Source organism: Euleptes europaea, chromosome 8 (genome assembly GCF_029931775.1).
Source record: "Euleptes europaea isolate rEulEur1 chromosome 8, rEulEur1.hap1, whole genome shotgun sequence".
Classification (NCBI taxonomy): Eukaryota; Metazoa; Chordata; class Lepidosauria; order Squamata; family Sphaerodactylidae; genus Euleptes; species Euleptes europaea.
In genome coordinates, this window is record NC_079319.1 from 64928597 (window position 1) to 65000685 (window position 72089).

Sequence of the window (72089 nt, forward strand, 5' to 3'; positions counted from 1 at the left end):
GACTCATGCTGACCCCATGAATTAATGCCCTCCAAACTGTCCTATCGTTAACAGCCTTGCTCAGGTCTTTCAGCTGAGGGGCGTGGCTTCCTTGATTGAGTCAATTCCTCTCATGTTGTGTTTTCCTCTTTTCCTGCTGCCTTCCACTTTTCCTAGCATGATTGTATTTTCCAGTGACTCTTGTCTTCTCAAAATATGACCAAAGTTCAATAGCCTCAGTTTAGTAATTTTACCTTCTAGGGAGAGTTCAGGCTATAAGCCACTAATTTGTCCTCCAACACCACATTTCAATGGAATCTACTTTCTTCCTGTCAGCTTCCTTCATTGTCCAACATTTACATAGTAATAGGGAATAATATGGTATGAATTAACTTGATCTTGATCGCCAATGACACATCCTTACACTTGAGATTTTTTTCTAGCTCCTTCATGGCTGCCCTTCCCAGTCTCAATCTCCTGATTCATTGGCGGCAGTCTCCCTTTTGGTTGATGATGGAGCCAAGGAATAAAAAATCGTGATCAATTTCAAACCCAGACTGGAAGGAGTGTAAACAAATTGCCTCATCCAGGAAAACCTGGAGTTGTCCAGACACCACCTGTTCCATCATCTTAATCAGGAGTGGAACATTTGAGACTGGCCAATATTAATTGAGATGTTCTGGGTCGAAAGTAGGCTTCTTTAGATGTTTTAAGGCTGAGGTATCCACCCTTTCTCTTAAGGAAGCATTAACTACCTCTCGAATCTGGTCAGCCAGCCCCCCCACCCCGAAGATTTAAGTAAGGTTCTCCTAGTGAACAAGATGACATCAGAATGCTTTGTAGCCAATCAGAGTTGGCTATCTGACAAGCAGTGCTGAGGTAAGCAAAGCCAATGGAGACAGTTGCCAATGCCTTCTGGATCAGTAAGATGGCAGATGATGAGGGGGAGATGATGAGAGGGATGGCATCTTGGCCATCTTCTGGTCACTAGGGGTGTGGAGGGGGGAGGTAGTTGTGAATTTCCTGCATTGTGCAGGGGGTTGGACTTGATGGCCCTGGTGGTCCCTTCCAACTCATTAGGCAGATGATGAGAGGGAGGGCATCTTGGCCATCTTCTGGTCACTAGGGGTGTGGAGGGGGAAGGTAGTTGTGAATTTCCTGCATTGTGCAGGGGGTTGGACTTGATGGCCCTGGTGGTCCCTTCCAACTGGTGGTCCCTTCCAACTCATTAGGCAGATGATGAGAGGGAGGGCATCTTGGCCATCTGGTCACTAGGGGTGTGGAGGGGGAAGGTAGTTGTGAATTTCCTGCATTGTGCAGGGGGTTGGACTTGATGGCCCTGGTGGTCCCTTCCAACTCTATGATTCTATGATATGGCAATCCCAGCCAATCAGGGATTACAAAGGTCAGATCAGTCTGCCTGCTAATATTCAGTAATATATCAAAGAAGGAGAAAGTGCTTTTTACCTATTTGGAGTGAGGATAAATACTGCTCAAACCTGTTTTGTCTGACCTCAGTGATTTATTACTGAAAGGTAAGATGCTTTTTGATGTTGCAGAAATGGCTTCTTGTAAAATGCTCCCGACATCCACTTTTTCAGCTCATACCCAGCAAGGTCTGGCCTGTTCATCTGCAAACTGAGGGAAGGTGCAATATTCAACAAATGGTTTGTCTGTTGCTTGGTTTATAGCCAAAGAGTTTTGCCATCTAGTGGGACTTATGGCAAATTGCATCACTTAACAGTTCAATTCTACACAGAAGTTACTGCCTGACTTCAGTGGACTTGGAAGGTTGTTACTAGGGCTGACAATTCGGTTCGGCCCGAACTGAAAATCAGCCGAATTTCCCTTGATTCGGCGGTTTTTAGTTCGGACGGATCCGAACTCAAAACTGGCGGGCAACCGGGGGGGCCGAATTCAGCGAGTTCGGGAGTTCGGCGAATAAATTCGGCCAATTCGGCCTTCAGTAAGCAGCATAACCGTCAGTAAGCAGCATTCTCCTCCCCCGGCCAATCGGTGGCCAAGCTGGGTCTTCTTCTGGCCAATCAGTCAGGATTGAGTGCTGGAGGAATCAGCTGATGTGCGGCCGGCCGGGGAAAGAGAGAGAGAGAGGGAAATCCTCATGTGTGTGTGAGGGGGTGCTTGTGCACATTCGCTCCTTTCCGTGGCTGCAGGGGGCGTATTTTTTGGGGTACCGACCCCAAACTTTCAGGGGATATTCAGACAGGTTTTTTTAAGAGACCACCCAAGTTTTGTAAACATTGGGTCAGTGGGTCCCGAGATATGGGCTCCCCCCCTTTTTTCTTTCCATGGCTGCAGAGGGCGCATTTTTGGGTGTGCCGACCCCAAACCTTCAGCGGAGCATCAGACTAGGCTTCTTAAGATACCCCCCAAGTTTTGTAAACATTGGGTCAGGAGCCCCCGAGATATGGGCTCCACCCCTTTTTCCTCTCCCCCCTTTTCCATTTTCGTGGCTGCAGGGGGCGCTTTTTTGGGGGTTCAGCCCCCAAACTTTTGTCATAGCTTCAGAGAATCCCTCTTAAGAGACCACCCAAGTTTTGTAAAGATGGGTTCAGTGGGGGCTGAAATATTGGCTCCCCCCCCTTTTCTCTTTCCATGGCTGCAGGGGGCGCATTTTTGGGTGTGCCGATCCCAGACTTTCGGCGGAGCTTCAGTCAAGGCTTTTTAAGAGACCACCCAAGTTTTGTAAACATTGGGTCAGGGCCCCCCGAGATATGGGCTTTCCCCTTTCCCCTATTGGGATGAATGGATCACCCTCGAGAGATGCATACATATGGATCTTATATTGGATACAAATGGAATCATATTGGATTACCCAGCCTCCCAGCCCCTCCTGCTGGAACAGAAGACAGCCACAGTAAGACCCCTTTGGGGGCTTTAATCTATATTTTTTCTTTTCTGTGTGTGTGGGGGGGGGAAAGCAGAGTCTGTGTGTATGTGTGGGGAGGGAGCAGTTTCTGTGGGTGGGGGGGGAAGCCAAAGGGGGCTTTTGCCGGTTCTGCCTGGGGTGTGTGTTCCCCCTCCAGTCTCTCTCTCCCTGGTTTGAGGGGGGGCTTCATTTTTATTCTTCAGGTTTTTCCTCATTCATAAGATCAGTTAGGTTATTGATGCTTGCTCAAAACTGGTTTTCAAATGGTGACTTAAAGAATGCATCTGCCTGGTCCCAAGTCCAATGCAAAAGGAGACATTCCACCCCTCCTGCTCATTATGCATAGCTAGCTGCCTCTGTCCCTTTCCATGGTATGCAAACTCCCAGGTGTCAGGTGTTGCTATGCACTGTTGCAAAGGTTTTGCATTGCGTGCTTGTGTTGCTTTGCAGTTGTATTGTTTTGCAAAATTCTTCACACCTGCCCCGCCCTTTGCATATTTGCAAAGGGGTTGCTCTGCAGTTGTGTTGCTTTGCAAAGTTCTTAGCACCTGCCCCGCCCTTGCTCTCATCAGCTGTTTGTCGGGCCGGGAGCTTTGTGCATGGGCGGCAAGCTCTGCGGAGAGATCCACATTAAGGGTGGGGGGGACCCCTTTCAGGGCCCATATCTCAGCCCCCCCTGACCCAATCTTTACAAAACTTGGGGAGTCTTTCAATATACGTCCTTTGAAACTCTGCTGAAAGTTTGGGACCTCTAAGCCCAAAAATGCCCCCCCCCCAGAGCCGCGGAAAGGCGCGGTTGTGTTTTTAATGGCTTTATTCGGCCGAATTTTTTTCCCGAACTTTGAATTCCCGCCGAATTGAACGGATCCGAAGTGGGGGAGTTCGGACTTCGGCACGTACCGAACCCACAAGGGCCAAATTCGGCCGAATCCGAACTGTACCGAATTTTTTTTTTTGACAGCCCTAGTTGTTACTCCGTTTAGGATTGCACTGTTAATTCCTTTTCAGCTTATCATGGTCTGCTGTTTATGTGACAAAATGTAGTTTTGTAATGCAGTTTTGCTTAATCATGCATTTCACAGTTATTTAATTCAGACAAAATGAGAGAAGTTTTACTTACCAATTAGCCTTTTAAGAACAGTAGGAGCAAGCTTTCACAACATACACCATCAGTTGTTTTTGTGTCTTTGCGGGGGGGGGGGTTGCTGTCAAGTCACAGCTGACTTATGGCAACGCCATAGGATTTTCAAGGCAAGAGATGTCCCTGATATTCCTTGGAGGTTTCCCATCCAAATACTTGCCAGGGTCGACCCAGCTTAGCTTCTGAGATCTGACGAGATCAGGCTAGCCTGGGCTATTGAGGTCAGGGCCCAACAGTTTTACCAGATGCAAGGAAGAGTTTGGTGATACTGTAAAGACTAATGAGTTTGTTATGGTATAAAAGCCTCCTTTCAAAAACTGTATTATATCATGGCTGGAGCTTCCTTTTAAAATATCTCCTACAGAAGTATCATGAATTGCACTGGAAACTTTCCATTATATTTCTAAATATAGTAGGGTACATTACGTTAAACTTCAGTCTACATCAGGGGTGGGGAACGTCAGGCCCAGGGGCCGTATAAGGCCCGTGAAATCATTTGGTCTGGCCCTTCATGGGTCCTGGTATATTCCTAGCTCAGAAGGATGCTGCCCTGCCTGAATCTCTTGGGCCCAGCTGGGGACAGCAGAGCTCAAAAGCCAGTCGCTCTATGTGGCAGACACTCAGAGCCATCTCCGGTCATGCCTCTTGGCTAAATGTTTGACCAAATATAGCAGGCTAATTTTTAAGTTGATAATTTTGTATGGCCCCCGAATAATGTTATAAATATCCAAATGGCCCTTGGCAGAAAAAAGGTTCCCCATCCCTGGTCTACATTGTTAGAGCTTGGCTTTTTTTTTCTAGCGCCAACCTCATCAGATTCATAGATTTAATTATACATGGATACAGTAAAAAAATAGTTTTTTTCACCATGCTGAAAATTTGACTTTGGCCAGAGCACAGGTCACATGTTCCCTACATACCAAAACATTAACATGCCAAATTCTTCTTCTAGGGAACAGCACTGAATTTTGCTTGTACTGGTTTCCCTAGTGTGCATTCTAAACTGAGCTCCAGTTTATCTAATGTAATTTATATTTGTTGTGCCTTGCCTTATCTGCTTTCTAAGGCTCTTTGCTACCCAAAAGGTAATAGAGATAAATGTAATGGTTGTAGCGGAGGCTGTCTGGGAGCCCCCTACAAACTGTTCTTTCTGGCAAAGCTTCATGGCTGACTCCCATCCAGGCATTTAACTGATACCTGCTTAGTTTTAACAACTTTGATTTATTCGCTGCTTTGCATAGAACAACCCATTTACCATAAAAGGAAATGGATATACATACCCTGAGACGTTATGCAACATGCCAAGCTGATGGAGTACCTAAAAGAAGAAGAGTTGGTTTTTATATGCCGTCTTTCTCTACCACTTAAAGACGAATCAGCCTGGCTTCCCCTCTCCACAACACACCCTGTGAGGTAGGTGGGGCTGAGAGAGCTCTAAGAGAGCTGTGACTGGCCCAAGGTCACCCAGCTGGCTTCATGTGTAGGAGCGAGGAAACCATCCCAGTTCACCAGATTAGCATCTGCCTCGCCAAACCACCACTCTTAACCACTACACCATGACAAGGCGCATTGGCGCCTACAATGGAAACATAAAGAGGCAGAATTCTTTGGATTGTAAAATAATTGGACATGGGCTGCTTCTGCATGAAAAAGCTGTTCTGGTTTTTCTTGATTGCTGCCCCACTTCCACTGAAGCTCACCGACAACTCTGCTTCCTCACAGAGGCCTTCCTTCTCTTTTTCTCTGCTTTTTTCTTAGTTTGTGTCTCGGGCTTTCCCTTTCATACTTGGCACTCTTGTCATGCTGAGGGTGGCAGCATGCCACCCTTTCCCCCCCCTCTTTTGCGCAGGCTTTATATCAATATGGTGGAATACCGTGGGGGCTAGTTGCTTTTCTGTGATATATCACTAGCAGACGCTTTATTAAAAGGAGGAAACTGTGGGTGCCCACCGGGGAAAAGAAAGATCAAACACAAAGCTGTCAAAATGTGCTGCATTTGTTAATATCCCTGCCAGAGGAAAGAAAGCTGTGAGAAGGGGTAACTGGAATCAATAACCCATGTATACCAGGACAGTCTAGATGAAAACTCTCAAATGAGGAGGCAGTTGTATAATTAAAATATGGTTTTATTAAAGAATAAAAATAGTAAAACAAGAAATATATTTTAAGCAATAAACATACGCACACAAAGCATACAAGAGCTGACCAAGAGAAAAGGGAAGAAGTTGGATAGGGTTTTAGGAATGGATGATAGTTACCAGTCTTGAAGGGACGTCCAGGGAAAGCAGCACTGAAGAAGAAAACAGCCAATATGCAAGATGCTTATTTCTCGAATGCACTTATATTTTTTCCTGGATAATAGCCATAAACAAAAGTTACAATGTAGTCTGCTTGATTAATCTTTTAAGATGATGTTTTTATGTTATCTCTCTTCTTTTTATCATCAGACAGATTCCCTTTATTCTTGCCTACCCCTTTTCCCCTTCTGTACCCTTATTATAAAAATAAAAAAGAAGAAAACAGCCAGCATTTCCAGAGGAAAAGGAAACAGCCCACACACAAGTGGAGGTGCGCGTACGAGTCCAGAATATACATACTCTGAATGGCCAAAGGACCAATATTTATACTCCAAAATGAGTCCTGAGGCAGTATGAGGTAAGCTGGCAGGAAAGCCAGAGACAAAAAAAATGATTGCTTTTCTGGGATTCCAGCAAAAAGATTGGAGAGGTTTCACAATTCATCAGGACCCAAGAGAATGCCTGGGCTATTCTCTTGAATACTGATTGATTGCTGGGATGGCTGAAGGTAGGGTAAGGAATGATCTGCTCGAAGCACTGATTAAATCACCTTAGGGTGCCACAATGGGGATTAGCTAGCCCCATTGTCCAGCCAGGCACACCTTAGGGCCAGGGGGAAAGTACAGCGGTCAACCACCTTTCCTGCCCAGGCTTGACGCACAAGATGGATCCCAAAACTCTCTGAGAGACATCCATTTTGTGGGAGCAGTGTCTTGCTCTTATGCCAGTATTTGGCTTCTGTGCCTTCATGGCACCCCTTAGCAGGAGGAGAGGTCTGACTGCTTGCAGTGGGGCGGGGCAGAGAAGTAGACAGATGTAGGCAGCACCTTTAAAAGCACAACAAACATAAAAGACTACAAAAACCACTTCAGGCGCATTCCTTCTGGAAACATGGGTGCAAAGGTGATCTGGAAAAAAGGGGGAAACAAACTAGAGTGTTTGTGTGTGCTTTTGTTCAATGTAAAAGCCTTTGTTCAATGTGGAAAGAGATGCAGTTTCCCCTCACGTCTGGTGTTGAACACCAGGCATTTGGGGGATATTTTGGTCCTCATACTCCTAGTGTTTTAAAGTCAGGAGATTGCTGGAAGTCAGGAGATTGCCTCATGACTCTGGTTTGTTTAAACCAAAGGGTTATATTCAGTGTATACCCATAACTGATTTTGGTGGGGGCTAGAGGGGTAGGTAACAGACTGACCATTGAGAGCCAGATTCAAGTCTGTACTTGGCGATGAAGTTTACTGGGTTCCTATGGACCAGTTACTTGCAGCCTAATGTACCTTGTGGCATTGTTGGGATGACACCTCAATTTGGGCCACCCTGTGCTCCATGGATGAAAGGTAGAATCAGAGTATATGTATAGACAGTAAATGTGCAGACCAGTTAGGCCAATAAAATGCATCATCTGTGGTTCTTATTCTGTGAGGATCAAAGTAGCAGCTTAGACTCTGATGTACTTTTATTCTAGTTCTGAATGACCACAGTTCAGCAGCTGGGACAAATCAGCTGTTTAAAATTTGCTGAGAGTCTGTTTTAAAGTAAGTATAATTATGTACCTCAGGTAGCCAGCTCAAGGTTGACTCAGCCTTCCATCCTTCCGAGGTCGGTAAAATGAGTACCCAGCTTGCTGGGGCCAAAATGTGGATGACTGGGGAAGGCAATGGTAAACCACCCCATAAACATAGTCTGCCTAGGAAACTTTGGGATGAGACATCACCCCATGGGTCAGTAATGACCCAGTGCTTGCACAGGGGACTACCTTTACCTTTATAATTATGTACCTACCAGATGAATTTGAGATACAGGTTCAGCATCCTTTGTCCAAAATGACTGGGACTAGAAGTACTTCGGATTTGGGGTTTGTTTGTTTTTTTCAGATAAGGGATACTGAAGAGCTGGAGAGCTGTAGGTAATGCCTGTATCAGCCCTCTGAGGCTTGTGCTGCACAGCCGTGGGTCAGACTGCCTGCCTGCCTGCATCCTGCCTCATCCTTCTCCAGCCCTGTGGTTTAGCTGTGTCCTCTCCTGTTGCTGCCTCCCTGAGCCACCTGCACACCTGCTATTCCAGGACCGGAACCAGCGACCTGTTTGCCTGTACTGGTCCTGGCTTCCTGGGGCTGTGGGCATCAAATTCACTGCAGCCAGGAGAGGGTGGGCAGTGTTTCCTCCTTCCCTCTGTTGGCCTCTCCTCTGCTCTCCTCCTGTTGCCAATCTCAGTAGGTTTGGGAGGCTGCGTTTTGCCAGGTCCAGGGGTTTAGGTGGTGGGTCAGGCTCCTTCCTGTCGGCTGATGGGGTCTGCACCCTGTCTGGGCTTCGGGGGCCCTGACCCAGTCTTTTCTGTCTGGGACTTACAAAAAGTCCAGATTTTGGAACATTCCGGTTTTTGGAATTCCGGATAAGGGATACTCAACCTGTGCCACCAAAAGTTGGCTGGCTTGGTATATAATGTTGTGTGTTATATATTTATACTGTGTGATAACTGCCTTGTCTCTTCAAGTTAGCAATCACATATATTCTTTCTGCAATGTACCTGTGCCAGCACCATCAGAAACCTGTGCTTTTTTCCCCCTCTGATGAGGCAGTTCCTAGCGGCGAAGTCAATTTATCAGAATAAAGCACAGGCAAGCTGGCTTCAAGAAGACTCCTCAGTTGATTTCTAGATTGGATTAAGCTTTCCCCTTCGTTGCCTATTGACTTGTTGTGCCGCAATAAATTATACAAGGGATTCCAACCATGTGGAATCATATTCAAGGCACAGTAGTTAGGTAATTTGCCAGCTGTTTATGGCAGCAGAAAGAAATTGGTTTGGTAATCACAAACCCACAAGTACCCAATGCAGAATATGATTTTGCCAACTTTTGGGCTGTATGGTCACAGAAAAGGGCAGGTTGGGACTGTCTACTATGATTCAAGATACTATATTTATTTAGAAAATATCTAAGCTTTCACTCAACATAACCTGTGTGAGGGGAACCCCCATATGGGTCCAATACAAAGTTCTCTGGTAAGAAGGGATGGTTGTTTGGGGAGGGAAGTGACGTTCTAAACCGGAAGTGATGTGCGCGCATCAACGCTTGCATGCTTTTACACAACAGCCTCCCGCCGGAGGAGGACCTGGCAACCCTAACAACCACATGGGAACATGCCATGGGGAAGTAAAGCTGTGTGTGGAGGGCTGATTTGGACTGGATCGTTTGATATGCCCTTTATCTCGAATAAGAATTTAGTTGTAACCCCCTGCTTTGTTCTGCACTAGAATCTATACAACTGTGTGCATCTGCAGCGCCAGATGGATGCCATCTCAGAATGGAGCCATGCTGGAAGGCCATGCTGCAACAATTGAACTCAGTTCCTAAGCACAAGTTCCAACATAGCTTTATCCATTCATAAACGGAGGCTGTCTGCCATCTCTCTTATCCCGTCATGTATTGCTAACTCTAGTAATGTGTAATCTGATATGAGAATGATGTGCAGTTTTATTGCCTAACTGGCTGCCAGCAAAACCATCTCGAACATAAGAGGTAACTACTTCCAGTTTGTGGCGTCTGTTTTATGTATTTTATGTGCCTGGGTTGGAAAACAAAGCTAGTACTTAGTTGTAATAGAGTAGATGGGCTCTGCAGAATTGTGCTTGGGGCAGTAACAGATGGCACAGATTCAGATGTTCAGTTTAGCAAGACCTGCAGTACTTAACAGCAACGCAGCTGCATTAAAAGACAAAAGCTCAAATGAGGACAGCCATACAATTTACCTAGCTTGAGCATATGCACTTCTTCACATTCCCATGTGTCGATGAGATCTGAAAATTCCTGGTAATGTTGTGCCACAGTTTACACTGCCCGGTCCAGTGAACAACAGGCATCAGATAATGTATCACTATGATATAACATACAAATAAATTCACTTTGCAGAACATATTTCCACTAACAACGGCTATAATCTTCCCTTTTACTGAAATGGCATTCCTAGACCACGGGAATGATGAAAATCTTTATGACTACTATGCCACAGCTAAATTTTCCCTTAAAGCAACAAGCATGAATCATCCACTTCCTGTGCCATTCCTTTACCCTATCTCTCCAGATATTTCCTTTTGGGGGAGAGACATGTTTTCTTCCTCCCCTCTCATCCTTTTTTTGTAAGAGGTGTTGTTTCTTTCCCCCCTTTGGCCCAGTGAAGTACCACCTGTCAATCTCCCCCTCCCAGGCATGGTTTTACCAAATAGTACAACATCTGAGGAGTGAACAAGCAAGCAATGGGGTAACCTAAGGGAGACATTCCTGTCATGCCAGATCTTAGGGCCATACTTGGCATAACTGCATATAACCACACCCCACTACCATCACTCAGCTCACAGTGACAGATGAAACTATCTAGCTGTGGCGGACTTTGCCTTTAGGAGAAGGAACTCCAACCACAGTGCCCATCTAGGGCAATCCATATCCTTGCTTCAATTGTGACCTCCCCCGTCTCCATTCGAACTGCAGTGTTGGAGACGCTGGGAGGGACTTGTAAAACAGCTCTCAGGAATTTGGATTGGATTTTCTCCATCATGGAGTTGTTTGCTGTAGTAATGAGTGGCGCCCCATATAACATTTGGGAAAGGGTTTTAGCTTTAAATAACTTGACAGCAGCTGTGACTGAACGTCCTCCCTTAGTCCAGAAAAAAAATTGTATAGCTGTGGCACTTTTTGGGGCATTCACGGAGGCATGGGCTATGTAAGAATTTCTTGAGCCTGTTGCCTGAAAGACCACACCCAGGTATTTATAGCAGTGTACTTGCTCTATCTTAATCCCATTCAGACACCAAGAATAAAGTTTTGGCTTATTAGCAAAAACCATTACTTTAGTTTTTGAGTAGTTAACTTTGAGTTGATTATCAGCACAATAGGTCACAAGCAATAGGTGTTCTAGAAAGAAGAATGGCATCATCCGCATATAATAACAGTGGGATGTGTCTATCCACCAGTTTTGGGGGGTGCAACTCTTGCTTGTTTAAACATGATACCAAATCGTTGATGTAAAAATTGAACAAGCCATCTAAGTCAAACAGCACACTGTGGCTGGGGGAAAAACCTGTGGCTGTAGAGTTCCATCGGTTTGTCTTGTAATCATTTTTGCATCTGTGCGGTAGATGCAATCGGTTCTCCCTTGGGATCACGCAGAGTCATTGATTTCAGCGGAGTTAGAAGGGGTGCAATTCTGTTTAGGACTGCACTGTAGATGAGCCCAGGGAAGGAATTAGGGTTCATAAGTCGGTGCAAAAATCTGCATGCAAGAATTAACGTTGATAACATCGATGTAACAACAGTAACGTATTTAAAGTGTTTATTTACAAATCCTAGTGAACTGCTCACACTTTATTTAAACAATTGGCTGTGGAGCTGTGTGCAGCAACAACAGCTCAGAGCGAGGGGAGAAAACTCCTATTAGGCTGTATAGGAAAGTGCATAGGTGAAATGCACTGCTTGAATAAGCAAAAAGCAACCCAATGAACAGGATTGAGATGTTTGCCAACAGCAGAATTGACCCAGTGGTAGATCTACTATGAAACTAATGAAGCTTAAGCTTCAGGGCCCCTAAACCAGGAGAAGCCCTGAAGGAACTTTTTTTTTTTAATGAGTGAATTTTTCAACAAAATCAAAGGAGTTTTTTTAAGTGTTCGTTATTAAAATAAGGCTATTTTAGTGATAGAATCATATGCCAATGGGTTGAAATACTTAATATTGACCTTCAAATATGCTCTAATGCCCATTTCATATGGCCTCAAAATGTCCCTGTAATTGGTCAAATTTCAAAATTTTCTCGAGTGCTTGCAGCGCCCGAACCCCTAGCTGTATGGGCTAGCCAAGCTCGCCATATTCATAGCCTACATTTTGGCAGCTGGATCCTCAAATCCTTCAATGGTGCATGGCTTAGTAGTTCTGCAGCTCAGCTCTTGGGCTAGAGCCAATCGGAACTATAAAAAGACATCTGAATTCTCAATTCAGGCTGCACTCGTCTCGCTTGTGCATTTTAACACCCAAAATCAGATTTTCACCTCTGTATCCTAACGAGCCCCCTCTGATGACCTTGTACCTCTCTATTAGAGAATGAACCAATACATCTGCCATAGAACAACTCCACTGAAAAAGATAACAGCGGTTACCCAGGCCTACTTGCTGGTTGAGAAGGGACCCCTATAACAGTTCAAGCTTCAGGGTCCCAAAAATGTAGGTCGCCCCTGAATTGACCCACAAAAAACTGACTCCCTGCTTGTGGCTGGCAAGCAGAACATGAGCCAAACCACCCGGTTCTCAGCATAGGCTTAGACCTACCGCATACAAAAGGAATCTGCATGATTGCCATGACATTTCTAGACCTGAGCTGCATCAGTTTTCATATGTTATTTATTTTGCTGCAGTCAAGTTTCTAACTGTAGGCTTCATAAAGAATAAGAGTAGCATTTTGTTCCTAGCCTCTGCACATTTATTGGTCATCAGTTGAAAGTGTGGATTACTTTTGCACTTGAACTACATCCAGAGTCATACATCCCCCCTTCCTCCCATTTTCTTCATCATCAGCATACTTTCATTTTATTCTTCCTGTCATCTTGGTCCAGTCCTCTATCAAAATTCAGGATGGCTTCCAGCAAGCTGAGAAGAAAGAAGAAAATAAATCTTAACCAGCAACAAAAACCCATACACTAGCTGGCATTTTTCCCCCATTTGATTGATAGGAGTCATCTAGGCAGAGAAACATATTTTACTGTTTCTACTACAGGGTTTATAGCACCCTTCTTTTACTGGAAGGGCATTGCTGATGGTCTGTCAGATTGCCTGCGAAAGGAAGTCCATCATGTTTCTCAGGTGTGCCATCTAGGGTGAATTTCGACAGTTCCTTCTGGAGTCCCTTCCACGAGAGGATTAATCATAAAAAATCCTTTCAGGACACCTTGTGTCCTAGTTAATTTTATTTCCCATCCAAACCAACAAGTTGTGAGGAAACCTGGCTGATAGAGCCATTCATCTCTGAAGCGGCTCCGTTTAAACTTAAATTCTTCAAGCCCCTGTGATTCTTTGCTTGACCAAATACCTTTCAGTCGATTCTTTTAACAAAGCCTTTTCTTCTTTATTGCCTCCAGCTTCAGAGTTTTTTTTTAAAAACCCTATCTCTCTAGCATTGCCCAGGGCAAGGGAAGTAAAAGTTTGCTCTGCAAATATAATAAAAAATAAAAGTTGATCTCATAAAGGACTCCATGACCATGACTCCATTTTATAACAACGTCATAAAACCTTATGGCAGACACCTGACATCACTGATCTACAGGCATTTCTCTATAAAATCGCAGAAGTGTGACAATGTGGAAATCTGCCTTGGGGAAGAGGAATCTAAATTTAGCGGAGCTCAGAATCTGAAGTGGCGCCCACGGATAACTCTTCTCCACCGAAATCAAAAGGACTGAAAGGTGTTTAACTCTGTCTGCCCTTCATCTTTATGAACATGTACTTGAGAGCAAGTCCCACAGAGAGTAATGGGACTTGTGTGCAAAGGATCAGGCTTTGGGATTGCTACAGCAAATCAGCGTTCTTGTCGCAATTCATCTCAGTTTTCTTTCCCGGTGTCCTGGAAGAGAGAGGTGTCAAAGTAAACAGGAGTCTTCTGGTACCTCAAAGGCAAACAAGTTTTTATTCAAAGGGTGATTCCATGCAGGGGCTATTCTCTGAAGCCACATGATTGCTGTTCCAACTCTGGAAGCCCAGCCAGATGACTGCAGGCCATGCACAATGTACGTTGCGTCCAGTGCCGGATTTAGATGAAGAGAGGCCCTAGGCTATTCCACTTGTGAGGCCCCTCCCAATCCCCCTCCCTCATGGCTAGAGGCAGATGGAAGAAAGTTTTAAACAACATTCAGTGAAGCCGAGGATGATGACAGGAGTTTAAAATATCGCAATTCACAATTCCTCCTCTAAAGGACATATAGGGTTGCCAACCTCCAGGTACTGAAGAAAACAAAAACAGCACAAATTTCCAATGCAATTAAATATATTAAGTGCAAAGAGGTGTACAGTGAAAACACATACAACAAACAATACACAAAATACAAAGGATCAAAAAGATAAGTACTAAATGTTGTTGCTTATCAATGACTTGACAATTTCTTTTACAGAGTTCAAACTTCCAGGTAAGTGCAATTGTCCAAGCGTTTTGAGGACATATGAACAACTAGAACAGCTGGGAAAGATGAAGATGGACGTGTTGTCTAGATCGTTATTCACGTTTCGCCAAGGCTTCATCAGCTGATCAATTTCTCAATAAGAATTCTATACAAATATATGACCATAATAGGTACAATTCCAACTGCCCGCAGGCTAAATGATGAATCAATGTAAGTAAGAATCATCCTTACATTGATTCATCATTTAGCCTGAGGGCAGTTGGAATTGTACCTGGCCGGCGGGCAAAAGAGGGCCAGGCAGAGGAGGGGGCGCGCACGACCCACACGCTGCACCAACGTCACTTCTGGGTTTACTCAGAAGTGACGTTGGCGTGTCACACACCCCAGCCACGCCCCTCGCAAACCTTTGGGGAGGGGAAAGACCTCAGCAGGGATGGAGTTCTCTCAGAATTACAACTCGTCTCCAGACTACAAAAATCAGTTCCCTGGAGAGGAATTATACCCTGCTGAGGTCTTTCCCCTCCCCAAACCTTGCCCTCCACAGGTTCCACTCCCAAAATCTCCAGGAATTTCCCAACCTGGAGTTGGCAACCTGACAGCAGCAGCAGCCAAAGATTGTACCCTTTTAATGAGATGTGACTGCCTAGTCCCTTTGAAATCCCATTATCCGATTTTGTAATCCTACTGGAATATCATTGCAGTATTTCTAATACCCATAGGCTGGAACTCAGTTTCCAATTCTCCCTCATTCTATTGTCTTTTACAGGCCTCCGCCCAACAAAACTGGATGCACAGTGTTTTGCAAGTGGGTTTCACAACATCAAACATATTAGGTATAAGAAAGTCCCACTTTTTATAATACATCTGGCGACTGGCAACCCTGCAGGTGTTCACTGCAGCGTCATCTAAAGCTACACCCACATGTCATTAGAAATGACTATGTCATTGTGCTATAGCAATAATTCACAACTGGATTTTCCTGTGGGGATTGTTAGTAGGAGCTGGTTGTGTGCGAGGGGGAGAAGGAGGCTGCTTCACAATAAAATCCACATGAGGCTTGTTGCTTTATGAAAAGAAAGGATATATTCTTTATTGTTAGGGTTGCCAGGCCCCTCTTTGACACCGGTGGGAGGTTTTTGGGGCGGAGCCTGAGGAGGGCAGGGTTTGGGGAGGGGAGGGCTTCAATGCCATAGAGTCCCAATTGCCAAAGTGGCCATTTTCTCCAGGTGAACAGATCTCTATCGGCTGGAGATCACTTGTAATAGTAGGAGATCGCCAGCTAGTACCTGGAGGTTGGCAACACTATTTATTGTTAAAGAAATCCATACCATGATCAGAAAGGCAAGACAGTTAGAATGCCAAACTATGAGATGCAGAGAGGTTCAGAGAGTACGCATTGCCCTCTTGAAGGTCGGAGAAAGAGAGAGAAGGGAGCCAGAAGGATGGAAGTCCTTAATAGTTATCTGGGTAGCAAAAAGATAGCAGCAGAACAGACAAGGAAAAAGAAACCGAAGGATCTCATCTCTCCAGCTTCCTAGCTCAACTGCTAGGATTGCCAGCTCCAGGTTGAGAAATACCTGGAGATTTTGAGGGAGGAGCCTGAGGAGGGCAGGACTTGGGCAGGGGAGGGACTTCAGTGGGGCTTAATGCCATAGAGTCCACCTTCCAAAGCAGCCATTTTCTCCAGGTGAACTGATCTCTGTTGCCTGGAGATCAGTTGTAATAGCTGGAGATCTCCCACCGCCACCTGGAGGTTGGCAACCCTATCAAGTGCCCCCTGTACAGTACTGGTATACTTGGTACAAAGAGCCATTGCACTGTCCTTCACTTCCAACATGGACAAGGCAATCCGGTCGCAAGGTTTCAAACCATTTGATGTGGGTCGCAACAGAAGTTTGACAGTGAGGCCACCATCTAGCAAACCTCTGTAGGTGCATGGATGGCTGTGCAGAGAGCTGTGCTATTCTTCATTCTCCTGGCCCTACATAAACGCACAGACACTCACAGGAAAAGCCTATCGCAATCTGTTCTGAAACACCCCAGATATCGAACATGATTTCAAAAGCTGCCCGAGTGCTATTCGAAGTAGAAGGGTCGGATATAAATCTTACAAATAAACAACTTACGATGCGTCAGGGGTGGGAAGAGAAACTCCTACTGCCCATTTGCATCTAGTCATGTGATCCTTTGGTCACATTATGAGAAGGCAAGAGTCACTGGAAAAGACAATCATGCTAGGAAAAGTTGAGGGTAGCAGGAAAAGAGGAAGACCCAACATGAGATAGATTGACTCAAGAAAGGAAGCCACAACCCTCAATTTGCAAGATCTGAGCAAGGCTGTTAAGGATAGGATGTTTGGGAGGACATTGATTCCTAGGGTCGCCATGAGTCAGAAACGACTTGATGGCTCTTAACACACACATGTGGTTCTACATTTGGAAGCCACTATTAAGAGGCAAAATCCACTCTCGCAGCCTCGTTTCCAAATCAAGCTTAATGTTAATTACAGTTGACATACAGAAGAGAAAGCGGTTTAAATATTTGATGGCAGAACGAGGCATTCAAACACTTTTCATTATTCTCCGATTAAAAATTAAATGGGATTCTCAGTACTTTTATCTTTATTGAGTGTATTTGTTGTAAATATCATTTATTTTCGCAAACATTTAATGAGGGCCGACTGCTGCAGTGTAATTTCTCCCCTTTATTTTTTTGTTTGTCACGATTGCAACATAGCATATGGTAATACAAATACATAACATCCCAACTCAATCAGGAAGGATTTAGACTGTGAAGCTTGGAGGCTGATGAGGAATGTTATGAAACTCAATGGTTTCCATAGTCCGGCACCAGCATAAAAGCTGGCCCACAAAGGTATCGTTTTTATTTACTTTTTATTTTCTCTGTTGGAAGACTGACAAGGACAATTTTAATTTTTTTCCAAACAATTACATTCTAAGGAGGTGGGCTTCAGTAAAATCATTGGAAGAACGAAATTGTCATTGGAAGATCATTGGAAGAATGAAATTGTCTATAAATTTTGCGCAGTTGGGTTTTAAGAATACTGCAATTCTTCGAAATCCACGGCTTAGCTCCATTGTTACTCTTTTTAGTTATGGGGTTATGTTTGATACTGATTGGGATAGTTGAGAGATCAGAGCATCATACGACAGAAGCTTGCAGAAAGGTTCTGTATTATCAGTAAGGGCAGCCCTGAGGTCCAGGAAAGAATCACACCTAAAAAGGCATCTAGCTTCTTGAATGGTACAGTCATTCCAGACAATTTTAGGAAGTATTTCTAGTTCAATATTTGCAAAAACAGGGGGGCGGTGAGTCATAACAGAGTGACCCATATTGAGTGTCAAAACAAGAGGAAGATGATCAGTGATGATAAAATCTCCCACTTCAAAATTCAGAATACAGGGTTTCAGGGAAGAAGATATTAAAAAATAATCTATCACACTGTGACCTCTTGAGGAGATTAATGTAAGCTCACTGGCCTTGGGAAAGTCAGTTAGCCCATTCAGCCATAACCTATTAAATTGGTGGCAAAATTTAGTTAGGAAAGAACCTGCCAGATTGATGTTATTATCTTTTGAATATCTTTCATAAGAAAAAAAGGGGGAAAGGGGATCGTTTAAATTTAGGCCAAGGACTTTAAAGAAAACTGAAGAATCCTTCCCTACCCTCACATTGAAATCCCCTGCAACGATAATTTCAGTGATGGGGTATTTCCTTTCCAAATCCTCCATAAAGGTAGCTAAGTGATCCCAGTGCTGGGAAAGGGTATGTCTATCAAAAGTGGAGGGCACATACACATATTGGCGTGTGTTAAAAGTTTTATCCAGCCCAATAGCGAGTGAAAACAGCAGACTCAGCACGTATAAACCAGTGCTCTTTTATTTACAGTGACAAAGTGCTCCGCTTAGCATCTCCATTCCACAACTCCACACCAATACAAGTACTGTACAGAATATATACACATCTGGCTCTGTCCACAGCCAATCACCAGTAAGCTGCCTAGTTGCCAGGATTTAACCTGCACAGACCAGTTCGACCCAGATTTACTGCCAAGTCACTGAGCAGTCATGTGATGCCAGCTGTCACCTGGGTGTCACATAGATTACAGCAATCTACTTGCTATGAGTAGTCTGAACTTTCAACAACACATTCAAGATTATCATGGAAAAATTGTCAAAAGTAAGCTTAACAGCTTGCTCAGTATGACTATCAACGGGTAGCATATTAATACTACATTTAAGAAGCGAAGACACAAAAATAGATAGTCCAGCATGGGGGCGACCTCTTGAGTTGGTTCGGAAAGCTAGGGTAGAGAAAGAGTTAAAACCTTCTAGGTAGATCGCCGTTTGGGACCATGTTTCCTGGAGGAGCACAATATCAAAAGTATTCAAATAACATTGAAAATCCTTATCTCTAGCTTTATTCCTCCAGCCTGCAATGTTCCAAAAAATTATTTTTATAGCAGCAGGTGGAATGGGTGAGATATGTCAGTCTGCTAGAGAGAATAATTCTGGATACTTATTCGTATCCTGGAGTACACTGCCATTAACTGTACTCCTGTGGCATCTATGGGGTCCTGAGGAGGAACGCCTGGGTTTATGCTGAGGACACATCGCACAAAAGGAATCCTTCCTCACTCCCCTCCCTGTGCTTTCAGACAATATTCTTTTTGTTTTTGAATGGACAAAACTATTGCTCCCCATGTAGCGCAAATTTAGGCTACAAATATTTAAGCCGACAGTTAAATATTTAGTCAGCAGAGGGCACTTATCTCAGCTTTCAAAGGACAAACTTGACTATATTGATGAGTAAATTGTCTTTTTTTAAAAAGCTCAGAAAGACAAAATGCTTCAGAACAATCCCTGAAGGTTAAATGAAACATGCAGTAATATTAATAATCACTTTAATAAAAGCTTTAAAAACATTTCCTTTGCTTCTTTCTCTGTTGTGATTGGTTAAGCAGTTTTTGCACAGTTCCAAAAGTTAATATAATGTATTATAGTGAACAAAAAAAAAAATTAAGACTTCCAAACTTGTTTTCTAAAAAGAAAAGAGAATTATTGTGTCCAGGGGAGTCTTTAAGGGGTGGGGTATGGGGAGGGTTGCCAAAAAGTCTGGGGAAAATGTCCTACCTTTTTAATCCTCAAGCAATTTCATAAAAACAGAAAATTACACATATTGCATTTGGGATATAAAGTCTATCCCAAGCCAAATTCCATTGTATCTTGGAGAAGAAAATGTCCCACAAAACCAAAAATGTTTCAGTAGTCATTGAGTCTGACGATACCAAAACATCCAAAGATTAAAAACACATTTTCATGAGGCAGAATTTTTCCTTTGAGTATATGCATGACTCACACCAGTTTTGATGCTATATAAAGCTGTAATTTTTATTATCAGTTTGAACAGCATTGTTTTGAACCTCAGATATTAGAAACTAACACAAGCACAATGTTTTTTAATAAAAATATCTAATAGGAACCCTAACACTGTTTGCATCTGGGGTGGGGGTTTTTCTACTCCAATAACATATCTTTCTGTGGTGAAAAAATATGCAAGCTTTCCAGTTGTGGAAACCTATGGGCAAACGTTCACTTCATTGTTGCTTTGAGCCTTTGAAGCCAATCTTTCACAGCTGTTTTCTTGCCTGCTGTCTTAGGACAAGTGAAACAACATACACTTGTTGATGATGGTTTTTATATGCCGGCAGAGGGGCAAATTGCTGGGGGTTTGCCTGCCACCACCGGGCACCTGGCAACCCTACCTATGTTTGAGCCAGCTACGGTTCCCTATATATAAATGCTGGCCTCCCTAACACCCACTGGTATTTATTCCATCTGCTCGCCTAGTTGAAGTTTATGTTTTGTGTTTTACACTCTGTGTGTAAAGTGCCTTCAAGTCACAGCCGACTTATGGCGACCCCTTTTTGGGGGGGGTTTCATGGCAAGAGACTAACAGAGGTGGTTTGCCAGTGCCTTCCTCTGCACAGCAACCCTGGACTTCCTTGGTGGTCTCCCATCCAAATACTAACCAGGGCTGACCCTGCTTAGCTTCTGAGATCTGACGAGATCAGGCTAGCCTGGGCCATCCATTACACTCTAGAGGCGCTCATATGATTTTATAGGGCTATTTTAAACATTTTAATGCTTTTACGGATTAATAGGATTTTTATATTCTTGTAAGCCGCTCTGAGCCCGGTTATTAAGTGGAAATAATAAATAAATAAATATCAGCGAAGTGTCAGGACCGTATCCCTTGGCATGAGACCAATTACAACAGTTGCAAGCAGCAAATAATATTGGGCCTCAGCAGCTGACACGGCTCTTCCTGTCTGCTGGAATGCCAGGTTGGAAACTAGCCCAAGGTCACCCAGCTGGCCTACACACGAAGCCAGCTGGGTGACCTTGGGCCAGTCACAGCTCTCTTAGAGCTCTCTCAGCCTCACGTTCCTCACAGAGCGTCTGTTGTGGGGAGGGGAAGGGAAGGTGATTGTAAGCTGGTTTGATTCTGCCTTAAGTGGTAGAGAAAGTCGGCATATAAAAATCAACTCTTCTTCTTCTTCAAGAGAGAGAGAGAGAGAAATCCTCTCCCTTTCCTAAGTTTCCCCAAAATTCCTACCAATGCTGGGAAAGTTCCATAAAGAAGGGCATGTGTCCCCTAACACCACACTTTAACAGCAGACAATTAGTACAGTTTAGCTGTCCTGTGTTTGATTCAGTATATTTCTTTCCAAACATTAATGGTGTTCTGAGGCAGTGGTTCCCACTGTTATTCTCCCATCTGTACAGTGCAATGCATGATCAGATAACGTAAGAGGCCGAACCTCATTCAACAACCTAATGGAATGACTGTGGAATCTCATCCCATCATAGGCTTCGTCAGACAACTCAGGAATATTGCAGGGTTACTGGGCCAAGCAAAACAAAGTTGTCTGGATACACTTCTAGCACAAAAGCATGTTTTTAATAGTTTTGCTATTAAAATCAGCTTTTGAAGAAATAATTTTAGCATTCTTAGATGGAATGAAGCTTGAAGATGCTGCCTAGAATCTGAAAAGCTGCTTAGGCTTATGCAAAGGTCTTGTGCTTGCTCGTGGACTGGATTTTTCTTCTTCTTTGAACAGAGCTACACACAAAAAGAAAGAGAGACAAACTTTTTCTCAAACTCTTCTTGGCTCGAAAAGCAGTCATACTGGGGGAGGAGACAAGACCAGCAAAAGCAAGTCTCAGCTTCCCCTTGGGTTTATACAGATGTTGTCACCATTATTTGTACCCTAGCTCCTTTGTGTAAAAATGGAACAAGGAACAAAACAGCTGCTTTAAAACCCAACAGAAATCTAAAATTAAATCGATATATTTTCTAGACACACTTTACCGGAGGGCTTTTTGCTTTGTTGCTTCCATTGTCCACAGAACTACCAGACATTGCTTCAATATTCAAACCACACCCTTCTATGAAACTGACTCTCTCAATTCCCGTTTTGTGGGTTGCAGCTTTTTATGTTTATGTTTGCAGAACCAAGACTGGCACCAAGAGGAATATTTCAAACTTGCTGTCAGATGTGACATGAAAGCTGCCAATTTCCACCCCCCCAAGATAGCAAGAATAGGAGCACAATGAGAGAAAACTGGAAGGTGCTCTCGGCTCACAGATTGAAGGAAGAGACTATTGCTTGGACCTTCCTATATTATATCCAATTAAGGTGGTAGCACATTTGTCACTCACCAAGCTGTGTTTTAGCACTGCTGCTCTTTCGGTGTACTGAAAAATTTGATACAACAGGGCAGATCACATTTCTAGGGGAAAAAACATTAATTTGGTGTGTGAGAGTAACAGCCATAGGATGCAGAGTAGCTAAAGCAACTGGGGGGGAGGGATGTCTTGGGATTACACCCTATAAACAATCAATTGCCTTGTCATTACCAAAATGCATTTATTAATTTTTGCATCTTTCCCACTGCAGCAAATCTCATCTTCAATTATATAGTTTTTATTTTTTAGGCAAAAAAATGACATTTTGATCTGGCTGGAAGCAATCAAGTCATAGCTAGAAAGCGATAGTCTGAGGATGCTGGAAACCAGGTGTTGTAGTGTACTCAGGAATCAAGAAATAACTGGAAGGGAATCTTAGCATGCTTAGTGCGGTGCAAAAAACATTCATTTGTTGATTTGCAGGTAAACATTGTTGTTCATGCTCACATACAATACCAGCATGCTCAATAGCAGCAACTGAAGTCCTTTGACATTTTGTTACCCACTTTTTATCACATTTAGCCACCTCATAAAAAGTATTAAGTCAAAAGAAGAAGAAAATAGTAGAAAGATGAGAAACTGGCAGCAGGAATGTTGAGTTAAACATCCAGATCAATGAACATAATTGACCTTCTGTGTGTCATTTTTCATCTAATTATTGGGATATTAAAGTTGCACTAAAGAGAATCAATGACACTGACATAAATGCATCAAGATATTTTTGTAACAGACAAGGCTACCTAATTGTAAAATAGTATGAAGAGTATTTTTTTTATACCCTCCCCTCCGCAGTAGGTCAATTAAATGAGCAAACTTAGCAAGACACGTTTTAAATGCTGTGTCCTATAAATCAGACATTCTAGGAAAATGACAGTGGGATTTCTGCATAGAGGATTTCTGCGTAATCAGTGCCGCTATTCAAGTTGGGTCATTGCAAATTCATCCTTTGACTTAACATATTGAAGAGAAACTAGGAAGAAGCGATGATCCCTAAATGGACTGATAGCTTTTATTTACTTACATGATCTCCATTATTAAGGATCCAACAGTCCATGTGGGGGAATGGTCCGGCTGATCTGCTCCATTCAGCTCTCCAAGGCATCTAAGCACCAGTGGCTACCTGGCAACAGGCCATTTTCCTGGGCTGCCCAACCCTTAGAGGGGTGTTCTCACCCTCTTTCTGTACTGCTGCCACCAACTGGTTGTATTAAGAATTTCTCAAGAGGACCAGGGCTCACAGCTCCCTTTCCCACATTGCCATTCTAAACCCTTGATTTTGCCTGCATGTCCCACTGCCCATTGACGGGTTACAACAGCTTACCGCACATGTGCACTCCCAAGGAAACAGCGATTTACCAACTGATCTCCTCCCTTCCCTTGGCGCCTGTTTTGAATGGTGTGTTCAAACAGTGGAGGTCTACGTGGTACAGGGAATGACTACCAGCATTCAAAATATTAAAGAATTTATTAGAAGTAAAATCTCCACACACACACTCTGAGCACAGTATCGGATTGAGCAAGGAATACAAAGTTAAGGTGTAAACATGCAATTCCTCTATTCCATACTCTCTACATGCCTTAGCTGATCTTATTCTAAGGAAGGCTCTTTAATTTAGAAATGACAGAGTTCTAAAAACTTCCTATTATCATGGTGTCTTTGTCCAGGCTGCAAGCTCCACGTGGCAACAGCTACCATCAGCTGGAGCTCAGGCATGAGAACTCCTTCCTCCTGAAAAATTGAAAGACTAAAATCTACCCCTTTCCCTCCATGCAAAGGGATTTTATTATCTCCATTTGGCCACCCCCGTGTGTCAACCCTTTCCTGAAACCTGCAGTAAGATACAATCTAGTGCCTTGCACCCCCAAGTCTGTGTGCCTTCTAAGCATCAGTTGCCCAGTTAAGGTGTGAGCTGCTCATCTCATTAGCTCCAGCCAGAAAGTCTATTAGCATTTCCAAAGTTCTGATAGTCTTTGGTGGGGCTTGGGAGCAAATGACTTCCCCTTCCTGCCAGTCTCCAGCTAAAACTCAAGGCAGCAGGTTTATAAAGCTCAAACCGCCAAGGAAAATGCATTTCTCCAGTCCATACAATAATTACCCTTTAAATACCCCTTATACCTGCATTCAGGCACAAAGTTTATTGTTCTAACAGTATTACTTTACTTAAAGAATGTACTTGGGTTGATGAACCAACTCTTGATTAAGAGCGGTGGTTTGGAGCAGTGGACTGATATGGAGAACCAAGTTTGATTCCCCACTCCTCCACATGAGCAGCAGAGGCTAATCTGGTGAACTGGATTTGTTTCCCCAATCCTACACATGAAGCCAGCTGGATGATCTTGGGCTAGTCACACTCTCTCAGCCCTACCTACCTCACAGGGTGTCTGTGGTGGGGAGGGGAAGGTGATTGTAAGCCGGTTTGATTCTTCCTTAGGTGGTAGAGAAAGTCGGCATATAAAAACCAACTCTTCTCCTTCTATTCTCTCACAAGGTCCTGACACCAAATATATTGTTCCCCTTTAGGGTTGCCAGCCTCCAGATGGGGCCTGAGTTCTCCCAGAATTACTATTAATCTTCAAACTACAGAGATCAGTTCCCCTGGAGGAAAAGGCAGCTTTGGAGGGCAAACTCTATGGCATCACATCTTCACTGAGCCCCCCACCACACCCCCAGCACCACCTTCCTCAAAAACCGCCCCCAATTTGCCTGGCATTTCCCAAGTTGGCAACCCTACATTCTTTACACTACCCAAGTCGATGAGCACCCCTGCATTAATATCAACTAAGCTTGGCTCAATAACTTAGTCATGCAGGCCATCACAAGGTACCGTAAACATGAGTTTATTCCCGAATATTATCCATGTGAATAACATAAGAATTAGCAAGTAAAATCATATGTACAGGCAAGCAGTGTTATGTAAAACAAATGGGCGTGTGGTGTTCACTACATATCACCTTTCATATTGTTCCATTACTTTATCAAAAAGACATGTGAACAGATTCAAGACATTCATGTGTTGGTTAACAATTGCAGTATTCAAGGCAGAGTTTACAGTAATCGAAGACTGCATAAGAAGGCTAATTTTACAAGAGCTGAACACATAGGGATTCTGATTAAAATAGCACCACCCTGTTTATGCAACGCACCCAGGTAGCAGAAGTCTAAGACCTAGATCTCTCTTCATTCCATCATAACTCAGAAAAGAGAAAAGCTTTTTTTTCCCCCGACTGGCAAAACTTTACACTGATATTTCAGCCCAAGAAAGTTACAAATATATTGCCCCATTAGAGGTCAGGAGCTTGGTTCCAAAGATGCTGCTGTGTGAACTGCGGGCACCTCACTTATCAGAGGGACGAGTCTCTCGAGCCATTTTCAGGAGGGTGGTTGGAGATGGGCGGGGCACCGTAACGGTTTTCTGTTCACACTGCAGACTCTTTTGGTTCAAGCCAGTGTATTAAGATGCAAGTATTCCCATGCTAAATCTAGGGGTTTTTTTCCTTTAGGAAGACAGAAGTTACACCTTTAAAAAATGGGAATTTGATGAGAAGAAAAAAAGCTGTAATGAAAGAATTACAGATAAAAGGCAAAGTGGTGAGCCTAAGGAAGGAGTCTTAAGACATCACCTCCACCCACTATTTATTTTGAAAGGAGAAGCACAATGGAGGGGGAGGAAATAAAAACATTGTATGTAATAAATTCACATTTCATAAGACTACACAGATAGTATCAGTGTTCTTAATTCCAGTAACGCAGTTATCTCACATGGTTAACAGATTAACAACATGATAGAGGCAACCCCTACACTTAAAAGTTGAACAAAAGGCATAATTAAAAGTGCAGCGGTGAAGAAACTTTATTTTGGCTTTCTGGATGGGGGAGAAAATGGATGGTTTCAGATATTGTCCTGAAGAACGTTAAGATACATTCTTTGTTCTCTTTACCAAAACTGTCTCTTCCATTATTGCTTCTCAATATGGTGTTCATTCAGACATGTAGAAACGGTACAGGAAGACTGCAATAGCCGCTGCTATAGCTGCAATCAGCCAGGTGGTCCATGAACTAGAAGAAACGATCAGACATTATTTTCATACCAACCCAAAACCTTCTAAAGATGGACTTTAGGAAACTGAACGGATTGGACCCAAAGGTTCTACGCCACTGGAATCACAGTGTTTGTATTTTCAGAACATAACTTGTATTGTTTACACAGATTGCCCCTTCCCACTGCAGAACCCCACATGTACTCCAACCCTGGGTAGCAGTGTGTGTGAACAAGATCTTGGGGATACGGGTGGACCCTAAGTTAAATATGAGCAGTAATGCAGTGACAAAAAAAAACTAATGCGATCTTGGTATGTATCAACAGAGACATTACATCCAAATCGCAAGATGTCATCGTTTCGCTGTACACTGCATTGGTCAGGCCACGCTTGGAGTATTGTGTGCAGTTCTGGAGCCTCACTTCAAAAAGGATGTGGACAGAATCAAGCGGGTGCAGAGGAGAGCGACGAGGATGATCTGGGGCCTGAAAACCAAGCCCTATGAGGAAAGGCTGAGGGAGTTGGGAATGTTTACTCTGAAGAGGAGGAGGTTGAGGGGGGACATGATTGCTCTCTTTAAGTATTTGAAGGGCTGTCACTTAGAGGAGGGCAGGGAGCTGTTCCTGTTGGCACACAGAGGATAGGACTTGCAATAATGGGTATAAATTGTGGATGGAAAGGCTAGATATTAGAAAAACAATGTTTACAATATGAGTTGTTCAACAGCTACCTAGGGAGGTGGCAGTCTTTAAGCAAAGGCTGGAGAAACACTTGTCAGGGATGCTCTAGGCTGGTCCTGCATTAACAAGGGGGCTTGACTAGATGGCCTGTATGGCCCCTTCCAACTCTATGATCGTTTGTGGATCCCAACCACTGTTTCTAATCATCACAGCATTTCTTTCGACAACAACAGCAGAACAAAAGCTGGCACATCACAGGGGGCTGTTGCGCATGTCCTATTTCCGCTGGATTTGATGCTGTATGAGGTGGTGCATTTTTTATGTTCTCCATGTTTTGGGGGCCCATTCAGGAGTTGGTTCAGGCTCTATTTGTGATTTCCCGTTTCTTCCCCAAGCATTTATATGGCAATCTAGTGGACCCGAGCTGGTTTCACCCTCTGTGCCAAAAATTGTTCCTAAATTTGTTCTCGGTGGAAACCCTTGCATCCCCTGCAATTCACTGGGCAAATCCATGTCTTGGCACGGTCTTTCTCCATGCTGACCTTCTTCCCTTTCCCACAGAAAAAATGACTGCACGCCCTTTGCCCCCCCAAACTTAAATTTACTTTGGTTTGCCACTTTATTATTATACTACAGAAGCACACATCTACACCTTTACTTTTCATACAAAGCAATTATAAAATACAACAGAAAAGAGCAACCAAAATGATCAGGGGACTAGAGCAATGGCCTATGAGGAGCGGTTAAAATGCTTAGGGCTTTTTAGCTTGGAAAGAAGGCAGTTAAGGAGAGACATGATAGAAGTCTATAAAATTATGCATTGTATGGAGAGAGTGGACAGGGGGAAGCTTTTCTCCCTCCCTCATAATACTAGAAGCTGGAGGGTGACAGATTCAAAACAGATAAAAGGAAGCATTTCTTCACACAACACATAGTCAAATTGTGGAACTCCTTGCTTCGGGATGTGGTGATGGCTACCAACTTGGAAGGCTTTAAAAGGGGAGTGGACATGTTCATGGAGGATAGGGCTATTCATGGCTATTAGTAAAAATGGATACTAGTCATGATGCATACCTATTCTCTCCAAGATCAGAGGAGCATGCCTATTATATGGTGCTTTGGAACATAGGCAGAATAATGCTGCTGCAGTTGTCTTGTTGGCCACTGTGTAAGCAGACTGTTGGACTTGATGGTCTGATCCAGCAGGGCTTTTCTTATGTTCTTATGTACTTTTATAAGTAACCAGGATGCATTAAAAAGGACAAAGGCCTACAAGGCCAAAGGGAAGTGTCAGTAAGAACTGACATGTTTTTTTATGGCTATCCTGAATACCCCAATACTTATTTGAAAGGGAGGGAGGCGAGGGGGGACACTCTAGTTCATATGTCCCAGGTCTTAATTAACTCTCTGAACTTAATGGGATTAACAAATCCCGAAGATGCTCAACTAACACAAGCAGTGCCAACCAGGATATGAAGGCACACTGAGAACTTTCAGAAGACAGGAAAGTGGCCTAGAGTTGTATCGATGCAAATAATCCCCAAGACATATAAGTATCAGCCTGGAAGTATCACCAATTCCTACTGCAGCCTGTACTCATTTTCATGTTGGATAATGAATTTAAAAAATATATATTCACAAGGATTATCTAGATAGCCTAGTCCAGGGGTGTCCAACTCAATTGTTGCAAGGGCCGGACATGACATAAATGTCCCTTGTTCAGGTCAGGCCATGCCTCTCCAGCCCAGATAGAGAGTGGGGGGGGGGTGGCTGCCTCGGCCGGCTCGCGAGCCAGATAAAGAGTTCTCAAGGGTCCGGATCCAGCCACGGGCCTTATGTTTGACACCCCAGGCCTAGTCCGTTAGTTTACACAGTGAATTGACTTATTTAGTTAAATGAAAGCATACTATACCTGGTACTAGGATCAACATTGGAAACATAAGTATCCTGAAAAACAAAGCCATAAGTGAGCTCTAGAATTTTAATGGCACCTCCTTCCCACAAAACCCACTCTAGGGATGAAAGGCTTTTCCTTGGCACACCCATGGATTACATTATGCCTGCTGCAACCAGTTCTATCGGTGAACCATTTTAGTTTATGATTAAGCTTCTGTGCTCACTTGCAAGCCCAAAGGTCTATTCTGTTCAAGTACTCACTGCAAGTCATACAGCATTCACTTAATTATAGCAATGCTGAATTAGTATGGAACTTTTAGGTTGCTGAGGAAATGGGGGGGGTATAGGGGAATAAAAATAGGCAGAAACAGAGTGACAGGTGTCCTCGTGGATATCCCTGAAGGAAGCCAATAGAATTTGGCCCCTCCACACAACAACAACAATAGTATTCTGGGGGCTTATTAGTTAATAAGCTGTGGTGCAGAAGAGAGGTTACCTTCAAAGCACTTATAACGTAATTTTCAGTTCCCTCAGTTTAGATGCTAACAAGCATAATAATCTCCGTTTTTAAGAGAGAAAAAATAAAAACTAAGCAATAAATTACAGAAAGTAGCTGGGGATCACCCAACTAGAGGATAAAAGCCATATATTTCAGCATTACCCCATAATAAAATAACTAGTCCTTACTATATTAATCACTTGAAAGTTTAATCACATTTTCATCCTATGCAAAGTTACTCCATTGAAAGCAATGGGCTTTACTGGAGTAACTCAGCATAGGCTAGAGAGGGAGAGAACAAGATAAAAACAAACCACTAATCACGGGTGTTTTTTGAATGCTGACACGAAGTTCTAATGGTGGTGAACAATAAAAACAGGATATTTGAACTGAACTGCAATATTTTTGAAAAGCCCAGCCAACAGGACTGCAATCTCATGGCTTGTGCCTTTTAGTTTCTAATTTCTAATCATTGTTCAGTGTTGGAACAGTCAGCCCCACACTTAATGACAGCTAAAATTACAGGATTACATCAATACTATGCTTAACGTGTTAAAAGTTCAAACCTGAATGCAAAAAAAAAAAAAAAAAACATGCTTACAGCATTATAACCAAGGCACAATGGCCAACATTCTCACAGGTGCTCCACAGCACCAGCAAAACACAGAGTATCCCTTATCTGAACATCCCATATCCAGACTGAGTCTAAAACCGGCCCCTTCGAGCCAGCATGCAGGCAGATCCATGCAGCCTGCTTTCAATGTTTCCTCTCACCTAAAAAAAATAAATACAGTGTACGCTGCATCGTAGGTGGAGACTGAAAGCCTGCTATTGTTAGTTTGTTTGCTGTTGCTCTTGTTTAACAATACCTGATACAGGTATCCTGGTGAGATACTTACACCTTTGCTTTCTGATGGTTCAATGTACACAAAATTATTTTTAAAATTGTTTAAAATTACATACAGACTATATGTATATAAAGTGTACTAAAACACAAATGAATTTTGTATATACTTAATGAGACACAACTTCCAAAATAGTCCAATATACGGAAAGATCCAAAATACAGACTACTTCTGCTCCCAAGCAGTCCGGATAAGGGATACTCAATCTGTATTTATTAAGTGCCTATGTTGATGCTGTCTGTTGTAGAAACTGCTTTGGTTTTAATATTTAAGGCTTTTTTGCTGCAATATTCTTAAGACATTACACTTACAACAGAAAACCCAGGCATCAACAGCCATTGCACCTTCCCTGGTTCTACTCTGACTAGAGTGGAGGGTGATACTGAGGCTAGACTTGTTCCAACTACTCAAGAGAGTCTGGAGTCCTTATGACAAAGCAGAATCGTAACCATGTCCAAGTTCCCTTCAGCAAGTTAATAAAGCCTAGAAGCTCGGGATCCTATAGAACTCTCCCCCATTTACTCTTTCTGCTTCTTTTTAATCTGCTTCCCAACCACGTTCTGGCAAGTCACGGAAACTATTATTCTCCAGCACAGCGCATGCTGCTACCGCTGTTACACAAGCTTAGCCCACACAATGGATTTGAAGGTTCAAAGGGGAACACTTACTGTTGGTTTCTGGACTTTGTCCCAGTCATCCTGGAAGGGAGAGAACATACCAGTTAGATACAACACTATGCAGATTGCCTAAAGAGGGTAAGCATGAGCTATTTCCTATCAATGATGCTTCGTTCAGATTGGGTAGTGCAGAGGTTCCCAAATGGGATGCCTGTGGCTACTTGAAGAGCCAGCGTGGTATAGTGGTTAAGAGCGGTGGACTCTAATCTCAAGAACCGAGTTTGATTCCCCACTCCTCCACATGTAGCCTGATGGGTGGCCTTGGGCTAGTCACAGTTCTCTCAGAACTCTCTCAGCCCCACCTACCTCACAAGGTGTCTGTCATGAGGGGGGAAGGGAAGGTGATTGTAAGCCGCTTTGAGACCCCTTATGGTAGAGAAAAGCAGGGTATAAAAAAAACTTTTCTTCTTCTTTGTGCCTGCCAAGTGTTTTTAGAAAGTGGGTGACGCCGGGTGGGCCTGTTGCCCAGCAGTGCTTCTGATTGGCTGTACAGAACAGATATTTTAAAAGTTGCTTCGGCAGCATCTGCCGCCACAACTCAATACGTTCACTTTACAAGGCATCCTGTTAAACAGAGCTTCCCTCTTAAATGTGGGGAAATTACCAGAGTTATACATAACCTCATTCCCTGACATTCTGTAATTGCCTCTGCCTCCAGTGGCCGCCATTTTGTCACTGGCTCCTCCTCCTGCAGCAGCCATTTTGGGGTTGTGCCCATCACCTTTTGTCAGAATTCTAAAGACACCCACGAGCTCAAAAAGTTTGGGGACCCGAGTTAGTGAAAGTATAGCAAAGAAAAAAAATGGAATTTTAGATATTTTAGATAGACAAGACCTTATAGGATGGCTTCTGATGGGAAACATGTGTGTACATACACACCTTATCTTTTTGTGTATCACAGCTTATCCCACGCTACCTCAACAGGGTTATTATATTCAGTTTATTTTTAGAAAACATGTACAAGTTAATTCCTCTAGAGATGAAATCCCTTGGTTAAAGACTCCTCATTAAGGCAACAGCTTAAAGTACTCTACTGTGAGTCTCACAACAAGACAGTTGTTTAAGAGGCAGAAAGGGGGAGAAATATATGGATGGAGAAAGAAATATAATGGATTCAAAGTAATAATTAAAAAAATTAACCTCGCACTGATATTTTGACATCAAGTTCAATTTTCCACTGTCTGTTGGCAAAAGTTTACTTTCTTAAAAGATATTTAAACATTATAAAGCAGCTGAATGAGAAATGGGGAGATTACTTTGAAACTGCCAAGGTTATGAAGTAATAAACCTTCAACAGACAAGGTCTGTGCATATGCCAAGGTTCTCTCTCAGAAGAAATATACTCAACAATCAGAAAAACAACTACTGGGGCCCATTTCTTTAAAGCACAGTAATCAAAATATACATTTGACTCATTTATCATATGCACATGATCATACGACAGAGAACTTTCTATATTTGTCAGAACGCGTCAGGCTGCCAGGTTATCCCTGGCCACCAGTGGGGGGTGGGGCAGGAGGTAGGGATACCAGCTCCAGGTTGAGAAACTCCTGGACATTTGGGACTGGAGACTGGGGAAGACAGGGACCTCAGTGGGGTACAATGCCATACAGTCTACTCCCCAAAGAATCCATTATCTCCAAGGGAATGGAGCTCTGGAGTCTGGAGATGAGCTGTAATTCCAGGGGATCCCCAGCTCCCACCTGGAGGCTGGCAATGCATCCCTAGACAGGAGTACATCCAACCCAGAAAACCACGCAGCACGCAAGAGCCCATCTGGATCCCCTATGGCAGGTATGTGGAACTGCAGCCTGTGCAAAACAAGGTGTTTATATCAAGGTATGAAAGCTATGAAAAACATAAGCCTATCCATGGAAAGGTGTACTTACTGGATGAAGTTCCCCTATAATAAATGTGTCTGATAATGCTCTAGCATCTGTGGAATGGCCGACATCTTCAAAGTTTTCCGTAGCATCTCCGCCTGCTTGTTCCCTTAGAACCTCTTCACCCCCAGGATGCTGTAAAAACAACACAAAATACTCACATTTAGCATGTGTATGCTTTTATGGTAAATCAGTGTACAGTGTACTATAAAGAACTTGGATTTTGTTCAGATATTATGGAACACTACACAACATCTCATCATCTGTCTCTACCCCTCCCCTACAATAAATCTGGATTTCTCCGATAACCTCTTCTAGTACCGTCATAACATTTTACAAACTGTCTTACTCCATCTGACCAACCTCCATCATTTACTCTCAAAACACAGTCATCCAAATGGCTGTGGAAAGCATACAATCACAACAAAAGTATCGGTCCCCTGATTGTCCTGGACATTTTATACTTCTTTTGAGAACATGAAAGAGCCCCGTGGCGCAGAGTGGTAAGCTGCAGTACTGCAGTTCAAGCTCTGCTCATGACCTGAGCTCGATCCCAACGGAAGTTGGTTTTAGGTAGCCAGCTCAAGGTTGACTCAGCCTTCCATCCTTCCAAGGTCAGTAAAATGAGTACCCAACTTGCTGGGGGTAAAGGGAAGATGACTGGGGAAGGCACTGGCAAACCACCCCGTAAACAAAGTCTGCCTAGAAAACGTCAGGATGTGACATCACCCCATGGGTCAGAATGACCCGGTGCTTGCACAGGGGAGCTTTACCTTTACTTTTTTAACATGAAGATTTCATTTAACATTCATGGCTAGTTTATGAATAAATGAGAGATTTTATTCTTAAAACCGAAAGGCCTAAGCTTCTGAATCCTTTATTCATTAGATCAGCAGTCCCCAATGCGGCACCCACCAACACCTTTTCCTGGTGCCCACCAAGCGTATTTAGGAAGTGGGAGAGGACAGGTGGGGCTTTCGCCCAGCAGTGCTTCTGATTGGCTGTGCAGATTTTTAAAAAGTTGCTTCGGCAGCCGCTGCCACCACAACACATGGCTCTTCACTGCATGGCTAAAGGTAAGCTGTGTGCATGCAAGAAAATATTTGTAAACAATATGTTCATTTAAAAGGCATCCTGTTACAGGATATAGTAAGTCAGGGTCCATATTATGGATTGCCCACTAGACCCAGGGACTAGCAAATCATCCAAGACACTTAGGAGAAACGGCACATCACCAGAATCGGAACTGAAAAAGCCCACTGCATGCTCTTCATCAACAGCTCTGCATCAAGGAAGCAACTCTCAAATTAAGAATATTTATTGTTCTAACCATACAGAATGGGTATTTACTTCCCGACTCACTGAGAAACTCAGCTTTTGCATAGAAACTACCAACCCACTGCTTCAGGAAAATCGTGAGTGCTCTTTTTTCTTGCAAACCAATATTTCAATCAATTTATGTATTTGCAGTCATAGACCATCAAATAGAGCGAATTTACATAACTAAATATTATGAGATAAAACAAGTACAAAATACACTTGTAATTAAAATGCTTAAAAATGGCAAAGGTTACAGAGGTATATAGCTAATTAGTATCAAATAGGGCACATACTAAATGTAGTTAAAATTATAATGCTTGTTAATAGCAAAAGATTACAAAGAATACATCTGTCAAAATAAACATACGTAGGTATATAGATACATACAGTACACATTCGCTATTTCCTTGACTACTGTAAAGTCTTAAGTGATCTCTACCTTATTTTAATTGCAAGCCAAGCAAATCTGGCCATGCTAACAGATAAGTTAACTACTGTATCTGATAGGAGGAACGAACCAATATTTTTAACTTATTGGGGCAACCAGTTGGTAGGTGTGCTTGATTAGAAAAATATATGAATTTCAAAATGCGAAACAGGATCTAAATCAATGGTTTAAATTAGCTCTTGGTGGTTTTAAAAGGGCCCACACAAAAACCTGGAGGTAGCATTCATATTCCAGAGTATCAGATCCCTCCCCTATTGTAAGACAAGAAAGATACTTCCTTAAATCACAGCTCCAACACCTGCAGCTGCTGTTTTCTTATGTGTTTTTCTTTTTTCTCTTCTCTCCTTTTGTCCCCACCTGCACCAACAAAACTCAGCCAATGCTAGCAGGGCCAAAAGGGGCCAGATAAGACTTCCACAATTCTACATCATCCCTCCATCACAAAATAGGAAATTGCCCTAGCGATCCGGGCACCCTGCCATGATCTTTCGGTGAGCAGGTCACCTGGTAACAGCAAAGTATAATTGTTCTACTCAGCTTAACCCTGCCATCACCAATTAAACAGAGTTGCCACAACTTAAAAGAACACTAAAAGCCACGCTCTACTGTTTCTGACGCCCCCACCACCAGTAAGCTGCCCCAACATCTCAGACTGATGGTGGCGTGGGCTGTCTGCCTAGGGCTGCCAAACTCCAGGTGGTGGCTGGAGATCTCCTGCTATTACAACTGATCTCCAGGGGACAGAAATAAGTTCACCTGGAGAAAATGGCCACTTTGAAAAGTGGACTCTATGGCATTACACCCTATTAAAGTCTCTCCTCTTCCCAAACCCAGCCCTTCTCAGGCTCCACCACCCCCCAAAAAAACTCCAGTTATTTCTCAACCCGGAGCTGGCAACCCTATGTTTGAATCACTGGAGGTCTCACAGCAACGCTCTCAAAATCTCATATAGTATTAACTGTTGCGTTAAAAAAGGCTTGTGCAATTTTTTGAGAGATTAAAACACGGACAGTGCTCACGCAGAATGACTAAGCAAAAAACGAGGGAAAGTTATACAAGCATGGAGAGTAAAGATTATGCATGGTATTAAAAAAAAGGTTAAGGGAGTGCAGAAGAGAGATTATGCAAGGCAGGCGTGCAAATACAGGCACCCTCTTACCAAATCCTGCCCTTGAATCAGTTCAGATAACTATTCACAGAGCAAAGTCGAGCAAAAGTCTTGGGCAGCAGCTGAAACAGACTACCTTGAGTTTTGCCAACCGCACTCAGAAAACAAGTTGGACTTCAACGCTTATTTAACACAAGCCTTCAAAAAGAGTGAATCCAGCTTCCAAAACGACAAGCTGCTTTCTGTGACCATTTCTACATAGAAACAAAACATCCTGGGTCTCCAGTAAAAAAAAAAAGCACTTCTTGCAGTGAACGGGTTTTCTGGAGGACACACACACTGAGAAACTGTAGGAACCTTACAAAACAAACTGGGGTGGACGGGAAGAGAACCCTTGCTCTGTATTATGGACTACGGTGGGAGAGGCAGAGAGTGATTGCCTTGGAGACCAATATAGGATCTCATCTAAAGTAAGCTGCCTTAAATGACAGAAGGAAAAATGTGTTTGGTTATGCATTCTAGAACCTGCCAATGGCACAGGTTCACGACAGCAAAAAGCCACCCTGCAATTAAATCTCAAAGTCCTGCTATCAATTATTGTTCTCCTGAAGATTGCAGAAATTGAACATGGCCACATAAGATGACTCCAGTCTTTCTTAATTATCAGTGTTTTAGAAAAGGTACAAGTGGGGGACCTGCTATGGCTTCCAGGTACAAGTGGGGGACCTGCTATGGCTTCCAGGGGGCATCTCCTTTTCTCCTCCCCACTATTTCCTCTTTCCTTCATCGGGACAGCCCCCACCCCTTTTCCTGCTTCCTTCTCACCCACCCACCCACCTTTATCTTCCTGCATCATCAGCTTTCCCCTCCTTCCCTCCTCCTGGCATCCTCTACCCAGAACAGTCTGACCAAGTCGAGTGTTGGCTGCTGCCAGCGTCAGGCTTGCTTTTTCCTTTTCTTCCCACCCACCAGGCAACCTGTCTTTATCTGCTTCCAAGTCTTCAGCTTTCCATCCTACCCTGTCCAACAGCCTCTCCCATGGAAAAGTCTGGCTGGGCTGCATGGTGGCTGACGCTGGGCTGAGTAGCGCAATGGCTACCACTGCCACCAGGCCAGGCTGACTTGCACAGGTGGTGAGTTTCCAGCAATTACTGCTGTCCCTGATGAGTCCTCCTCTATCATGAGAGCAGCAGACAGGGCCTTTTCTAGGACTGTTTCGGCCTCCAAGACCACTCCTCCCCCCCCCCTTTGCTTTACAAAAACCAAGGCTTAGCAATGTTGGTTACCTAGCAACCCCAACAGCCACTGAAAGTACTAGGGGCATTCCTTTCTTAAAGTTACAGAGATTGTTTCTGTTATTTGGGGGGATTTCAATCCACCAACGTTTTTTTTTTTTTTTTTTTTAGACTTCAGATTATTCTGCAAGCCTGGAACATCCTTCAGGTTTGTAGAGAAATCATCCCAATCTGTTCCTCGTTTCATTTTACAGCTCTATTGATCATACACTCTATGGTGAGGTTCAAAAATAGATATATTATTATATATAAAATAGATATTGATATGCAACTATGTATTTTCCCAAAATGGGGTGGGAGATAGCAAATTTACAAGAAGCAAACCCTACATGAATACAGGAGTCTTTACAGACCTAATACTGTGTTTTTAAGGAGGATACCCAATCACCGTAAAGGACAGCTCCAGCCCTCCATTTCAATCTTCTTCCCTTTCAAGATATCCACCTACAAAAGCAGAGTGTGGAATCCAAAGCATTCACCAAACGTTAAGATAAGAGATGTATTTTGCTTCCTATTATAAATGGCTGTGTTGAGCTATTTACACAAACATAACCGAACTTCACTCCATATTACACCAGAGAGTAGCTTCACTGGAGGCACGGGGAAGAGGGAGAAACAGGGCCAATAATGAATGCCTTGCAACACACATAAATACCCAAGCTCATAAAAGCACTCAGGTGAAGTTTTGAAACCTAAACTGCAAGAAAAGCCAAAGTAGATGCTGGGGCTTATGAGATTATGAAGCAAGTACATGTGCTTGAGGGCCAGTTCACACATAACCCATCTCAGGTGTGCAATTAAAAGCATAAATATGATGGCCCTCTTTTCAAGGAGCCAAAGCTGGGGTTTTCTGATGTAATGTGTGAAACTGCAGGAACGTAAGGATTTTGCACAGCCCTTTCAGTCTCTATGACCAAGCTGCATTCCTCTGCAAATGTGTGCAGAGATTCTCTTTTTTGGTACCACTTACTAAAGAATGATTCCAATCTACATTTTCCTACATATAAAGGTAACTATAAGCCACCTTATTGGAAAGGAAGAGACAGAGTCATGAAGCGGCAGGCAGTGAATACCCGTCCCATTAAGAGTGCCAACTGCTCAGCCGAATGGGGCTCCTGTGAGAACTAATGAATCAAAAAGTACAAAAGCCAACAAAAATGCCAACTTCATAATTATAAACAGAAGTAAAAGTGTGAGCCAGATATGCTGGCTTTTCTTTTTTCTTTTTAAGCATGCTAGCACGTTTTTCCAAACCTTCAAGCTGCCTTCAAAATTCAGCAAGCCAAAAGCAGTCAACATCTAGATAGGGGGAAGAACTGCTGTATAAAACTAAATACTTTACCCCCTCCATGTTGTTACCATCTCAAATCAGGGGCCCTGACTGTTTCTCCAGGCCCACTGTGGCCCTATGTTCTTGCGATGAGAACCACTTGTTTTAATTATTCCGCTGATTAACAAATGAGAACTGGTGTTTAATGTCTTTAGGTTTTACTGTATACTATGGTTTATATATATTGTAAGTTGTTTTTTATAATGTTAGCCACCCTACACTGGCATCCGTGCCAGTTTGCACGGCGCAAGTGGCATGGACATTGGCATAGGGGTCAATTCCCCCAGGAATGGGCTAGAAAACCCAGTTTTCCCCTTCCAGACTTCTACAATGCTAAAAAAAAAAATCAGCTTTTTGGAAGTTCATCCAAAGAAGTCAAGAATAATCCAACTTCAACATCTCTTCTGCGTAAATATTTCTGGAGTCTCCTAAAATTGCTAACTTGTAGAAACTAACAGGAGTTGCAACAATTTATCAAGTCACGTTACTTGGGTAATGTGACTTGAGTGTGTTCCTCTGAGTCATACCCACGTTCAACTTCAGGGTAATGACGTAGAAACATAACAGCATGGGCAAAGTTGCTGGAGAGAAGAACAGCCAGGATCAAGAAAAACCTGCAGTTAATAAACGTTCTCTCCAACTATTCAAGTCTATCCAACTATCAAGTACATTCAAGTCTACTATTACCCTAGTAGACTTGAATGTACTTTCAGAAATGTTTAGGTGTGACTTCCATGAAAGACCTTTCAAAAGCGCACCAGAACTGGTAGCTAGGCAATAGCCTAGCTGTATAACCTTGGTTCCTATTACGCTTGCCTCAGCATGTTTGATTTGAGCATGAAATATATCTGCCTTACATATCAAATTAAGATGCACAGAAAAAAACCAGTTCTTTTACCATTGTTAGTAGACAGATTTGAATATCAGTGACATACACATTGCTTTGTTAATGCCCATCACAGCTTTCCAATTTTTAAAATTAGCATTCCATAGAAATCAAGGGAACATTTCTCAGCAGTCAGTATCACTGTTATTTTAACAGTGCAATCCTAAGGGGCGGAAGGGCTCAAGAGGCCGCATGATGCCGGTGTAAATGCCATTTGCGCCGGCGTAAAGGGGATTTCTGGCGCCAAAGGGGGCGTTCCCCGGGGGCGGGGCTGGCTTCAGCCGGTGCAAACTGACACTCACAAAAATGGTGGCGCAGCCCATGGAACTGAATACGGGCTTTGGGGGAGGCGGCTCAATTGCCCTGTGGCTGCGCCGTCCCCGACGCAACTCTCCCCACCACCACCCCCGGTTAGGATTGTGCTGCCTATCTTAATGCCCTCAAGGAACCCTTTCCATATTAATTGGCCTGGAGGAACCCTCTCTGCTCATCACCTTCATAATCATTCGCAGTCTTTGCAGGCCAGGTTCATTAGGCCTAGCTATACATAATACCCCGGGAGGGACACCACATGCACCTGCGACTGTGCAATGTAAGGCACTAGTGTCTCAGACACTTTTTATAAACAAGTTGTTCGCCATTACTTATTTTCTCGCTGAGGAATTTCTGATAAGCTTCCAGGAAACATGGTTTGGAAATGACCAATTGGTTAACTCCACCCAAGATATGATGCAAACCAATATGCCCTTTTCCCATTCTGATCAACACAGCAGTACAAAACACCTCATCTCTGACTCTTGTAGCTTAGATTTTAGCAGAACTGCACAAAGGATTTTTCCTATGAGAGGATATCCATAGTCAACCAACCCTCAAGATTTTTATTTAGAAGGCTGACATTTTATATGCTTAGGTGGATGAACAATCTGAAGTTGTCATTTACATCTATGTATTTATTTACCCTGCCTTTCTTCTAAGGAATTCAGAGCAATGCTCATGATTCTTCATTTTACCACACAATAACCTTGTGAGGTGGGTTAGGCTGAGAGTCTATGACTAGTCCCATGTCACCCAACAGTGATGTGGGTTTTCCAGAAAAATCTGCATTGGAAAATTTCTGATGCAAAATTAAATACTGGCAACAACGTTTCCAAAATTTACATGGTAGAACCTTAAATAGAGTGTGCACCGATTTTCATGTTTATGTTGATTTATATGAAGTGAACAAAAAATATCCCATGTTAATTTTCTGTTCCAACAGCAACACAAACTGGAGTATTTTATTAGGGGGGAAATCAAGTGTGATTTAAATGTTATATTCAAGCAGATTCAAAGCATGAAGAATAAATTATTCTATTGTTAATGATGCTTATAAAAATTTAATGACACTATAACCTGTGCCTTTACCTAACCTTATTTAAATTTAAGAAACAAAGTCCAAAAGCAAAGAAAACTTTGACACACTAATTACAGTACACACAAATAACAGTGTGTGACATGCTTTGGTTAGACCTCACCTAGAGTATTGTGCTCAGTTTTGGGCACCACAATTTCAGAAAGATGTAGATAAACTGGAATAGATGACCCTGGTGGTCCCTTTCAACTCTATGATGTGGTTGCCCATTCACCCATTTCAACAGAATTTAACTGTTCACTGGGGATACCTCAGTTTCTCTATCATTCTCTGTAGCATCACACATTATTTCTAACTTATGATTACAAATATCCCTTCCACCATGTAAGACTTAGATTAAGACTAAGTGAAAAATTCATGGAAAGAATATTAAGTGAAAAATTCATGGAAGGAATATTAACAATCTGACACATGCAGGTTACACCACATTACTGCAGAAATCAGTGAAGACTTGAAATGACTACTGATGAAAGTTAAAGCTACAATTGCCAAAGCAGGATTACAGCTGAACCTCACTAAGATAAAAATAATGACTTCTGGGGAATTACACAACTTTAAGTTTGACGATGAAGAAGTTGAAATTGTTCAAGTTTTCTATCCCTTGGTTTCATCATCAACCAAAAGGGAGACTGCAACCAAAAAATAAGAGATTCTTAAGTGTAAGGGTGTGTTATTTTCCGAGATAAATTCAAATAAATATTTTAACAAACCCAGAGATTTCTGTCTAATTTCCAAACCACAAATTTCAACCCACTTTCCAGTAGAGTCCAAAAGCAAGATGTGGGCAATTTCAGCATAATCTTTTCACTAATGCAAAGCTTAAATGGAATAATATAAAGGTAAAGGTCCCCTGTGCAAGCACCATGTCATTCCTGACCCATGGGGTGATGTCACAACCCGACGTTTACTAGGCAGACTTTGTTTTACGGGGTGGTTTGCCAGTGCCTTCCCCAGTCATCTTCCCTTTACCCCCAGCAAGCTGGGTACTCATTTTACTGAGTCAACCTTGAGCCGGCTACCTGAAACCGACTTCCGTCGGGATAGAACTCAGGTCGTGAGCAGAGCTTGGACTGCAGTACTGCAGCTTAACACTCTGAGCCACAGGGCTCCTGAAATAATATAGGCCTTGCAATATGATATGAGGTGTGTAAACTTTGGTAACACCAATGGCTTATCCGTTTTAAAGAGTGATTCAACTAGCTAGGCCAAAGGGTAAGCACTGAGTGAACAATTCTTTGCTGATTTGCCTTCATGATTATTTGGTTTCTGAGACAGTCAAGTTTTCCAGAATAAGCTGCTCCAGGACATGCATCATGTGCTCTGGGATAATTGGCCAGGGCACTTACACGACACTGTCAAGTAATCTGAACTGCAGCAAGTTTTGCTTCATTTTGCCAAGAAGTGACTTTCCTCACGTTGGCCCTTACGAGGGCAGAAAAGTGAGGTGTAAATTTTGTAAAATAAATAAATAAATGCTTAAATCATGGGGGCGTCTGCATAGGAAAGCAAGCATACTTACAACTTTTTTGACGCCAGAAAAACGTAGGGAGTTCACTTTTCATACAAAGGATCCTGTTTCAGACAACTTCCAGGACTGCCCTGTCTGGATAGGATATGGCATGCATGCATAGCTATTGTCCTGAGTCCCCCATAAAAATAAGCCACAGGAATCCAAAGAATTTCCTTATATCTCAAGTTCACAGACCAATCACACAACTACCCATTCATTCAATTTCAAATTTAGGCCATACAACTGTGGATCAAGTGCAAAAGACAGCTAGTGCCTGCTAGAGAGTTTCAAGCAGCTCCCTTGCAGCTGAAACCTGGAATCTATTCAAAAGATACAAAAGAGTGATGACATGCATTATTTAAATGTAATTCAATTTGTGTTAAGCACCTAAAGGTTCCAGACTTCATTAACAGCTCAGCTATCACAACAGAGGAGGATTTTAACTACAAGAACTGTGCAGCTGGAATTTGAGGCCCCTGCACAGAACTGCCATTTAAATTCCACCTAAACCCCCTTTTTTCAAAAGAGGCGCAGGATTTCACTGTTGGAGGTCATTCTGACGAATCTGCTCCCTTTCACAAGAGATACCACAGGAACCCCTTGCTCAACATCAACTGTGCCACGTGAGGGTAGTGAGAAAATGGCACCAACCTCTATAGAACAGGAGTCAACCAGCCAATCTCATTAGATGGCAGAGTTTGATCTGAAAATACTTAACCTGCTAGCTTAGTGTACCTTGTTAATGTTCAACAAGTGACTTTGGCCATCTAGCCTTACTTGTGTCTGAAACCCTAGCTCTCATTTTATAAACTAAAATATTCCTCAAGCTCTGCAAGGAATTACACTAGGGTAATCGAAACTCTGAAAGTCTTTGAGTCGGGTCTTCAACTGTGGCAAAGCTCTATAAAAACAAACAAGTACTACAAGAACTCCTTGGGAAAAAAGCAGGATGAAAACATACCAGAAGTTAAGCAGATACACATAGACATACTGCAGCTGTTTCACCACATCACTAAAGAATACTTCTTTATCTGATGCGCAAGGTTTAAAAAATAAACTTCAAAAATTCTGGCAAATCTGTATCCCATACAGTGTAAATGTTATTCATCTACAACTACTTAGCACAACCTTTTAATAACGATTTTCCCCAGAGGGGGTTACCGCACTTTGTATTCCCAGCGATGTATTAAGAAAATGTTATAAAAAACATCGCTTTAAAAGGGATTTTGGATACCACGGCTAATAAATGGTTGGAAGACGTCTTCACAGCTAAAGGGGCCAAACAAAGTGCGAACAGTATTTTTTATAACGTTTTCAAACTCTTAACACACCACTGGGAATACATAGAAAGCGCAAACAGTATTTTTTTATAACATGTTCAAACTCTTAATACATCGCTGGGAATACAAGTGCGGTAACCTCTGCTAATCTCAGCACCCTATAATATACAGCAGCTCAGATTCTGGAAGAAATGGGAGAAACCAAAGCAGATCATTCTGATAATCATGCACTCTTGCTAGCCAGCTACTCAGCAATATGCACTTTAGACTGAACTTTTATCACTGATACGCTTGATGGATGTGGACACCGTAAGGCCATTTATTCATGGAAGGTTTTGCATTGGATTTGTCACTCTATAGATGCACATTTTCCCCATCTGAATTCTCAAAACTCTGCACGGCGGCTTATTGTTGAGTTTTGAGAATATGGATGGGGAAAATGTGCATCGACAGAGTGGCAAATCCAATGCAAAACCTTCCATGAATAAATGGCCTGCGTGCAGGCTTACTCCCGAGTAGCACGCGGCTGCCGTTTAAATCCTTTGGGAGCGGTGGGAAGGGCGGCAGCGTCCTAGAGGCAACTGAAGTTAAAGTCCTGCGTGCTTGCCGCGCCTTCTGCAGCGTGGCTCTGCAAAAACTGCTGGGCTAGAGGGCGGAGATGCATTTTATGGCCTTCTGAAACGGAGCGGAACTGGCTCAAAGGCCTCTTTCTTTAAAGCAGTGCATTAAGGAATTACCCATTTTTTCTTGTTTATGTTTTAGTGAGGGAGAGAATTAAAGCATAGATTTCAGCTGCGCCCATTAAAAAAAAAATCTGTAACTAGTAAGAGACTTCGGCTAGTGTATTAAATGTTAGGCTTTGAAGTTTCTGTTCGGGCTGTGAAACTTTGGAAATTGGACACTTATTAGGCCATTTATTCATGGAAGGTTTTGCATTGGATTTGCCACTCTTTAGATGCATTTCCCCCCCCCCCATCCCTATTCTCAAAAGACAATAAGCCGCCCTGCAGAGTTTTGAGAATTCAGATGGGGGAAATGTGCATCGATAGAGTGGCAAATCCAATGCAAAACCTTCCCTGAATAAATGGCCTGTACAGACGCGCGCTGCTGGCACTACCACCCCTTGCAAGGGTGGCACCCCCTTTTCCCCCCAGGCCCCCCCCCAAGCACTCGCCTCCTCCAGGAACTTGGTGAGGTCATACACGCGGCGGTGCAGGATGATCCAAGTCGCCTGGCTATGGTTCTTCTGCTGGATCTCCTCGAGCTTGTAGTAACGACCTCGCCACGGCTCCCCCCCAGGCTTGGCGTCGCTGGGCTCCGACATCTTCGGCGCCTCGTCCACAAAGCCCGGACCCAGCGCAGCCGCCGCTCTCCCAGCTGAGAACCCCGACCCAGAAGACTCGGCCCGCCTCCTCCTCGCCCGCCGATTGGGTCCCGCACTGAACAGTCCCGCCCTCCGCGCCTCCTCGCTGGGTTGCCATTGGCTGTCCGGGACGCTGTCGTTTGATGGCTTGTGTTCTTCCACCTAGATTCCAAGAAGCGGAGAATCCGGGTGTTCTGCTTTCTTTGGGGGGGGGGGGAGGGCATGCACGTGGGCGTAGACCGCAGGAAATAGTCACGTGACTATCCGAAGCGAGTCCTGGATCCCCCTGCTGTTAGAACAGGAAAAGCCGTGGGGTGCCTTTGGTTAAAATCGGCCAAAAAATTTGCTGGTCTCAACAAAAGGCAGTGCTTTTCGCTGCATCTCTTGCAATTGAAATGTCTGCATTATTACATTGATTTCCAATGGCAATAACCCAGTAGGAGGTAATTCACAGTGGGTAGCCGTGTTAGTCTGTTTGCAGTAGTCATAAAGGGCAAGAGTCCAGTAGCACCTTAAAAGACTAACAAAAATATTTTCTGGTAGCTTTCGTGAGCCACAGCTCACTTCTTCAGTAGGAGGTTGAGAGTTTAAAGCAGCTTGTTTATTAGGCCCAATATACATACCGGGTGAGAACTGCCCCAAATGCACAGGACAATTCACACACAAAGGATTGCAACAACGTTTATAACTTTGGTTTAGGGATGTTACAATTACGTAGATTCGCTGTCCATTGGTTGTCTATTTTACTTTAATTAGTATAGTGTATAGATATTGGTCAAAGCTGTCTCTAAGCAAGCATTAGGTCTTGTGACCACATTCCTGTTATTTTTTACTGGTGAAAGGCCGTACCAGGCAAGCAATGTAGTCTTTCATTCTGGCAGCTCATAATGGTGTCTGCCAGACTCATGCTAACTTAAATGATTACACATTAGGGCATCTGTTTCAAGGATCAATACTTTACCCCTTATACCTGGGGCTGCATGTCAATTACATACATGTGCTCTCATATGGTATTGTGCTAGATGCTAACCCTTATATCCTGGGCTTAGCATCTTTATAAATGCGAGTATGCGGACTGAGCATAAAAGCATACATTTCCAATACTTTTTCCATAGCATATGATGATTTCAGGCATTACACAATCAAAACAACAGAATCTCGTGGGGCTCCAAAGGGTAACAGATTTATTGCGGCAAACGCTCTTCAGATGCAGCTGAATGTGATTCCGGTGGGATAGCCCTGTTAGTCTGCAAAAGAAAAGTTAAAAGAATAAAGCAGATTTATTCCGGTGTAAATTTTCTTGGGCTACAGCTCCTTTCATCAGAGGTGTGAATTATTAGCATATGGGGACCATACTGCAAATTTACGTTGCATACGAGAGAATTTCAGAAGGAAATCAGCTTGTGTTTCATAGATTACAGCAAAACCTTTGACTGTGTGGCTCATGAAGAGTTATGGTCAGTGCCACAACATCTGATTGTTTTGATGTGCAACCTGTAATCTGGACAACAGGCTACTGTTAGAACAGAGAGTACGGAGAAGCAGAATGGTTCCCAATGGACAAAGGTGTCAGACAAGGATGTATTTTGTCTTCCTGTCTCTTCAATCTGTATGCAGAACATATCATAAATAAAGATGGATTAGATTTAGATGAAGGTTTAATGAAAATTGATGGAAGGAACATTACCAATTTGAGATATTAGGGCAAATCATTAGTAGCTTTGAGGTTAGTTATTATCAATGTATGGATGATACCCAGCTCTATATATCCTTATCCAAGTCTGCTGATGATGTGATAGAGGTTAAATCGCTGCCTGGCTGCTGTGGTAAATTGGCTAAAAGAGAACAAACTGAACCCTGGAAAGAAAGAGGTAATGTTGGCTGGGAAGATGGAGATCTCAAAGGACATTGCGCTCCCCACTTATGAAGGAGTTCATCTGACCCCTGCTGACTCTGTTAAGAGCCTTGGGGTTATACTGGACCCAATGTTATTGCTGGAGAAGCAAGTTAATGCAGCTGCACAAAAGGCTTTCTCCCAACTAAGCCTAGCCTGTAAAATGGCCTTGATATAGCTGATCTGGCCACCTGGATCCATGCCATGGTGAGATGCAGAGTAGACTACCGTAATGCACTCTACATTGGTCTCCCCTCAAAATCAATTCGGAAACTCTAGTTGGTGTAGAACGCAGCCATTTGGCTATTATTGGAAGCTAGATGGAGTGCACATATTACTCCCATTTTACAGTCACTCCACTCGCTGCCCATCAATTACTGGGCTTCAAATTAAGGTGTTAGCTATCACATACAAAGCCCTTCATGGCCTGGGATCCTCATATCTGTGAGACCACCTCTCCCCCTAATCAGAGCAGGGTCTTCTGCAGGTGCTTGTTTCATACTAATGGTGTTTCTTTCTCAGATTATAACATATTTCCAATATTCAAGCTGACTTCCCACACTACCACCAAATCTTTAGTCCTGCAGTGTGGGCCAATTTGTAGGACCTATTTTGTCTCTGTGTGATGTTCCCCAACAGTATATATTTATGTGGGGAAGGTTTTGTATGGATTGGGGTTTTCGTGGACACAACTACTTCTTCCCTCAGCAACTCCTCTGAGGGGCATTGGGGTGTGTGTCAAGGAGGTCCGGCCTGCTCTCCAGCAAACCGGTTCCTCCTTGGGTCAAAAGTTGCCAAACTTCCCACTGGGCTTCAGGACTCCCCCTAAAGCACAATGCGGGTAGACTCTGCTACCTTGTTGAGGAGACTCGGTCTGCTCTCCGGCAGGCCGGTTCCTCTTTAGTTCAAAGTCACTAAATGTTTCCCTAAGGAAACCCAAATCCCTTACTGAGCCCCAGGATTCCCCCTTTGAGCGCAGTACAGGTATATCGCCACCAGCTCTCAATTCCAAAAGGCTGGCTTTCCCAGGGATGAGCTGAGAGCTACTCTTCCCCAGCCAGTTTCCCAAAAGTCAAAACAAGCAAAAACCGTCCCTGCAGAGTAGAGCTTCTGCCAGGGGAGGCTTATTGCCACAAAACACTAGGGTAGGTGGTTTCTCACACACACACACACACCCACTCAGGCACTTGGATTTAGCCCTGAGACCCAAAAAAAGGTTTCTCAGACTTCAATATAAAGTCTATAAGTTTATTTAATAAAATGTGCTCGTTACAGAAAGGAAATTGTTTGTGAGGCAAATAGCATAAAAACAAGAAATCTTAGCAATCTCTAACTTCACAGTAGTTCTTTAAGTTTCAGGCAAAATAGGCAAAGTTTCCAAGACAGTAACAAATGCAAGGTTTTAGTTGATTTATAGTTACCAAGACCCAGTTCTGGTCCTAACACGCAGAGTGTCAGCCCTTCATGGTTGCCAGATGATGATCGCTTGGAGACATGACCAGCATGTCTCCCTCCCAAGCTTCATGATTTTGATTAGAACAGAGTTCATATTTATCTCTCCCATCTCATTGGGTGATGGCCATTCCACCCAATGAGATGTTGGGGACGCAATAAACTTGTAAGATATTTGGCATGACACCTCTAGGCCTTTTGAAGTTACAGATGTATTTGCATCTCTGCAGCAATACAAAACATCTGGGCTCCTTCAAGCTTTTGAGATGTCAGGCTTCTAACAGGATTGTCACCAAGAGAACAGATAGCTGATTTACAATAGGAAGGCTTTGAAATGGAGGTGCTTTGAAGTGGAGGTGGCAATGCCTCCGGTCTCCACACCTTTCCCCCCAAAGTGAAGTGGCTTCCCATGGGAAATGGAAATGGTTTCCCACGGGAATGGTTTGTGAGAGAGAGCTGGTCATCAGCTCCTAGTCTGATATCAAGACATTGAAGACATAGAAGGCCGCAGCCTGAACCAAAGTTTGGTGATCAGAAGAAGAGCAAGGTTGCTTTTCTTTACAGTGTGGCTCAATGCTAGAACATCTGCTTTGCATGCAGAAAATCCCAGGCTGAATCGCTGGCATCTCCAGTTAAAAAGGTAGGTAGTAGACAACATGAAAGATTTCTACCTGAGACCCTGGAGAGATGCTGCCTGTGAGAGTAGACCAGATTGACCTTGAAAGATCAAGTTTCTGACTCAGCAGAAGTCAGCTGCATGAAGTCAGTAGAAGTCAGCTGCATGTGTTTATGTGCCCAGTGACAAATGTACTTTTATCAGCTGGTGACTGTCACACCAGATGGTGATTTTGACTTGTGATGAGTCATCACAAATCAAACACCTCAGACAGAGCTTTCATATCACCAGACAACACCTCAAATGCAATACTTTTAATAGGAATCAGTTAACACATTAAATAAGAGCAAGTGTGGTTTAGTAGTCAAAGTCCTGGATTTCAAGCAGCAATGCTGATTCTGTGACCTTAGGCAGATGATGAGAGGGAGGGCATCTTGGCCATCTTCTGGTCACTAAGGGTGTGGAGGGGGGAGGTAGTTGTGAATTTCCTGCATTGTGCAGGGGGTTGGACTTGATGACCTTGGTGGTCCCTTCCAACTCTATGATTCTATGATGTCTTGCGTTTAATCCAGTGGTTCCCAAAGTGGGCAGTACCTTGTGAGGTATGTGTGGTGTAGCGGTTAAGAGCAGTGGTTTGGCGTGGTGGACTCTAATCTGGAAAACCGGGTTTGATTCCCCACTTCCTCCAGGGAAGGAGCGCTTACCACCTCCCGAGGAAGCAATGAAAAATTACTAAATAAGTGGCAGCACCAGCTTGATAAATTAATTCGGCACTGTATGCAACTAAAATTTACGTTGTATTACTATTTTAATAATTTGTCAACTCTGGAAAAATAATTCTGATTTGGTTTATGTGAGGCTGACCCAAACTTTATGTAGACTCGGATCTTTACTATTGCAACTGCGCAATGAAGCTTAGCTGGGAATTTTAATTGTACCTTTTTTCCACTTATGTGTTTTTTGGAAAAATTATCTCTTATAAAAATTAAATGATTGCCTTATAGTTGTGGGTGGACCCCCTTTGTCTCCTGGCGACTGATGTTTTTAGACCCCGTCTGCCACTAGTATCCGTAATACTTTCCTCCAACACCACTTTTCAAAGGAATCTACTTTCTTCTGATCACCTTTCTTCATTGTCCAGCTTTCACGTCCATACACAGTAATAGGGAATACGATGACATGAATTAACTTGATCTTGGTTGCCAGTGACACAGCCTTACACTTAAGAATGTGTTAAGTATGTCTTGAGATATAAAGCAGCAATTCTCTGTGTGTGTGTGTGTAAAGTGCCATCAAGTTGCAGCCGACTTAAAGCGAGCGACCCCAGCAAGGGGTTTCCAAGGGCCAGTGAGAAGAGGAAGTGGTTTGCCATCGCCTTCCTCTGCAGAGTCTTCCTGGGAGGCCTCCCTTCCAAATACTGGCCCTGCGTAGCTTCCGATATCCGACGAGGCCGGGCTATTACCGTGCCGCCTTTCCTCCAAAACAACACTGCTACAGCTTTGCAATTCTGGATGCTTTCCCAAACCCTTCCCACTCCAGTAGTAGAAAAGGGCGAGAGTCCAGTAGCACCTTAAAGACGAACAAAAATATTTTCTGGTCGGGTATGAGCTTTCATGAGCCACAGCTCATACCCTACCAGAAAATATTTTTGTTAGCCTTTAAGGTGCTACTGGACTCTTGCCCTTTTCTACCTTCCCACTCCAGACGGTGAAGCGCCGAGGCTGCTGGGGGTGGGGGGGGAGAAGGTTGCTCAAAGGCCATTTATGCACGGGAGGATCTGCCTTGGACTTGCCGCTCTCTAGATACGCATTTTCCCCATCTGAATGCTGAAAACTCAACCATAAGCCCCCCATGCAGAGTTTTGAGCATTCGGATATGGAAAACGTGCATCCAGAGAGCGGCAACTCCGAGGCCAAACCTCCCGTGCATAAGTGGCCAAACATTCCCAGCTGTGGGCGGCGACCTTCCGCTTCTCTCACGCGCATTCTTCTAGCCCCGCCCACAAGCTCAGGGAAAAGGCGGGAAAAACGGCGCGAAGGGTGGCTGACTGGGAGGACATCAGTCGTCCTCCTCCGCCGGCGGAAGTGGAGAACCTTTTTCCCTGGCGGAGGGGTAGACGGGACAAGCCCCGCCCAACCAAATTGTCCCTTTCCGGCTTCTCTTTTTGTTTTCGCCTCCATTTCTCCATCCGCCGCCATCTTTCTTCGTTCTTCTCATCCATTCTGTTCCTCTCCCCACCCCCACCCCCGGACTCTTTTCTCTCTCCCACAGCAGCCCCTCCACCTCCCTCCTTTGCCTGCACAAGGTATCCAGTGTTCAAAATTGGCCCTCCTCTCCTCAGGATTGGTTTGGGGCGAGAAGCGTGTGGCGGGAAATTGTCTACTCCCAACTTCGTATGGGGGGGATGACCTTTTTTTTTTCCCCTGCCACAGTTAGGGTTGCCAACCTCCAGGTAGTGGGGGAGAAATAGACACCACTGTACTAATATCGGGAGGATGAGGAACTCAGTACAGGAGCGAAGTGTATACAAAGGGCAAAAAAACTTCATAAGCTACCCAAATGACATAACAATGCAGCTATACACACTATATACACTACCAAGCTGAAACACACAAGCTAAGGCAAACAACGTGACTGTACAAGGTGGAAAAAGTGTCAAAATGACACAGCTAATGTTCATAGAGTCTCTCTCAATTGTAGGAGAAGTGGTATCCAAAGGATTTTCAACGAGGTGATGGTTTCGAGTTCACCTCATTGGGAACCTCGTTGAAAATCCTTTGGATACCACTTCTACAATTGAGAGAGACTCTATGAACATTAGCTGTGTCATTTTGACACCTTTTCCACCTTGTACAGTCACGTTGTTTGTCTTAGCTTGTGTGTTTTAGCTTAGTAGTGTATATAGTGTGTATAGCTGTATTGTTACGTCATTTTGGTAGCTTATAAAGTTTTTTGCACTTTGTATACACTTCGCTTCCTGTACTGAGTTCCTCAACCTCCAGGTAGTAGCTGGAGATCTCCTGCTGTTACGACTCATCTCCAGCCGATAGAGATCGGTCCCCCTGGAGAAAATGGCCGCTTTGGCCGTTGGGCTCTATGGCATTGAAGTCCCTCCCCAAACCACACCCTCCTCAGGCTCCGCCAGTGGCAAAGAGGGACCTGGCAACCCTAGCCACAATTCCTATGAGGAAAGGTTGAAGGAGCTGGGTGTGTTTAGCCTGAAGAGGAGAAGACTGAGATGGGCTATGATAACCGTCTTCAAGTACTTGAGGGGCTGTCATATAGAGGATGGTGCTTAGTTGTTTTCTGTTGCCCAAGAAGGTCGGACCAGAACCAACAGGCTGAAATTAAATCAAAAGAGTTTCCGTCTAGACATTAGGAAGAATTTCCTAACAGAGCGGTTCCTCAGCAGAACAGGTTTCCTTGGGAGGTTCGATGGCCATCTGTCAGCAATGCTGATTCTGTGACCTTAGGCAGATGATGAGAGGGAGGGCATCTTGGCCATCTTCTGGTTACTAGGGGTGTGGAGGGGGGAGGTAGTTGTGAATTTCCTGCATTGTGCAGGGGGTTGGACTTGATGACCCTGGTGGTCCCTTCCAACTCTGTGATTCTATGATGTCTTGCGTTTAATCCAGTGGTTCCCAAAGTGGGCAGTACCACCCCTTGGGGGGCGGTGGGATTACCTAGGGGGGCACTAAAAGGCAAGGGGGCAGCAGGGAGGCGCTAGAGATTGGCCCCCTCAACTGTGTTGTTCACTAATTTACAGTACATCAAGCTATGGCACCATGCTTGCAAATTTGGTGGAAACTATCAGAATTCCCCCCCCCCCCGACTTTGAAGAGCTGGTACCACTGAACCAAGTTCATCAGTTTTGCTGAATACATTTCAACTAAAAAGTTTTAATTTGTTTTTGAATAGATGTGCAATTAATTGTTACTGTTTTGAAATTTTATTGTTATTATCTTCTTTAATGAGTCATGCAAACCCCTATTTTGAATAATGTTTGTATAGAGTAGGGTAGAGTAGGGTAGGGTAGGGGGCGCTGGGGTTGAATTTGTGGAACCAAGGGGTTTGGGAACCACTGGTTTAATCCCACTTGTATTCCAAGAAGCTGGTGGGGAAGCACAGCCCCTCACTTACTTTTGTTTTTATCCACACAACAATCCTGTCAGGTAAGTTAGGCGGAGAGGGACCGAGTCAAGGTCTCCCAGCCAGTTTGGGTTTCAAGCAGTCACAGCAAGTCATATGTCCTGAACTGTATCATTGAACTCGTGTCGCTGCCACATACTAGACTGTGATGGTTGGCATAAACTTTTCAGGATCTCAGGTAGATACGGGTCTTCCCTAACATCTGTTCCTTTCAAAACTAGAGGTATCAGGAGCTGAACCCAGGACCTTGTGCTTGGAAAGCATATGTACTTCCTGCGATGCATAGAGCATCCCCAGTGTTATGTAATGGCTAACCCACCCCAATTCAAATCAAGACATTAAAAGATTAATTAGTTTATCCTGTGTGTATCCCACCTTTCTCCCTAGGGGACTGGAGCAAATTCGGTTTGTGTGCTATTCTGGCTTCTTTTTCTGTGCTTATTCACAAGAACACAATTGAAATAGATTGCTGCCCCCAAGAATCCATTTCACACATAAACTCAATTGAAAAGCGAAGTTCTGTCTATGGTGTCATATATCCACACATGGAAATCATCACTTGATTTTGATAAGCAAACAGTCACCAAGATTGTCCCTGAAATTACCAGGGGGGAGGGGGGGAGACTACCAGTAGCATCATTCAGTTCCCATTTTCAAATTTTCTTCATCCCACACATCCACCTTTTCTATCAGCTTTTCGTTGGAGAGAGAAGAATTGGTGTAAAAAGTATTAATGTTAATTTTGCAACATTTTAATTGTCTTTTGGAGTCTGAAGCTTTCTTTTCACATTAGCTTGTTGAAGGAAAAAAATTATTGCAAGGGAACAAATAACTTTATTTAAATCATTTATATGCCATCTTTCTTCCATCATGGACCTCAAGGCAAAAGACATGGGGTTTATAAGTGGTCTCCCATCAATGCACTGAACAGACATATATTAACTGAGCCCCAGATCTCTGCTTGAAGTTTTTCCTTTTCATCTGGGTGATTAAATTTTCTCAGCAAATAGGTATTGTGTGTGTGTGTGTGTGTGTGTGTGCCATCAAGTCACAGCTGACTTATGGCGATCCCTCGTGGGGTTTTCAAAGGAAGAGACGTTCAAAGGTGGTTTGCCATTGCTTGCCTCTATGTGGGCTGAGAGAGTTCAGAGAGGACTTTGACTTGCCCAAGATCACCCAGCAGGCTTCACGTGGAAACCAACCCGGTTCTCCAGATTAGAGTCCACCGCTCTTAACCACTACACCATACTAGCTTGCAAATAATCAATACTACTGCTAATATACCAGAAGTAACAACTGCAGTCACAGCATGTCCAGTTTGCAACTTCCAGAACATGGTTTTCTGAATGCAGAGTAGGGCTGAGGCATGGCTTATTTGTCCTAATCTATTTTAATATGGTTGAAAGAACACACTACTAAAGTTCACTACTTATACAAGCTGCAGTTTTCCTATGCATGTGATGGTAACTTCCTGCGTTACCATACACAGGCATATATTCACTTGTGTTGTTAACAATGTTCCAGTACTACACTACTAAAACTTAGCTCTCTGTGGACATGCAGCCTAATAGAGTATGGGCCTATTAAGCTATTCTTCTCCTCCCAAACCTATATATGCAGTAAAATCAAGAGTAAGTCATACATATGCATTCTTCTTTCCTCTCCTCACTACATATAGAAAGCAACAACTGCATTGGGATCATACCCCTTTTTTGTTTGAACACAACATCCTTGTCCTGTGATACAGAATGCTAACTGTGATATTTGATTCACGCCCACAGAAAACAGTATAAGAACATGCAAATCTAAGGCTGTGGTTTTATATACTACAGCCTGGGTGTATTCTTAATTGAACAAAGTTAGGACTTGGTTATAGAGATGTAAAATTTCCAGACATTTTGAAGCCATGGGGGGTTTGCGGGTTTTTTGAGAAAAACAGAGATTTTGATATATGCCGTATTTACTTTTCTATCAACCTAAACTTCTTTTACTGATTTAACAACCTAAAATGTATATTATATAACTTAGCATATAAAATTATACATTTGGCATATTTATAAAAGTTAGAAATATAAATATATTCATTTTCTGTGAGAAAAAAATGCAAGTAAACCCAATATTGATAAAGACCTGCAAACTGCTGCGCCCTATGCTACCATAGAACAAGTATGTTAATATTTGCCGTATGAGAAGTAGGAAATAGAAAGGTTTACGGTAGAGAATAGATTCTGTAGTATTTGGACAAAGACACTCCCATACAATCACAAGCAATATATTTGGATAATGTTAAATCTTGTAACATTGAAAACACTGAACTCTTTAATAATGTGATAGCTTTAAACATATAGCATAATTCCTGCCAACATAATTTACATTTAAACAAAAAAATCCTGAAAGTATTGTATCTGTTCACAGTATACATAGGAATTATCTAAGCTGCTTTATAAAAGCGTTCAGACTGCATATTTTAAGTAAAACCTTGTCTTTCATTCAATCATTCCAAAAGGTAAAAAAAAAATTTTTTTCAGCACTGCCCCAAATTTCTCAATTTTTTTATCAAAAAATTGAAAAAAAACTCAGACTTTTTCTGACTATACATTTTGAATGTCTTTAAAAGCATTTTACTCATTCCAAAAGAGAAACTATTTCATAGGAGTTTCAGTGTTTCATAGGATTCATCATACTTTTTCATGCTATACATTTGGAATGAGTGAAATGCTTTTTAAGTGCTTAGAAAAAAGACACCTCCCCACCCATTGTTCTATTTTTTCTTGGGCCTTCACATCTCATCTTGCTTCTGAATAAACTTGTAGGAATAGTTCTTTTTAAAGCTTGAAACTTATCAAGAGGATCCAAGCCTATTTGGGCCACAAAACATGTACATCCACTTTATTAGAAGTTCAAATAATGTTTATGCTCTAAATCAGGAGTGTCCAATCTTTTGACTTCCCTGGGCCACATCGGAAGAAAAAGAATTGTCTTGGGCTGCACATAAAATACACTAACACTAACGTTAGCTGATTCATAATGTTTTAAGTAAGTTTACGATTTTGTGTTGGGCCGCATTCGTAGCTGTCCTGGGCCGCAAGCGGCCCTGGGGCCACAGTTTGGACAAGCCTGCTCTAAATAGTTGTATTTCAACTATAGCGAGAGCCAGTGTGGTATAACAGTTAAGAGCTGCGGACTCTAATTTGGAGAGCTGACTTTGATTCCCCACTCCTCCACCTGACACTAGTGTTTTAGAATGAAATTGCGTATGTCTTTTTGGCTTAATCGTATGTCTTTTTGGCCTAATGCTACAGGTTGGATTGCTCAGTTATACTAATTATCAAAGCAACATGAATGATGCTAAGTGCCAGTCTCTGTTTTTCACCACTTTGCCTGAGCTGCGAAAACTCTGTGCCATGAAAATTACATTGAGTTCTCAATTGGCAGAAAATGAAATTAGAACAGTACAAAGGAAGATGTGCAGGTAAAGGGAAAATTCTTGGATGGTTTGACAGTGACAGAACAGAAAATCCTTCAGGTGAAATGTGTTTGTTGTTTGATGTACTGACTGGATTAGAATACCTCCTGGGCATAAGATTCTTACTACATGTGATATTTTCCCACGTAGTATTTCTCATGAAGCTCCTAGTGAATACCAGCTTAAAAAGTAATTGGAGATGAAACATTTTATTCAAATGTTGCTTATCATGAATACTTGCTTATGTTGAAAATAGTTTCAGAGGGTAGCTGTGTTGGTCTGAAGTAGAACAGCTAGATTCATGCCCAGTAGCACTTCAGAGACGAACAAGATTTTTGCGGTGTAAGCTTTTTATCTGACAAAGGGAGCTTTTACTTCCAAAAGCTTATACCCCAGAAATTGTGTCGGTGTGTAAGGTGCTACTGGACTCAAATCATGCCTGTCTTGATTACATACATCTGCAAGGGTCTCCCTGCACTTCTGAAGCTTACTGAACGAGTAAAACCAGTTCTATCAGTTCTGATTTAACGTTATGTTATCATTGTTAGCAAGTTGCTATGGTTTAAAGTTCTAAACCCTGCCCCTCTTCTCCAGTGTTATACACTGATCATGGCTAGTTTTTAAAAGGAGTTGGGAACACAGGCTGTAATTACTTCTTCAGTGACAGAAGCCAGTATTAGGCAGCCAGTTAATAACAAATATGGATGATTAAATGTCTAAGGCGCAATTCTAAGATGTAATGTTCTGGCACAAATGATAAGACAGTGTTACAATTGCATCAGTTCACATGGATGGGATCAAAGTGCCAGCTACTTTTGAACATTGTAGCATGGGCCCAAGAGCCCCTCCCCCAAAATTATGGACCTGTTCTATCTAAGGGACTGCAACCCCATCCAGAACAGGTGACTCTTTAAATCCCGGGTTAGGCCTTCCGCTCAACTGTAGCACTTCCATCTTGTCAGGATTAAGCTTCAGTTTATTAGCCCACATCCACTCCAAAACTGCCTCCAGGCACTGGTTTGGGGTTTCTACATCCTTCCTGGGTTCAGCCTGAAGCACAAGATGAACCTGAGTGTCATTCGTATATTGGTTAAAACCCAGCCCTAATCTCCAGATGACCTTACCCAGTGGTTTTATGTAGATGTTAAAGAGCATAGGGGACAAAATAGAGCCTTGTGGGACCTCACAGGCTAAAATTCAAGGGGCTGAGTAGCAGTCCCCTAGAACCACCTTTTGAAACCTGCCCTCCAGTCTGGACTCAAGATCATCATGTTCTGCTTATGATGTCTTAGTGCAGGCTAAGTTTGCTTAAAATGTCAGTCTTAAGCTTTGAACACTGATGCACTTTATTCTTCAGCATCCTGGGGTAATTTGGGATAACATTAATTTAATTATTTATACTTTTGATGATTATTTCTGATTATCCTTATTCCATAGTAAGTATGCTTAGAGCTGCAAGTTTAGTATGAAATCAAGATGGTCAGTGACAAGCTTTGAATACATTTACCTAGGCGACTCTTGCTTCTGCATCAAGATGTCTTTTGTTCACCTGTCCCTGGAACATCGCATCAAATTTTAGTAGTTATGACGGTCAGTATAGTATTTCTCATAGTTACTTAGGTACTGGCTCAAGGTATAGATTCAGATTGCTTTAACAGCAGAATTACAGTACAGTCCTATGCAGAGTTACTCCAGTCTAAACCCACTGAAATCAGTGGACTTTGACTGGTTGAACTCTGCATAGGAATGTACTGTTTATGTGATTCATACACTCCCTGATCTGAATTATTTGCATATTTGTCTGGACATTTTTATTTATTTCTTATTTATACTCTGCTTTCCCCCACTGGGTACCTGGAGTGACTTACAACATTATTCTTCCCTCCTTCATTTTATCCTCATAACATCCTGTGAGGTATTCAGAGCTGAGAGTGTTTGGCCCAAGGTCACTCAACAAGATTCCACAGTACAGTGGGGATTCAAATGTGGGTCTCCCAGATTTTAGTCTGATTCTGTGAGCAATGTACAATACTTGCCCTCAGTTGGTATATTGTTACAGTGTCAGTTCAATGTCATCTAGGACCAGGATCTGGGAGAACCAGTGTCAAATTCTGACTCTCCCATGGAAGTTTGGTGGGTGACCATGGGCCAATCACACACTCTCAGTCTAACCTACACCACGGGGTTGTTTTGAGGATAAAACAAAGGAGAGGAGAATGATGTAATCCACATTGTGTCCCCATCAGGGAGGAAGGTGGGAAATAAGTATAGTTTTTGTGTGATGATTTTGCAGTGCCTTATCCTATGCTTCTGAGTCTTCAGGTAGCAGGTGTTAAGATTGGGTTATTACTGTCCAGTCATAGGTAGTTATGCTTTCCCAGTCAAGGTGTTGCTAAAGAATCCTAAAATTAGAAGGAATTGCACCTACCCTGTGGAAGTTAGCAAGGAATTTTATAGATTGATGCTGTAATTAACAGGACAGCACATGAGTTCAGTGCCTTCATAACGATATAAATAACAGTATGTTCTATCTATGATATAGAATCATTGGCCATGGAACAAGCTAAATATACTAAACAACATTTTCCTCTATAAATGTGAGATTATCATAATTGTATATCATAACTGAGAAAATATGAATATAAAATTTGGTTGTTGGATTTTGTTTTGGATTATTTTAGATACTCTGTTACAAATCAGGAAAGTGTCAAGCTTATGTAGAGAAACATGGAGCTACAGTAAGTCATGATTTTTGTAACCTGGTTGTTTATTTAACAATTAAAAAAATATTTGCAGTGTTGCTATTAGTAAAACATCAGTTGTTCTTAATAACCACTCTGGTATGCAGGAAAGCAAGTGGGCAATTGTTTTGTAGTCTGAATTTCATGCCTGGTTATTGATATTAGAAGGAGCCATTTCCATTTGAAATTTAAAAAGAATAGGTGCATAGATGTTTTGTAGTCCCATAAAGCTGAATAACTCCTAGTCAAAAGCACTTTTTTTAGCCCAGTTCTATAGTCCCACTAGACTGGCAGCTGCTATACCACATCTATTATGCTAACAAATTTATTATTGTAAGCGCTCCCAAAAGCAAAGCAGAAAGCATAACAGTACCAATTTGAACATAATATAATGTGCTAGTCACAGCTAATTACATTCATGGCACCATGATATTCCCACACATACTGTGGAGCCTCCCCTGTGCCGCCTCCCCCCTAGTGGTGCAGTTGGGTACATGATCACCAATGCAGCTTCACATGTTTCAATTCTATTAGTGTCAGTATTTAGGTAAATGATTATTTCATTGCGTATTGTGTAGTCTTTTAAATAATTTCCCTTGGTTGATCTGATTAGATAGAGACACCAGAGAGAGTTACCCCCGCTGTCTTTCAGACCTGCCTCTCCTATATACTTACAGTCAAGCTTGCTCCCCGATGGAACCAGGCTGGTCATCTGTTGATCCAAGGTATCTATCTTGCACCTTTGACTGTCTCAGTCCTGTTACAATGTTTTGTAAATATTTGCTGTATACTTCATGCACATAGCATAGTAGATGTTGTGCAGAAGTGCTTTCCACCTAAGAATTCACTCCACTGTTTCAATTATTGTGATTGCTCTCTGTCCATGAACAGGAGCCCTGCTGCAGAATAACTTGCAGGAGGGAGGGGGGGTTGGAGATGGTAGCTGTCAAACTCCCAGCACAGAGCACTAGAGCTCATAGTTATGCTAATAGCTTACTACCTCATCCCCTGCTAGTAAGTAATGTGTAGAGCCATAAAGCTGGGAAGACTAAACTGATAGAAGGAAAACTCTTCTTTGGGGACAAGAAGGTCATCCCAAAGGGAGAGGGGAGAAAGAGAGGTTATAAAAACTCACTATGAGAGAAAGTGGCCTTTTTCATTTTGGAAAGCTCCTCAAATGGGCACAAGCCATGACAGCTTTCACCTCGGGACTCCATCCAGGAGATGGAGAGAAGTCCCAACTTGGAGGTCAAAGGTATTAATGAACTCTAACCTACTACAACTTCAAGTAAAAGCTAGCCTGTCCTAAATCAAACATTATTTAGGAAGTACCTCTTCCTTATTTCCTTGCTCATCCCAAAACTTGAACAAATCATGTGTATTCTTATATTTTGAACTCTCTGATCTCTAGAAATTCACTGTGCCTGTTCAGTCTAGCTATCTGAAAGGTGGTAACAGGGAGGAGCAGCAGAGATGCTCATCATCCCTGAAACATGATAGCTCTAAAGTACAAAACATTCAATAGATTGCTCCACATTTGCTTGTAGAAGATTACTGGGAGGAACAGCAGCTAGGTAGGGTTTCTAAATGGCAATGCAGGTATTGTCCTGACCACCAAGTGGGAGGCAAGTCAACCATAGGGTCTGATAGCAGGGGTTCTCAGATCACAGTCCAAAAGTCACAACCGAGAGGTCCAATAACACAAAGGCAAAGTCAGAAGACAGTCCAAGGTCTCAGTCCAAGATCAGATTACATATTCCAAAATCAGGATCAAAAACAATCCAGGGAACTGGTGGGGTGGTCAGCAAAACTACAGACACATTGATGCTACAGTGGCTACAGCCTCTCTGCAGCCTTATATAGGGAGTTTCCATACAAGTGTTGCTGGTTCCCGTATTAGGCTTTTCCCTGCAAGTTGACTCAGCTCCTCTACTCAGGAGTACTGGGGCCCCACTCCTATGATGACATATCAGTCTCTTACAGCATTTCCTTAGCAGAGGGGAGGCTGTGGTTTGCTAGGCATGCACCCCTCTGAATGGTCCATGCCTTAGCCCTTCACCTCCTCTTCTCCTGGGGAGCTTCAGGAGTATGTGGTGGGTCTAGTCACAGGCTGGTCCATGCTGGGGCATCCAGGCCTGAGGGCGCTGCTAGCTCAGGGTCCCTCCAGGAAGACCCTGATATTCTGGCCTCATAGGAAGGATCTGCCAAGGCAGGTAAAGATTTTGTAAAGGACATAAAAGTAAGAATTGTAAGTTTTATAATATGTATCAATTTTATTTATTAAGGGAAAGATTTTCTATCACAACGGGGAAAGCAAAATGCAGTTGGTAAGTATAATACTGTTTGGAGAAGAAAGCTGTTTATGGGCCTGTTATTACCTTGGTGTGTATGTGTGCACATGCAATTGATTGAAAGATAATGGAATTTGGACCTAATCTAGGCCTATAGATTTGTAGCAAGACCTCTACTAGAGTTGCTAAGTTTGCAATTTGGTGAAACTTGCTGTGTATTTAAAAGCCTGGCTTTTCAGTCATAAGGAAGTCATATACTGTATCTCCACATCACCAATCAGAAATTGACAGAAGAGTGAGGCCAGCCTAGGAAACAGCAGAGCCATGTTTTACCTTTATGCTCTACACCTGTTCAAAGGTTATATTATGGCCTAGAGAACTACAATATATATGGCAAGTGCTCCAGCACAGAACTTGTGCTGTATATCAAGCTCTGCAGCTGCCTTGGTCAGCATTTTACTGTCTGTGGTGTGATTGGTTTGCCCTTTTCAGTATGCTACCAGAGGCGGCCCATCCGCTAAGCAGCCCTCGGCTACTGCCCAGGGCACCAGAGGGTGGGGAGGTCAAGAGCCCCCATGTCCCCACACCACTACCTTGGCCAGTTGGCCACCCAACAACAGTTTGGGACACACTCCAGCCAGCTAGCCACTCAGCCTCCCAGCTGCAACCTTATTCACCCACCATTGTGGCAGGAGAAAGTAGGGGGAATTATGTCAACCATGGAAGTGACACCACTTCCAGTTAATGTTCTAGGAACCCCCCAATTTCTATGGTCTTTGCTACAGAGGAATTTCTAGAGTGTTACCAAGATATGCTACTTCCACATTCAATGCAATCCCACCCACTTTTTCACATCAGTGTGTAAGTGAGCCCTAAGGACCTGGCCAGTTGATGGCTCAGGGTGCACCCAGGTGGGTCAGCAAGGGGGAAGCAGTTGGGCCAGCCAGCCTAGGACATGAAAAGCTTTTTAAGTGTGCCATAACAAAAGTTAAGTGTGCCATAACCATGAAGATATTGTGGGAGTGCCTCTGAGGTACTGATGTCTTGATCTTGTCCTACTTTGCAGCTGGTAAGCTCAGGGCAGGTGAGCAGGCAAGACTCAGGGTAGGCACAAAGCAGGGCATGTAGGCAAGCAGATAGCAACCAAGGCAGCAACAGCAAGCACTGTGGGAGCTGTTAAACCAGCAAAGCTTCCACACTTCTGCAGGCTTATATAAGAGACTGGGATCCCCACCCTTCCTGATAGCCTGGTTAGAGTCCTGGCTCCTATCAAGAACTACTGCATCTTATTTCCTTCATGGGAGAGGCTGGAGTGAGGCAGACCCTGGGCTGCAAGTAGTCCACTACTTGTGTCTGCTCTTGTCCTCCATCTTTGATCTTGATGCTCTGGGGAAGACTGGCTGCAGGATCTTGGCAGGGTGCTTGCAGTGGTTCTAGGTCATCTGGTGGTGCCAACAGGGTGCAGGGCTCCTCAGGTGGTTCCTGGTCTGTTGGCTGTCTGGAGACAAGACTCCAGACCTGGTTTCTGGGGAAGAATTAAAGGGTCCGTCTGCTCCTCAAAGAGCTTAGGGCCTGAGAGGACTCCTTGTCATCTGAGGAGCCTGCCTCAGTGGAAGTGGGGCAAGCCATGACTGATTTTAAATGCACTGACCTGTATCCTTCCACATTTTGAAAAGTGCACATATGTTTTCTTAAGCAGCAGCATTGATTTTTCAACAGTTCCCCCTACCACTAAGCTGATCCCAAGGGTCCCCTGAACCCTAAAATATGACCATGACCTAGACCTTGGTGCTGTTTTGAAGGGCAGACCCTGGCCTCCAACTACTGAGGGGATCCTTGCTCTGGAAGACATGTTAGCCAGCTCCGGGACCTGGCTGCTAAGATAGAACAGGCATGGTGATTCAGGCAAAGGACTCACAAAAGAAAGGGGAAAAGAGAAGTGGGGCGGGAGGGGGCAGAGCCAGGCTTAAAGGAAGGGTAGCACCAGAACAATAAAGGGGGATGGTGAGGTTGCAGAAGGAGGTTAGCGAGATTAGGCAGACTTGGAGACTTCCTGGTTAGGGTGAGGAGAAAAAGAAAGAGGAAGGCAGGCGGAAAAAGAGGAGAAGAAGAGGGCAGGAGTTGGTAGAACTGGGCACAGGTTAGTCCCATCCTGAGCAATACAGATCAGCTCCATCCTAAAGGGCCTGAGAGATTCAAGGGAGGTAACAGTAACTTCATGTGGACTATCTCTGCAAAGCAGACTTTAATAAATCTGATCAGCATGTTTTGAGCCTCCTTCATTGTTACTTCTTAGGATGGACTCCATGCCCCTGTGTGTGATCTTGCTGCGGTACATATATTTCTGCTACAGTTCCACAACTATCTCTTCATTTATTTGGAAGCTTATCGTTTGGTATGTCTAGGAAGGGGGAAACGTTGCCAGTTGTCATATCCCCACCTTCCATCTGGAGGCCAGTACCTTCTCCTCTTTGCAACTCAGTTAACATGAGTCTGACCATTACCACAACCAAAGGCAGAAGAGCCAGCAGGGGGAGGAGGACCAAACCTCTAGTCACATTAACAAAAACAGATGGTCTGCCTTTGAAAGAAACTTTACCTCATCCAGTATCTGGCCATCATATTATTAATCAAGGACTCTTGGTAATTAATCAGCACCCCTTTAAGGAGCCTGACACATTAGTATTCCCTAAAGAAAGGTTTTCCTGCCTTAAATTGACTGACACTATGATCCAGTTTAGTTTTTTTTAATTGCCTGCCAAAGGCACATATCTTTGATCTGTCGAAGACTGTCCCCAAAATGCATTCCCCTCACATTTGGAAGCCTCCTTTCTTTTACCTTCTTGTAAGATTTCCTGAGATCCTCCTCCTTCCTTTCATCCAGTCAGGTAGCATACAGAAAGAGGTGTTTCTTTCTTATTCTCAGATTCCAATTGGAAAGCAGCCACACAGACATTGATGTGTACCCAGGGTATAGTGTCATTAGATACGATATTGTAACTGAATGGGAGATTGTGCGGGAGGGCAGTTGTGTGGGGATCTCAACTTCTGTTGCAGTTGTGTGGGGATCTCAACTCCTGTTTACTCCACATCTCTTTCAGGTATAACAATATACTATATATCCTAAAGGACAGGTGGCATAAGTTACACAGAAATATTGTTATATCTGTAATAGGTAGTATCTTACTAAATGGTAGATATGGGACAAACATCTGAGTACACAAGATTTTAAGTTTACCTTCTCCCTATCACATCTCCTACATCACTTATTTTTCTTCTTTCTCTGACAATATTATGTTATTGTATTAGTCCCACTAGCATGGTGTACCACCAGCGCAATGGTATTGCTACACCAAAATAAATCTATTATTCCAACATAACATTTTGTTCAGTTGGCTCATCAGGCTTGAATAGTGATCCTATTCCAACCCAATGAATGTAACTCAGGAATCGTAGTCTTCTTTAAAGTATTGTTTTATTTGATGTAGTTTACAGGCTTGTATTAACAGCTGGCTAATAAATTTGTGTAGTATTTTTAGAAACTAATGATGCTTACAATAGAGGTGTGTTTAGCCTCCTACCTTTGTCAAACTACGGTACTGAACATCACTAGCTGGTGAGTTCATTTGAAGTGAAGCATAATGATGTTGCCTTTGTTTACATATAGTGAAGACAGACATATGTATGTGTGTGTGTGTGTTGGACAATTTCAATTTTTATTTCAGTTATGGACATCAATGTATCTGAGACTCAGATCTGCTTCAGTGTTGAGGTTTGCACAGTTCGTCTACCACCACCTGAGGTACAGAAACAATTCATTTTTTTCCAGCTAGTATTATTTGCTTTCACCTTACTGGGCCTTGCTTCTAAGAGCTAGTCCTTCAACCAGTGCTGAATGTCTCTAGGTGCCCAGAGGGTCACTCTCCAATGTGAACAGATTGCAAAATTCTGTAAATTTTGAAAATGAAGAAGCTGTATTAAGCATTATATACTTTCCATAACTAATGTTTCTATGTACTAAATAATTTATACATTCAGACTTTTTAAAAAATGCTTAATGTTTGCCAAGAAAGTTAATTTTTTTATTTATAGTTTATGCTCACAGCCTCACATACTCCAACAACTCTATCAAACACATATTGCACACTTAAGGATATTATCCTGATATGTGACTGAAGTTTTAAAACTACATTTTTTGAATAATGGATTATGACCCACAACTGGGTCCCATCAGCAGAACTATAACAATTTTTCTTTGTTTATCTTTGTTCAGAAGTTATCACCATTTTTCAATTTACCCTTTTTCCATTTTATTTTAATAGACATTAATTTGATTAAAAAGGTGGCCCCATGTTGTAGGCTGTTAATGATCAGCCCTGTGTGGGAAAAAATCAAGGTTTCATAAAATGGTTGTGTTCGTTACATGGATGAAATTGCTAGCATGGTTTTGTGAAACTTTGCGAGGTTCTGTAAGTGCAATTTGTGAAAACATATAATAGATATTTTTAATATGATGTTTTGAATTGAAATATTTATTTTACAGTGCCGTCCTAAACAGAGTTACACCATTTCCCACTGAAGTCAGTGGACTTTGAAGGTTGTAACTCTGCTTAGGATGGCATTGTTAATTATTTAAATACACAATTCTTCCTTTCTTTGTATGTTTGCTTATTCATTTGAAAAAAATCACTATATTGATTTGTTTTTCTCAGCTGGAAGATTTTGATATTTCAGCAAATATCTTAAAGAGATTTGACAGTGATAAGAACGTAGTCATCCCAAGACATTCTATTTTAAGTAACTGGTGCTATGTTTTGCCAAGGTATGTTTGTTGTTACTTGTTTGTTTGTTTTTTGACAAGAAATGGTATTGAGATGCACCTGCAATATCTATTAGTACGTTTATTACTAGTGAAAGGAACCTCACAGAAAAAGTTGTTCATGTACAAAGTGGAATCTTTCTTTTTTCATCATTGTTAATACAAATCCAAAAAGTAAACCATTTTGAACAGCAGCATATACATTCAATTTATTTTCACCTTTAATTTTTGAAAATGTGTTCTTCAAAGCAGAGTATTTTTCTTACATATTACTTCTAACCTTTACAACTTCCCTTTAAAGAAAAAGCAGTTCCACTTATCTGCTTTTCCTCATCCACAACTACAGATGATAATATAAAGTCAACCTTTAAAATACATTGTGCTGTAAGATTCTTTTTTCTCCACATAGAATATTGAGTAAAAATGGTGAGGTTTTATAGTACATAAAATTTTCACTGTAAAATGATAAACTCAGAGGGTTGTATCGCATGAACCACAGCTGCAGCAGCACAAACTCACCTCCCCCTTCCCACTGTAGACTAATGTGTCCCCTGAAATCCTTCACTTGAGAGTTGGTGGGCCCTTGGGAACAGCATGGGGTCCTGCAGTAGAAGGGGGGGGGGAATCCAAAGAAATATCATGGTAGCAAAAGAAGTTCACGTACAATGAAACAAGGCATAGCACTGAAGCAATGTGACCATCCAATTTCTAACCGTTTCCCCGCAAACCGGCAACTTGTTCACTATCCAGATTAAAATTATTTATCCCGCTGACAGTCATTGCTAAATAACTCTGTTTTATACAACATTGTATAACATGGTGCCAGCGTGGTGTAGTGGTTAAGAGTGGTGGTTTGGAGAGGTGGACTCTATTCTGGAGTCCCCACTTCTCCACATGAGTGGCGGATGCCAGTCTGGTGAACCAGGTTGGTTTCCCCACTCCAACACATGAAGCCACCTTGGGCTAGTCACAGCTCTCTTAGAGCTCTCTCAGCCCCACCTACCTCACAGGGTGTGTGTTGTGGGGAGGGGGAGGGAAGGTGATTGTAAGCCAGTTTGATTCTTCCTTAAGTGGTAAGAGAGTCGGCATATAAAACCAACTCTTCTTCTTCTCTTCATAATGGAACTGATTTTCTACTGTACTTTCCTTATTCTGTACAGCATGAAAATGGGTCAGATTATAAGTATTAGCCATGTAATTCCACCTGAGTCTCCGTTTCAATCATACAGCAATTTGCAGCTACACTGGGAAAATCTGGTAAGCAATGCATTCACAAATACGTGTGTGTGTGTATTCATATACCTTTGTGTACCATTTCATGTATAACCTAATGTTTGTTTTTCTCTAGTATGGCTATATTCTCCCCAAGGATACCTCAGCATACTGCAACATTTATTTCAAAATGATAGGGGAGCAACTCTTTACATATCTTTTGTATACTTGTAATTTTTGCATTTTCTTAATATGATCGAGTTCAGAACCAAAATAGCTCCTGAGTAAGCCCTGACCTGGATACCTAGGATAGCCTGATCTCGTCAGATCTTGGAAGCTAAGCAGGGTCAGTCTTGGCCAGTAGTTGGATGGGAAACCACCAAGGAATATCAGGATTGCGACACAGAGGCAGGCAATGGCACACCACCTCTGAATGTCTCTTGCCTTGAAAACCCCACTAGGGGTTGCCATAAGTCAAATGTGATTTGACAACAAAAAATGTATAGACGTATGATTATGGCAAAATAGATTATGGGTGTGATCCTGATAAAAATGGAGTACTTTTAAGTCCTATTCATTCTATTGAAAGCATAATAAAATGTTACTTTTCTTGCTAAGTATTTGTTGTTCAGTACAAAGAAAGGTTATGGGCAATGTGAATATAGACAATTTAGTCATAGTTGTAAATCAATATGTTTGAATGAAGAGTTCTCTCTCTGGGGGAAAAGGTCATCTTATGTTGGGTGTTTCCGTCCTCTGCTACTCTGGGAGGCAGGTCAAAATAATTTCCTGTCTAGTGGAGGAAACGCCCCTCCTCTTCTAGTTCTTTCCTGCCTCACTTGGGAGAAGCAGGGTAATTTACAGCTCTGCTGTTACTTTAGGGAAAGATCTTCATTACCTCCTTTTATTTCATCTTGACTAACCCTTTTATCTAGACTATTTCTGAACTGTCTTCTGTCTCTGTCTTGCCCCTTTTTTCCCTACTTAGTTTTGTGAGGGAATATTTCCCGCCAAAAAAAATGGCGGATGGGCCGGACAGCTTCTTGGTCCTGGGAGATTTAGACCCAGGTCTCCTCATCTCCTCTTCAAAAAGCCACAAAAAGCCCCCGGGCAGCCACTCCGGTGGCTCTAAGGCACTGGTTCCCAACCGGGGGTCCGTGGACCCCCAGGGGTCTGCGAGAACTAAATTAAGGTCCGCGAAACAAAGTTATAAACCCATAATAAATTAATATTTTCAAAGTTCTCTATTATAAAAAATATATTCAGATATTATTCTAAGTTTAATGTTTAACTAACAGTTATGATTAAAGTTTATTTTCAAATTCTCGGAATTTTTATTTTGAATCTTTTTTTTTTTAAATTATTTTTATTATTTTCTACAATTCAACTAAAATAAACATGTCTCAACAATATATTCAGTTGTAACTGCTTGTAACAAAAAAAGTTCATTGCTATTACTGAGAATATGTTATCTATAATATTCTATGCTATCTACTATATGTGACTTCCCCGCATCTTCTTCAGTCACTAATTCTACTGGTTAACACTTTTGCATTTCAAATTAATTTCTAATCCTTATTTTCTCTCATACAGACTTGCTTTAAGCTATCTATACTACTTCTATAAGCAATTTCAAGTCCTACCTAGTTATAATATTATCATCATTGTCTCTATATAACATTCTATTATTCTAAATTAAAGGGATTAGATCAATACATAAACAAATTTTCCCATTAAAAATTCATCAAAGTAAATCCACCGTGGCTCCCTTACACCCCAAAAATAAGCATCATTTTAGCCATTATCTTGTTTTGGGAGGGGATCTGCCAGTCCTTCTTTATTTCCCAATCCCCACCCCCCGTTTTTCAATATAGTAGCTGCAATTCTGGCCTCTGAAGATGTAAAAGAAGATCCCGGTGATTGTATCCATTGGCTTCTTGTTAAAATTTCCAGCATCTTCTTGGTAAAATCCTTCATCATGTCTCCCTCCATCGCTGGCTGCCAGGAAGTGTTTTCTTGGGATAATAATGCTCCTCCTGTCAGCAGTGACTCAGACAAGTAAATTGTAGAGGTATTGAGTTCTCTCATGTTGCTCTCTCTCCTTGCCTGCTGGTCACTTGCAGCTACCTCTTTAAAATCTTGGGTCTTCATATTGTAGATCTCCTCAATAATTGTGTCCAGTTTTCCATTAATTGATTTAAATAGGATATTCATCACCTCAGCTAGTTGAAATGCTTGATGTGAGAGCGCTTGTTGTTTTTCAAAGACTAAATCTTGTTGCACTGCAAACATGTCCATTTGTTTGAGTAACATCTCTTCCATCCTCTTGTTTGACATATCTGCTTGTATTCTTATATAGAAGCAGGCTTTGTAATTTTCAAGATATCCTCAATTATGCTTCAAAGCAGCACAGATAAAGAAAAGAAAGTAGACAGGAAACTGCAGTATCATAGACCCTGCGTCGTCTCCTCTCGGTGGTTAAGTAGTAGGAACGATTTGATGGTTACACCGGGGAGATTCACTTCAAGTCTTCCAATCTGCCCTGTCTTTTCGATGGTAACAAAGCCCTTCTTGTTATCTTCCAGTCTTAAGAGGCGACGTGGCTGGACATTGAATCAAAGAAGCCGGAAGTGGGGGGGGAAGGTTTTCGTCTCCCTCCCTCCCCTCAAAGCATTTAATTGGTAGTTGTAAAGTCATTCAAAAGTCCCTTTTATTGTGTCTACTCACTGATCAAGTTGATAAGGTCTTAGTCAGTTCATTTAATGGCATTTGTTTATTTTAAAAGTCTCGTTACGCTGGGCAGGGAGTCGCCTGTTTTCGTAGGTGTTTTTATCGTCATTCAGGTCTTCTCAATCAAGATAAAGGCAAAAAGTGTCTTTTTACTCACTCTGACATCCAAAGGTGAGGCTTCTTGTTCTTTTCATAGATTATTTGATGTTAATGTATAGAGGAGGTCAAAGCCTATAATCCAAAGAGTCGTCCGTGGCAATGGTAGCCCCTATGCCGGCGGGGACAACTTCCAACTCTACGGGAGGCTTAAAAAAAGCTCTCTCAGAGAATATGGGAGTCCAAACCGCTCTTGAAGGCTGCAGGGGAATTTCCTGCTTCCCGATCCACTATTTAGGACCGAGTTGGAGTGCTTTTTGCACTCCAAATCTAAACGACTCTTGGTGTTTCCTGGGAGCCCCCAGGAAACAATGGCGCTCGGACCAAACGCTCTACAGGAAGTCCTCTGAATTTTTATTTTGAATCTTGAGGTCCCTGCACTGAACAAAAAAGTCCTAGTGGTCCCTGGTCAAAAAAAGGTTGGGAACCACTGCTCTAAGGGGAAGGGCGATCAAGCGGGAGCGGCTTCCAACAAAAGGAAGCGAGCCTACTCAGCCCCGGGCAATAGAAAAAAGATCGCGCCTGACGTTCGAGCCGTCTCGGCTCAAGGCGCCAGCACAAGTTTCGCGCCTGCTGCTCCCAGCAATCTCGCCGTCACCGCCGAACCGTGGCCCCGCTCCAACACGCCTGAATTAACAGAGGAGGCTGGGTCCCAGCCCCGACACAGCGCGCTGGATTCCGCGGCGGCTGCCGACCCCTCCCCGCCTACGTCTCAGATGCAGACAGCAATGACGGCTCCGCAGGGTAAAGTAACCTCGGCCCCGCAGGTGATTGAGGTGGCAGTTCCCGCATCCTCTTTAGAGGTGGGAGGTTTGGCCCAACTAAGGGCAGAGCTTGCCGCTCTAATTAAAGATGCCTTTTCTGACGGTTTAAGGGCTATGCAATCAGCCTCCCCGACTCCTTCAGTCAGTGGTCTGACTTCTACACTCCAGCTTAAAGACCTGGGGGAAGGGACTAGTGCCTCCTTTCGCCATACAGGGGAGGGAACTTCATGGCCCACCAAGACGGCGCGTAAAGCTCCTCCAAGGGAACAGTCCGATCAGGCTTCCCCCCTCCCCACTTCCTCAGACAAGGAGAAGGAGTAGGGCGAATTCTCTGAAACTGAGGAGCCCATCGTAGAAGAGCAGCAACTTAGGTTCTTCAGCCCAGAGGATTATCAATCCCTTATGAACAAGACCTTGGATGCTCTTGGCCTTGTTGGGGAACCAGGGTCTCATCCCAAAGAGAAACAGTTTGGATCAAAAGAGTTTTTTCATAAACATAACATAGCTCCCAAGGTAATACCAGTTTCCGATTACTTTTTAACCCTGATTAAAGCTGAGTGGGATAAGCCCATGGCGTCTCGCCAGGTTCCCGCGATGGCAAAAAGGTTTACAGCCTTGCCGACGGCACAGTGGAACTCCTTAAGATTCCAAGATTCCATCAGTGGAAAGCCCCATTACTGACCTTCACTCTTCAGACTTAGTCACCGAAGAGGGTGCTAGCATGATCAAGGATCCAGTGGAAAGAAAGGCCAATTTAGCTTGCAAGAAGTCCCATGAGGCAGCTGCCTGGGCCATTAATTCTTCTATGACATTGGCCTTGATTTCCAGGGCAGCCATAGTTTGGACCAGGAAACTGGTCCAACTCATTCCAGAGGAGGACAGAAATGCCCTTGAGGGAGCCTCTAGAATCCTAAAGGCGGTATCATTCCTAGCTGACTCTACGCTGGACACTATGTCCTTTGCGGCCAGATCTGTGGCCACTAGCATTGCTGCCAGAAGGTCCCTTTGGCTATGCCCTTGGCCATTTGAGCACCGA

At 42.9% G+C, this 72089-nt stretch overlaps 2 protein-coding genes across 2 annotated transcripts in view; one reads left to right on the forward strand and one right to left on the reverse strand.

The window, feature by feature from the left end:
- Positions 1-26138: 26138 nt before the first annotated feature.
- On the reverse strand, positions 26139-44724 carry LOC130481937 (cytochrome b5). The gene is made up of 5 exons (XM_056854722.1): positions 44575-44724; positions 32819-32947; positions 30921-30950; positions 28865-28899; positions 26139-26291 (listed from the first exon to the last, which is right to left on the reverse strand). The coding sequence occupies exons 1-5, from the start codon at positions 44722-44724 to the stop codon at positions 26213-26215; spliced, it is 423 nt and encodes a 140-aa protein (XP_056710700.1). The 3' UTR covers positions 26139-26212.
- An 11488-nt stretch (positions 44725-56212) lies between these two features.
- The window catches only part of C8H18orf63 (chromosome 8 C18orf63 homolog), a 26366-nt gene continuing 10489 nt past the window's right edge, over positions 56213-72089 (forward strand). The window contains exons 1-9 of the mRNA XM_056854948.1: positions 56213-56346; positions 57852-57930; positions 59022-59078; positions 59695-59806; positions 61367-61408; positions 65098-65174; positions 66085-66194; positions 67352-67448; positions 67540-67625. Coding sequence (XP_056710926.1) covers positions 56213-56346; positions 57852-57930; positions 59022-59078; positions 59695-59806; positions 61367-61408; positions 65098-65174; positions 66085-66194; positions 67352-67448; positions 67540-67625 — 794 coding nt within the window. The remainder of the gene's footprint in view (positions 56347-57851; positions 57931-59021; positions 59079-59694; positions 59807-61366; positions 61409-65097; positions 65175-66084; positions 66195-67351; positions 67449-67539; positions 67626-72089) is intronic.

What these genes read in the sequence shown, in the direction of transcription:
- LOC130481937 (XM_056854722.1), bottom strand. Translation starts at nt 44,724, where the DNA reads ATGTCGGAGCCCAGCGACGCCAAGCCTGGGGGGGAGCCGTGGCGAGGT. An exon ending in TTATAGGGGAACTTCATCCA is followed by an intron (nt 30,951 to 32,818) that starts GTAAGTACACCT and finishes TCTCCCTTCCAG; the next exon opens with GATGACTGGGACAAAGTCCA. An exon ending in AATGTTGATCCTAGTACCAG is followed by an intron (nt 26,292 to 28,864) that starts GTATAGTATGCT and finishes CGTTTCTTCTAG; the next exon opens with TTCATGGACCACCTGGCTGA.